Source organism: Lactuca sativa, chromosome 2, assembly GCF_002870075.4.
Source record: "Lactuca sativa cultivar Salinas chromosome 2, Lsat_Salinas_v11, whole genome shotgun sequence".
NCBI classification, from domain to species: domain Eukaryota; kingdom Viridiplantae; phylum Streptophyta; class Magnoliopsida; order Asterales; family Asteraceae; genus Lactuca; species Lactuca sativa.
Window position 1 is genome coordinate 123,589,798 of NC_056624.2, and position 72,089 is coordinate 123,661,886.

At 38.7% G+C, this 72,089-nt stretch overlaps 1 protein-coding gene and 1 long non-coding RNA gene across 2 annotated transcripts; both read right to left on the bottom strand.

Moving 5' to 3' along the window:
* Nucleotides 1-33,178: 33,178 nt before the first annotated feature.
* Nucleotides 33,179-33,988, bottom strand: LOC128132044 (uncharacterized). The gene is made up of 3 exons (XR_008229974.1): nt 33,591-33,988; nt 33,366-33,485; nt 33,179-33,276 (listed from the first exon to the last, which is right to left on the bottom strand). It is a non-coding gene; the product is annotated as an uncharacterized LOC128132044 (long non-coding RNA).
* Nucleotides 33,989-39,423: 5,435 nt separating this feature from the next.
* On the bottom strand, nt 39,424-43,039 carry LOC128132195 (extensin-2-like). The gene is made up of 3 exons (XM_052768430.1): nt 42,282-43,039; nt 39,667-41,654; nt 39,424-39,559 (listed from the first exon to the last, which is right to left on the bottom strand). The coding sequence occupies exons 1-2, from the start codon at nt 42,997-42,999 to the stop codon at nt 39,703-39,705; spliced, it is 2,670 nt and encodes an 889-aa protein (XP_052624390.1). The 5' UTR covers nt 43,000-43,039; the 3' UTR covers nt 39,424-39,559; nt 39,667-39,702.
* Nucleotides 43,040-72,089: the final 29,050 nt, after the last annotated feature.

Genomic DNA, 72,089 nt, shown 5'->3' on the forward strand with positions numbered 1-72,089 from the left:
CTTACCTTAGGTGAAGAATTTGTGGAGATGTCTCCTTGGAAGCTCCTTAGATCTCGAAATTTTGGAGGAGAAATGAGAGAGTTTCTTGAGAGAAAAAGATGAGTGAAATGTGTGTGTGTGTGTGTGCTTGAAATCGGCCGAGAGCAAGAGAGAGAGAAAGAGATAGATCTTGAAGTGATATGTGCATGGAAATATGAGATAAGATGCATGGAAACCCAATATGTAAAAATGAGGTGGCCATGAAAGTCAACTCTCCCTTTTTACATGGGCTTGGGCCGAGAATTAGAGAGGGAGAGAAAAGAATTTGGGCCTTGCATGCTTAAGCCTTTTTCATGTTTATGTTAAGTGGTGCTTGGTCCAAATAACCATAAATGTGATTCTTATGACCTATTAGGGCTACATTAGGTTAAATATGGCCCAAAATGGTTCATATAATTGATTCATTTCATTCTAGGCCCAATATGGCCCAAAATGTTGAAATAAATGGAAGTGGGTCCAATTAGAGACCATTTATGAGTTCTAAGCCCAAGTTGGTCAAATTGGGAGCTTATTGGTCCATTGGGCCCAATAAGGAAGTCCTAGTCCAAAATGGACCTAAACAAGAACTTCTAGGGTTTCCAATTGCTTGTTGACCATTTGTAATGCTTGTATGGTGTATTTGATTGAAATTTTTGTTGTCATAGAATAAGCATCATTCATGCTCTTATGTTTTTGGATTCATAATTTTACTTAAGTATTGTAGTTATAAGGCACAAAAATTCCTGATTGTGACATCATCCCCCCGTTAGAGGGAATTTCGTCCCGAAATTCTTTTGAAAGCTAGATTTGAGCATGCTAGAATAGGTGAGGGTACTTTTGCTTCATTTGATCTTCGCGTTCCCACGTGAATTCTGGCCCACGCTTCGCGTTCCACCGTACTTTCACGATCGGGATGCGACTTTGCTTAGTACGCTTCACCTCCCTGTCCATAATTTCGACCGGTTCTTCAACGAACAGGAGATTGTCGTTGATTTCAATCTCGTCAAGGGGAATGACGAGTGTTTCATTCGATAGACACTTCTTTAGATTAGAGACATGGAACACGGGGTGCACACTGTTTAGCTCTGCGGGTAGTTGCAGTTTATACGCCACTGGACCTATTCGGGCGACGATCTCGAAAGGTCCAATGTATCGTGGGTTCAGTTTTCCCCGTTTCCCGAAACGAATGACTCCTTTCCAAGGTGAGACTTTTAACAGTACTCGATCCCCGACCTGAAATTCTAAGGGCTTTCGTCGTTTATCAGCATAGCTCTTTTGTCGGTCGCGTGATGCTTGTAATCGAGCTCTGATTTGAACGATCTTTTCCGTGGTTTCACGAATGATATCCAGTCCCGTCAGCGCCTTGTCAGATGTGAGTGCTTTTGCTAGCTGGGTGTCGCCCACCTCAGCCCAACATAACGGTGATCTACACTTACGCCCGTATAGTGCTTCAAAAGGGGCGACCTTGATGCTCGAATGGTAACTGTTGTTATACGAGAATTCGACTAAAGGTAAGTGGGTATCCCAAGACTTCCTAAAGTCTATCACACATGTGCGAAGCATGTCTTCGAGCGTTTGAATGGTTCGCTCGCTTTGAGCATCCGTTTGTGGGTGGTAAGCAGTGCTCATGTCGAGATGGGTTCCAAGTGCTGTATGGAGTGATTGCCAAAAACGTGAAGTGAACCTACTGTCCCTATCTGAGATAATAGACACTGGTACTCCGTGGAGTCTCACGATTTCTTGAATGTATAATCGCGTCAGTTTCTCCATCTTGTAGGATTCCTTTATTGGCTGAAAATGAGCGGATTTCATCAGTCGGTCGACTATTACCCATATGGTGTCTAATCCGTCCGATGTCTTGGGCAGCTTGGTCACAAAATCCATAGAAATCCCTTCCCATTTCCACTCCAGAATCACCGGTTGCTGTAATAACCCCGAGGGCTTCTAGTACTCTACCTTTACCTTGGCACAAGTAAGGCACTTACCAACATAGGTGGCAATTTCTGCCTTCATGTTAGGCCACCAATAGTATTGTTTAACATCTAAATACATCTTGTCCGAACCGGGATGGCTGGATTATCGCGTCTTGTGAGCTTCCTTCATGACTACCTCCCTAAATCCTCCGAGTTTAGGGACCCAAATACGGTTCATGAAATAGTATACTCCGTTCTCTCTCACCTCTAGATTCTTTTCCATTCCGGGTAGAGCTTCGCTTGCTCTGTTTTCCATCTTCATGGCATCTGACTGGGCTAATCCGATCTTGGTGGTTAGGTGAGATTGGATGGTTATCGAGAGAGTTTTCGCACGACGATTAGAGTACTCCTTCCGGCTCAATGCGTCAGCTACCACGTTGGCCTTGCCCGGGTGGTACTTGATTTCACACTCGTAATCATTTAATAATTCGACCCATCATCGTTGCCTCATATTCAGCTCTTTTTGATTCAAGATATGCTAGAGACTTTTGTGGTCCGTGAAGATGGTGCACTTCGTACCATAAAGGTAATGCCTCCAAATCTTCAGAGCAAAGACCACGGCTCCCAATTCCAGATCATGGGTTGTATAATTCACTTCGCGTGTCTTTAGTTGGCGGGATGCATAAGCTATCACTCTTCCACGCTGCATGAGAACGCAACCTAAGCCTTGATTTGACGCGTCACAGTAGACCACGAAGTCTTCCGTTCCCTCCGGTAGAGATAATACCGGGGCACTACAGAGGGCTTGCTTCAGGGTTCGGAATGCAACCTCCTGTTTGTCCGTCCATTTGAATGGTACACCCTTTTGTGTAAGTGAGGTAAGTGGATTGGCGATCTTAGAGAAGTTTTGAATGAACCTCCTATAGTAGCCTGCTAGATATAAGAATTGACAAATTTCCGTGGGTGTTGTCGGGACTGCCCATCCCTCAACAACCTTGACCTTAGAGGGATCCACATGAATTCCATCTTGGCTAACAACATGACCTAGGAAGTTCACACTACGGAGCCAGAACTCACACTTGGAGAGTTTTGCGTATAGCTTTTCCGATCGCAGAGTTTCTAGAATTTGTCGGAGATGTTGACCATGCTCTTCCTCGCTTCGGGAATAGACGAGAATGTCATCAATGAAGACAATGACAAAGTTGTCGAGGAATGGTCGACAGATTCGGTTCATCACATTGATCCATAAATGCGGCAGGGGCATTTGTTAGACTAAAGGGCATTACGACAAATTCATAATGTCCATAACGAGTTCGGAAAGCGGTTTTAGGAATATCCTCTTCCCGGACTCTGAGTTGATGGTATCCGGACCTTAGATCTATCTTAGAGAAGTAAATAGCTCCTTGGAGCTGGTCAAATAGATCGTCGATTCGTGGGAGTGGATAGCGATTTTTGATAGTGAGTTCTGTAATCGATGCACATCCTAAAAGATCCATCCTTCTTTTTGACAAGCAGGACCGGAGCTCCCCATGGCGAGTAACTAGGTCGGGTGAATCCCTTGTCCAGGAGTTCACTGAGTTGACTGGACAATTCCTGCATTTCAGCAGGAGCTAGTCGGTAAGGTGATTTAGCGAGAGGGGTTGCTCCTGGAACGAGGTCAATTCGGAATTCAACTTGCCTCTCTGGGGGTACTCCAGGAAGATCTTCAGGAAATACGTCTGGAAATTCACGCACTACTGGAATATCTTGAATGTTAGTCTCTTCCTTGGTTTTATCCACTATGTGAGCCAGGAATGTCAAATCTTTCTTTCGTAGATGCTTTTGTGCCTGGATGCACGAGATGAGGCGAAGGTTCATGCTAGGTTTGTCTCCGTAAATAACAAGGTTTTCATGATTAGGAAGGCGAAGGCGAACGGCCTTCTCGTGACACATAATCTCAGCATGGTAGAGGCTTAGCCAGTCCATGCCAATAATCACATCGAAACTCCTAATGGATACAGGCATTAAGTCTATTCGAAAGACGTGTTGGTTCAGGGTTAGGGTACATCCGATGTAGATTTCCCCCATGGATTTGGTTTTCCCATTGGCCATTTCCACCGTGAAGGTATCATTGAGCTTCTGGGGTTGTTGTTTTAATAAATGCTTAAACTTATTGCTTACGAAACTTCGCTCCGCTCCGGTGTCAAATAGGATGCATGCATAAGTGTGGTTTAGGGGAAACGTACCGGTAACAACTGCGAGATCCTGAATTGCTTCCCCCTGCCCATGGCCAACACACTTCTCGTTCTTCCATTTCCGGGATTGTTGTTGTTAGGGAAATCGCGACGAAAATGCCCTGTCCTTCCGCACCCATAACATGTGTGGCTAGGACCAGCGTTGTTGCCCCCAACATTGATGTTGTTGTTGTTGCGGTTGTTGTTGTTGTTGTTTTCCTGTTGTTGATTTTGAGGAGGGTAGGTCCTGCAGTACCTCGCCGTGTGTCCCTTCCGATTGCAACTGGAGCACTGCAACTCCTTGCATTCTCTGTTGTGATGGAAACCGCACTTGTTGCATTTGGGAAGATTACCAGAATAAGGTCTAGGAGCATTTGGGGCAGCTAAGTCTGGAGCATGCGGTGTAGCTGGGACTTACGCGGTGGCAGCATTAACCGCCACTTTCTGCTGTTTCTTAGAAGTCTCGGAGCCTTGAAGCCCCTTCCTTTTGTTGTTTTTCCCTTTCTTTCCATCACTTTCCTTCTTGGCCTCAGTCTCCGTTGGCTTCTCCCCCTTCTTATTGTTGTGGTCATACAGCTTCTTTGCCAATCTTTTAGCACTGTCGAAAGTTTCGGGATTTGCAGCTGTCACGTTTCCTTGGATCGGAGAGGTTAGTCCCCAGATGAATCACTCAATCTTCTTTCCTTCCGAGGTGATCATACCCGGGCATAACAGAGATAGTTCACTAAATCTCGATATGTAGGCATCGATATCCGCATTACGCACAATGAGGTTCCACAACTCTTGGTCTATTTTCTGAATCTCACCTCGTGGGCAGTATTCAGCCATTAGCATCTCTTTCATTTCCGACCACGACATGGATTTGGCTACAGGGAGTGTCATGGCTTCCACGTGTCCGTTCCACCAAGTGAGCGCTTGATCAACGAAAGTGCATGCTGCAAACTTCACCTTCATTTCCTCCGGATAGTCGCATATCTCAAATACCGATTCCACCTTCTCGATACATCGTTTCAGAGTGATCACCCCTCCAGTGACGTTAAAGGTTCGTGGTTTAGCGTTTGTGAAGTCCTTGTAGGTACATGTTTTGGTGGGTCCTTGATTCATTCTGTTGTTCGAACTCCCGTCCCCTTGCCCGTTGACTCCTCCATTGTTCCCTTGATGAATTTGTGCCATCGCTGCAGTGACCGCATTAGAGACCGCTGCCTGGAATGCGGCTGAGTCAACTTCGGGTGGGGTTGGTCCAGGGTTTCCTTGAGTAGGTCGGTGAGGCATCTTTCTATCATGAAACGGAAAGATGTTGCGTGTATGTGGCTTCCATGTGGTTGTGATCCTACTGACTAGGTGTACGGCACGAACTTAAGTACTTCTATCATGTAGCATACAATCATAGATTCGCAACACATAGCAATTTGTAATATCATAACAAAGCACGTAAAAGTTTACTAATATTATCCGCATTTGATACATGAAAATTTTGCTCGTAAGAGCATACATGAGTGACACTAGTTCGACATCATAACGGCTCTATGAGTAGTGTAGTCACTTAAACATAGAGTCGGGGTACATAGCATAGTTCTTAATGAGCTAGTAAGATAAGTCTATCCCTAACACTCCGTGGTGCGTCCTACGTGGTGGAGGGGTCATATGCCGAAGTGTTGAGCCAGTAACTAAGCCATCTCCGTCATGTCTCCAATAACCTCATCCCTCTCGTGCTCAGCTCGCACTGCACGTGCCTCCATGGCGTACAACTGTTGCCGCAGGGCGGCGATCTCATCTTCGGGAAAGCGGTTATCCCTTGGGGGGTTCATTGGTGGGGCGGAGTGGTCTGGTTGCGCCTCGTCCACGAACGACGTGGCGTGATCTTTGTCTGGGTCTTGTCCTTCCTCGCTGTCATCGTCGGTCTCCCCGAACTCGTAGTCGATGTCTATGTATTCATCAGGTCCAACGTCGTGTGCTTCCTCTGGATTCCCTTCTGGTTCATCTTCAAGCATCTCGTGAGCCACTAGGACTTGATGAAACTAGATACCCGACTGCTCTCCCTCCATGAAGGCTGGGGGAAGGTATAAACTATCGTTACTCCTATGACTCTACACTAGACTAAACAGACGTTCTTCTCTTCTGGTGATAAAGGGGTTTGTTTTTAAGTTCCCTAGCTATCGCGATCTCATCAGAACATGTGTTAGTCATACCTTGGAGGGAATGTAGTTGATCAGGCCACATCCACTCCTTGATACCGCTAAGAACAATCCTGAATTAACCGGGATACTAGCGTTATCTTGTTTGATTCGACGTTATGTTCTTATTCCTAATGCAAGCAAGGGTGTTTTATTGTTGTGTTCCACTTGTTTTGTTCAGAGTTGTGTTAGTCCCTCTTTTGGTTTATAGTTGCATATTAATGTGTGGCTATATATGCTAGTTCACTATAAACAAAGCTCTAATACCAACCTGTCACACCCCCGAACCAGACGGCGGAAACGTCCGAGGGCTGTTGTGACTCAATTGAATACCATCACAGTGAATATACATGAAACATAACATCATTCATCACCATGCATTGAAATATTACAACTGGTAGTGTTTACATTAATACATTGTTTCAAAACAATACATTCCCAAAAGTAGATTGTTCGATACTAGTTAAACAAACAACGAGACATCACTGAATACATTTTCCCTTCAATTTACCTGTTACCTGAGAATACAAGTATTTTGAAAAACGTAAACATATGAAATGTTGGTGAGTTCATAAGTAATGTTTGAAACATAATGTTTTGTATGATTTTGAAAAACCACCAGAAAATCCGATATTTTCTGAAAAGATTATTGTAGTAAGAAAAAGCGTGAAGATCCGTAAGTATGCTTGTTTATTTCTATAACTGTGAAAAATTGTTATAGTTGGTATGCATCACGTAGGTGTAAGAGTTGAATTCCCAAGGAAAACCCGATGTTTTCCTAATACTTTAAAATACGCGTTTTATATTTGGTTAAACCGTTGTGACGTGTGTATTTGATAATTCCAGGTGACATTGGATTAATTAAGGGCGGTGAGTTGTTGTAATCACGCATTAATGAAAATGGCTAGTTTACGACTATACAAACGAACCCTTAGGCGTCGTCTGTACTACTCACCTAATCCAACCACCCTAACTTCCCATAGCCCCACAACCTAAGAAGAAAAGAGGGTGCGAAGCCCTCGTTAATTCCACGGGTCGTTAAAGGCTATCGTGAATGCGAAAGGCCCTTGGCCAGACTCGCAGTTGTGAATTCTCGACTTTACTAGCAGTGCCAAAGGACCCTTGGGGCCCAACAACACATGAGCTATTGAAACTCCTTTTACACGGTATTAGGTCGTATAAGATCCAATATCATGCAAGCGCGTTTCCTTCGGGCCTAAAGATCATGTTATTGGGCTAGCTAGGCCCAACAAGTACGATTTGAAACTTTCGAGCCCAAAGATGGTGTATCGACGTCTGGTGAATTCCCACGTGTGTATTGACTTCCCGTAATTTCTGCGTGTGTATTGGAGTATCGTCGTGTTTAGATTTTTGATTCGTTATTGATTCGAGACCGAATCAATTCGTTTGGTAACGATTTTGGTGTTGAAGGTGTATTATATTTTGTCGGTAATCATGGTACTAGTATCTTATCGTAAAGTATCTATTGTATAAAACCTTAGAATTTTCTTTTTGAAGCCCTTTTCTTGTATAAATTTACACTTTTAACCCCTTCAATAAAAAAATTTCCATTTTAGTCCTTAAACCATTTTTCTTGACACTTTAGTATCAAAACTTGTTGAAAAGGTATTTTTCAGCCCCAATTTACTTGAAAAATAGTTTTAGTCCCTCAAAATGGAGTTTTTCTCGGTTGAAACCTCTATTCTCGCAATTTTTACAATTTTGACCCAAAATGGAAATTTTTTACATCTTTGGTCCCTTCCAAATTTGAAAAGCATTTTTAACCCTTGAAATGGACTCGGTACACTAGTAGTCCCCTGATTTACAGAAAAATGCAGTTTCAGCCCCTCTAATTTGATAATCTCGCAATTTGGGCTTTATTGGGCCGAAAAGTTCATTTTTGGCGCATTATGTTTAAAAATTCACATTTTAATCCTTTCAAAGGGTAAATTTCCAGGAAATACATTTTTGAAACTTTTTTGAGTCATCTTATCCCTCAGAATTTGTATTTTGACATTTTGGGCCCTTTAGTTTCATATTTTTAGCATTTTGAGTCCAAAAATGGGTTTGAAGCCCAAAGATGTTCATATTAACCAACTTGGCTATTTTTCTAGAAATGATTTGTGTGAAATAATATAATTTATACTTATTTCATACAACTTAATGTAGATCTCGGTTTTAAGGTCTTTTTGACTAGATCCAACACCACAATCACATAAGAACATACATACAAGCATAGAAATCACACAAAGCATACATATACTCATAGATCTACACATTTGCTTGTATTCCCCCCCCCCCACAAAACTTATAAAAACCGCAAAATAGGGGGTATGAAGCTCACCTTTGGGTGTGGTTTCGGTCTTTAGAAGAAGTGAGAAGAAAGTTTGGCCTTTGTACCTCTCCTTGGAAGATCTCGAACTTAGAGAGTTTCCAGGAGAGTGATCAAGGTTTTTACATGGATTAGAAGAAGATTTTGATAAAACAAAGTACCAAAATCATAGATCCTAACTTGATCTTACCTTAGGTGAAGAATTTGTGGAGATATCTCCTTGAAAGCTCCTTAGATCTCGAAATTTTGGAGGAGAAATGAGAGAGTTTCTTGAGAGAAAAAGATGAGTGAAATGTGTGTGTGTGTGTGTGTGCTTGAAATCGGCCGAGAGCAAGAGAGAGAGAAAGAGATAGATCTTGAAGTGATATGTGCATGGAAATATGAGATAAGATGCATGGAAACCCAATATGTAAAAATGAGGTGGCCATGAAAGTCAACTCTCCCTTTTTACATGGGCTTGGGCCGAGAATTAGAGAGGGAGAGAAAAGAATTTGGGCCTTGCATGCTTAAGCCTTTTTCATGTTTATGTTAAGTTGTGCTTGGTCCAAATAACCATAAATGTGATTCTTATGACCTATTAGGGCTACATTAGGTTAAATATGGCCCAAAATTGTTCATATAATTGATTCATTTCATTCTAGGCCCAATATGGCCCAAAATGTTGAAATAAACGGAAGTGGGTCCAATTAGAGCCCATTTATGAGTTCTAAGCCCAAGATGGTCAAATTGGAAGCATATTGGTCCAATGGGACCAATAAGGAAGTCCTAGTCCAAAATGGACCTAAACAAGAACTTCTAGGGTTTCCAATTGCTTGTTGACGATTTGTAATGTTTGTATGGTGTATTTGATTGCAATTTTTGTTGTCATAGAATAAGCATCATTCATGCTCTTATGTTTTTGGATTCATAATTTGACTTAAGTATTGTAGTTATAAGGCACAAATATTCCTGATTGTGACGGAACTCATATGCATAATCACTCAACTGGATTGGCATGGAAATAAAATTTTGTCAACACGATAGGTTACATTCCTCAAGTTGTGTGCTAGTGTTTAATCGGTTTAATTCTTGATTTCTTCTTGAACTTTTTCAAGATCTTTAGACTCCCACTGACCTATTGACATATTAGATTCTCTTATCAAGAAACATTTGTTGACAAAGCAAATATCTGTGAGTTAGTGTGTCTATATCAAGACAAAACCTACATGCAATTTGGTACTAGTTGGTCTTTGTCTTATTCAAGACATCACAACTTAACAATATGTGCAAGTATAAGAACATTCCTACTTATGATTATGTCACTCAAGTCACAATCTTGGAGTATGACTCTAAGACTTGATTTTGGAATGAAGTATGATTGACTTCTTGATTTAACCATTTCCACAATTCTCGATTCCTCTTCTTAGACATACAAATGCACTAAGACTCACTTAGAGGATCAATTGAGATATGATTCTTAATCATTAAGAATTATCATAAAAGGTACTCTCCCTTCTTCTTAGAATAGAGAAACTTTTATATTTTTGCCTACTTGATTCTTCTTTATTCGTACTGCTATTCATTGAAACTCTTTCAATCAACTCAGAATTACACTTAATCTTATAAGTATAATCATATTTACTAACCTTTTAGTAAATCATGATGAATATCTTATCTCTCTTTGTGGTGGATTTGCTCAACACACAACCTAGTGTACTTGATCTCCTAGTCCTTCACTTGACACTTTATCAAAGAATTAGTCTAATTTCCAAATATGAAAGTTTTCATTCATCACGCAACCAAGTTGTATGATTCCAAGTTTCTGTCCAATTGAAACTTGGGCGATGAGAAACTCTCCCTATTTGGTAAATTCTTGACATCTCCACAAATAACATAATTAAGAATGAAATCCATTATTGCTAATAATAGAAACCTTCAAACATCAACACCTAACAATCTTGTCAATGTGTGACTTCATCTTTAAGACGTATGTACACACAGACTTTCCATCTTTGTGTCTTATTGCCAATATGTCACACCCTAAAACCGGAACGGCGGAAACGTTCTGGGGCGGATGACGTCATATCAAGTATCACAACACATGCATTATAGTAATCAAAGTAAAACAAAACATTGCATTAATAGTAATAGTTCTACATGGTTTACATACAATACATCAAAGTAATACAAGTAATAATATAAGTGTAGTTTGGTACTAAGCTATCTTCATCAACAGCTCCGGGAATGTACCTGTCTAATGCTGACCTGAGAATACAAGTTATTTGAAAAGCGAGTATCAACATTTTTACAAATGCTGGTGAGTTCATAAGCATTTAGTGTCATTTTTTCCAAATAAATTTAATAAAAGTGGTAGTTTTAGAGTGTCCATTACATTAGTGTCTTTTCCAGAAAATCCGATATTTTCTTTAATAAAAGCAGTCTTCTACCAAGACTGGACGGAGTTATGTGGTAAAAAGTAGTTTTCCCTTAATCGCTATCACTATCAAAATACAGAATTTGATTATTAAAGAAAGCAGGAGAAATCAGGGAAAATAACATATGCCTCAGCAGTTAAGACTGCTGACTAAGGCAAGAGGAATCATAGACTCCAGGAGAGTATCGAACGAACGACACGCCTGGCTCAGTCTAACAAAAGAGACACAGACCCCAGACAGTACCAAATGAAAGGTACGACTAGCAAGGTCTAAAAAAAAGGATACATACCCCAGACAGTATTAAATGAAAGATACAGCTAGTAAGGTATAAAACAAGAATACATACCCCAGACAGTATCAAATGAAAGATACAACTAGTAAGGTCTAAAACAAGAATACAAACCCCAGACAGTATCAAATGAAAGATACAGCTAGTAAGGTCTAAAGCATAGGATACTGACCCCAGATTGTATCAAATGAAAGATACAGCTAGTAAGGTCTAAAACAAGAATACAGACCCCATACAGTATCAAATGAAAGATACAGCTAGTAAGGTCTAAAACAGAGGATACATACCCCAGACGGTATCAAATGAAAGATACGGCTAGCAAGGTCTAAAAACAGAGGATACAGACCCCAGACGGTATCAAATGAAAGATACGGCTAGCAAGGTCTAAAAACAGAGGATACAGACCCCAGACGGTATCAAATGAAAGATACGGCTAGCAAGGTCTAAAATCAGTGTGACTTTGATAGTGGGTTTCCAGCATACAGTGTAAAATACAGTGTGAAATAGAGTGTAAAATACCGTTACCTTAAGGCCTTGAATTATAAGGTAACCTGAGATACTCGTAACCATACTAACCGACACTAGAGTACTTGACGCCCTGTAAGCATCTATAAAATGTGACATTTGTCACCCCTTGGCTTGGTAGGTCGTGGACTGTAGCTAGCAGTCAGGGTGCGGGGGTGTCAATCCCGTATAGATCTATACACATAATGTCCGCTCTCCCTACAGGAGACTATGTTTACCAAATAGAAGATGGAGAAAGCCGTGTCTCGAAGATGCATCCCAAATAGTAGGTAGTGGGTTTCCAATATAAGTGTTGAACTAGAGGTAGAGACTCATAACTGAACTGACTAATGTAAACCTATATGTCTATGCTTGCATACATAATATATAACTAATGAATCAACGACCTTCGGACGGCCATCCGATCCCACTAGACCACATCTCAATGAAGAAAAGGAAATAGGGCGGACAAGCCTTCCTAAGTCCTTCAATCATTATTTATATGCATCTATACAAGCACATGCATACATCTAACTACGTCTGAGTGTGTAACAAGTGGAAACGTATCGTGAAGTATAACCGAATCGTGATGTATAAGCGTACAGTGTGGAATAACCAAATCGTGATGTATAAACGAACAGTGTGGAATAACCGGATCGTGATGTATAAACGAACAGTGTGGAATAACCGGATCATGAAGTATAAGCGTTAACATGTATATGTGTATCACGAAGTGGAAACGTTATCAAGTAGGAGTTTAAACTAAGTAAAAGCGAAGCAATGGTATCTAACAAGTAAGAGTATACGACATGAAAGAGAGCTTTGATGAAAACCTTGGAAAAACCTTTATACTTAAGAAAATCACAACTTGGTGTTCTTTGGTAAAATAAGCTTGAAAAACTTTTGAAATTCTTTGGAAACCTTTCATAAACCAGTTTAAAATGAACTTTGATAAAACAGTATAAGTAAGAGTTTTGAACAAGTGAAAACATTTCACAAAACATTTATAGTATCCTACTCGGTAAAACATTTTACAGTGTGGTAAATCCTTGTGCATGCGGGTTATCAATCACGTGTGATTGATATGATAACTGACATGTTTAACTTGTATTCCACCCTATAAAACATGTAAAAACATTTAAAAGGTTCATTCAGGGGTATGAACTCACCTGATGTAAGTGGATCCGACGAAGGTGCCGGTTGGGTGCTCGGTGTCAAGTAAAGGCTAGGACACACTTAGTGACCTATTTAACATATGATAACATATGTTCACATACAATTAGTATATATAATACTAATTAAACAAGTATACGCACCCTAAAGAGCGGAAAACACTTTGGTTAAGTGTTTGGGGTGTCCCGGGTAACATCTAAGGGTGTGAATGGCTTAGGAATGGAGTTTACTCTCCAAGAGTAAACTCTCCATATAGTGTTTACGGACCTGGGACAAGTCCCCATGAGTTTACGGCTGTAAACTCATGGGGAGGGGTTCTAGGATGTTTAAAGGCCTTGCATTGTTTGTGGAATTTTGCTATGTCTAAATCTAAAAGGTATGAATGTATTTAAGGCTTTTAAAAGGACCAAATGGGAGTTTACGGCCCCAACCATGGGAGTTTACGACCGTAAGCCCCCAAGGACATCTTTCTTGGGTGTTTTAAGGGATTAAGTGATAGAGAATAAATCCTATGTATTTTTCCAAGTCGAATGAAGGAGTTTGGGCACCATTTGGGCACTTAATGGGAGTTTACGTCCCATGAACCACCTCTATGGGAGTTCACGGCCGTGAACTCCTATCCCTTTGGTTTTATTGAAGTTTAAGGCCCTTACAACAATGGTATTGCATTCAAGCTATTTTTCCAAGGCCATAGGGGGTGTTTAGGGTATTTCTAACACATGGAATTGAGTTTACTCCCCATGAAGGGGAGTTTACGGACCAAGCAAGTTCTTGGGCAGTAAACTCAATTTTACTCTCCAAAAACTTGTTCCAAGGTGTTCTAAGTCCGAATATGTAAGCCTAAAAGTCATATCTAAGCCTTAGGGGCAATTTGGAGGGGTTTTGGGGCTTAAAAACCCCATTAAATGGTGTTTACGGTCCAAGAGTGTTCTTGGGCCGTAAACACATCATTTTGTCCCTAATTTATGTTTTAAACTCGAATTTGCAGGCTAGATAAGCTATATAACAAGTTAGGATAGTTTACCTACTTGTTTGGGGCTCGAAAACGGACGATTTTTGGCTCGGGAAAAAGTTGTAGAGAGAGAGTAAAAAGGTTGAAATGGAGTTTACTCTCCCTTATATAGGGGTTGGAGTTGAAGGTCAGCGGGAATTCTACCTGATACTACCGTTAAACGGGGCTTTTGGTCGCACCCGATTTAGTGGTCGTAATAAAATATAACTTTTTCCAAATTACTATGGAAATGTAATTTAAGTGTTTTTATTTACTTTATTACGACTATAACGACATAAAATGTAAACAAATAAAACATTTATTTATTTGGCGACCTCTAATTAACGAAACTTTTATAAAGTGGAATATTCCGTTAACGGTAACTGGGTAATGTAACGGAATAAACTTGGGTTGTCACATCATCCCCCCGTTAGAGGGAATTTCGTCCCGAAATTCAGGTCTAGGAAAGGTAGTAGGTATGAATGACCGAGTAGAGGCAGGAGGGTACTTCCTATTCTGTTTGTCCTCGCATTCCCAAGTGAACTATGGTCTGTGTTTGTCATTCCAACATACCTTCACCTACGGGATGCGTATTCCGTCTCGTGTAGTTAGCGCGTTCCGACTGGTGTATCTACGAGGTTAGGGTTCTCAATGGTCTCTATCAAGATGAGTGGGATACGAAGAGTGACGTCGGGTAAACGCATATCAGTCTAAGAAGTGGATCCATCTGGTGTGGAACTTGTGGAATATCCGAAAGTAGTAGTGGTCTGACGAAGGTTGGACCAAATCTCCGCGAGGATTCTCAGATTGTCCTAAGCTCTCAGAAGGGTAGAGCTTTTCAGTACTTAGAACATAGTGTACTTCTATGGCAAGATCACCACCGGTGTGATCGCCATTCCGAAGTTCCTAACGTTCTCTCCCATAGTGGTAGTGTAGTCCTTCAGGTTGGTTCTCAGGAAGCTCGGGTTATCTTTGGTTTCGCGTTTCTGTCAATTGGCTTTTAGAGGCTTTCTAGGTCATCGAATGGGTTGCGTGTCTATGGTATCTGTTTGCTGTAGAGTGTCTATCTCAAGCTCGTGCAAAATGAACCTGCATAATGAATCTTGAGATATTCCCAACAGAAACCCTCAGGGTTAGGGAGATAGGGTTTCACTAGATGAGTGTTGGACTATCTCGGGAGGTGGTTCTACTATTTCTGCGTAAGATAGTATTCGTGGAACACCTAATAGTCCAATGAATATCTAAGACTTTGGTGTATTCTAGTGCGGAAAGCACATGCTCCTACATAACCCCTAGACTAACACCAAGGCTGGTGTTAAGTCTATAATCTCTTCGGGACCTGGGTCATGAGGCTTAATGCAACTACATCGCACTTTGATCAAGTATTCTTGGCTGCGGGGGTTATCCTGTGGTTCTCGGTATCCTAGTGTTCACTTCGGAGAATGTAGTCTATCGTCTACCAGGCGACAGTGACTTCCTCCATGCGGGAGGGCGGAGGATCTTAGGCACTACTAGTCTGTAACAGGGTGGACGAAGTGCCTGAGTAGTGCGAGCATCTACTGCAACTACTCTTCAGAAGGTTCTGAGTTTTCTCAGTCTAGGTCAAATCTAGTGAGTATAGGTTCCCATCACTCGGAACTTTAATCTCTTTACTAACTGTGGCTGTTAGTTACTATGTGGGCTTAACCGGCAGTGGTTCTCTTGACTCCAGCTCCTATTTTATGGAATAGGATGAGGGTCTTACTATGAGGTTCGTGGTAGAGCTCATACTTGGCTTAACCACTAATACTTAGTGTATGCAAACCGTATATAATTGAGGTCGGCAGGATGTTCAGTTGTGCGACTCCACCCCAGACCCACAACCCAACGAGGAACAGGGAGTAGGGAGGAAGCACACATCTGAAATCTTTTTGATCTCAATTATATACCACTTTTACGCATATACTCAGTTATAGTGGTTAATCCCATGAGTTCTATCCTCTGGATTCACGAACCTGATGTGCGAGGTGCGAAGGGTCTTTCTGAGGAATCTACGGAGTATGCTTCGGATGGTTATCATCTTCTGGAGTATCTTGCAGTGTCCTTCGCTTCGGTTTCCATATGACTAAGAGGGGTCGGTCAACAGCGCGCGGTACCCTTCTCCTGGGTACTTCGGAAGGTTTGAGATAAGAGGGACGACTGGCGGATCGCATTAGGTTTAATCATTTGTGTTATGTTTTAGGTTCGGAAGAACCTTTATTTGCCGACATGGCTACGGAGAAAGTTCTTTTTACACAGCACTAGGGATGTACACATGGTTGCACTACGTCAAACCATGATCGATAGAGTCGTCGAAATTGGCATACTTCGACATGACATAAAGTGAGGGTCGATAGAGTCATGCGCCGAACAGGCACACAAGTTCTAGGCGTCTAGGGTTTCGTCCTGTGTATCATTGTCGCGGATACTTGGACCGATAGAGTCGACGCGGATCTATAAAGTGTTCTAAGTGTTTCTGAGTAGAGTATCTTTTCATGAATGGATTCTCATGAGGCATTTCTATAATCGCCTAACATATACTAGTCATGTATAATTAAGGTGGGGAGGACTGTTGACTGAGCGACTCCGCCCTAAATCCACAACCAAACAAGGAACAGGAAATGAGGCGGCATTCACTCACTCTAGGTCTGTCCATCTCAATTATACATGGTCGTAACATATATATTTAGCCATTATAGTTTTACCTAATAAATTTTAAACCTTATATCAGTGCTGTGACTTTCGCCTTATTGGGGAAGCATTTACATTTGAATTAGCCTTTTAATGTTTTCAGTTTAGTTATCTGAGATCGAGAGACGTACCAAAATCTTCCGGGTTCCTTGATGCTTCTCCCTAAGTAGTAGAGTTAGGCTCCTCCTATGTCCTTATTTTTCTTTCAGTTGGGCAATCTCTTTTGAAGTGTCCAATCTCAACACATAGTCGGCAAACTGGATTGGTCGTCACATTGGTGAATGATGCAATACACTCCACCGGAGTTCTGCATACGTGAGCAGTGTGCCCCTTCATGTTGCACCTAGCACATAAGAGTTCCCGGCATATACCATGATGATGGTAGCTACACTTGCTGCAGTGGGGAAGGTTTCCTAGGTATGGTCTTCTTGAAGTCAGGAGGGAAGGATTGACAGGGGTATTGACTGCCTCAGCTCGTTGCCCTTCGGAAAGTCCTTGAGCCGAGGTACCTCCCTCCTCGATCTTGAGTTTTATCTTTAGTGGATTCGGTTGAGGTTCTTGGGTGGCTGGGTATACAGGTGTTGGTTGCTGCTGTCCATTGCTAGGATCGGAATTCCCAATAGGGCCCTTGCTAACATTGGCGTTGTTAGCATTCAGGGGAGCCATGACAGCTGCTACGGCTGCCGAGACCGCAGCTTGGAACGTAACTTCATCGAATAAGAGAGTAGGTTTCTTGCTTGTGGACTGGTTACGCTTTTTCGGAGGCATGGTTTTTCCTACACGGAAAGGAATACAAGATAATGAGAGACGATGGCTAACCCTGGACATATCTGTCCCGACTGTATTAGGCATAAATTTTTCCCGTGCCTCGGGTACTGGTTGTCTGAGTGTCGACCTACATCCCTATGATGTAGTCCCTGTAATCAAGGTAGGAGTATGAGTATCGGAAAAGGCCATAAGATGCGAGTCATTCCTACTACGTTACCTTTATACTGGGAAGGTTTCACTCTCCGGCCTGGAAAGAGTTGAGAACAGTTCGGAACGAACACAGCGGAAAGAGAGGCTCATGAAGGCTTATGGCTACATACTCTCAATAGAGGTGCGGGGATCTGCTCTAATCGTGTGACTGGCAACGAGAAACGACGATTTACCTAACACATAGCGTGAGTAGTGTAACCACTAACTCACTAAATTGTATTATTTTAAGGGTGCATTAGCGTGATGAACACGAGGGTAAGACACTTCTTGGGTTCCATGTACTGGCTCCCTCTGTCTGCCTCGTATCTGGATTGGAATCGGCGTTGGTTTCCTTCGGGTAGTTACCTAGGGTTCTTTTCTCATGAAGACACATTGAATTTCCACTCCACCTTACTCCCGAATCCGACTCCGGGTGTCATCACTTCATGATGGATGACTGGAAATTTCGGAAGTTTAAGGGAATTTCTCACCGATGTCCCTAAAAAGATATAGGCACTTGGTGAATTCAATAGTCTCAACCCAGTTCATTTATTTCCGAATAGGAAATCTTCTCAATGAACCTCTTCTGGGTCTGCATCAACTCTTCTGTCAAGCACTAAAGTGGATAGGGTTTTCTACAGGGTTCGTGCGAGAATGGAAATGTCTAAAGAATCCTAAGAGGTTATTAACATTTCATTGGATGATCTATATCATGTCCTGCTACGATTACACAGGGTATACAAATCATATGTAACTTAGATCCGATAGGCCTTCAAATATGTGATACTACTCGGTATCCACATCCAAACAAGGAAAAGGAAGTAGAGGGAAACCACACATTCTTAGCCTATGGGATCCTTATTATATATAACCTTGGGAGTATACCCTCTATAGTTGTAGGTATATCCATAAGGATCTTTTTAGTTCTTCACACAAGGTTGGTTATGGATTCTAATATACCCCTATGGTATTTTAATTTCTTGTTGGTTTTCTTATCTTTTGAATGTGATTATGGGATTTGTATGAATCTTTTAGTGTTCCAAAATACTCCTATAGTATTTTGACTTTATGTTTGGCTCTAGCATTCCTAGTTGGTAAGTTTCAGACTTGTTGCAACACCACTATCACTCCCAAGCACATGTTCATCGCATCTCGAATAAATGTAGTTGATCAGGTTACATTTATTCCAGCTTACGATTACATAACTGGCCAGGTTTGACAGTAATGCTAAACAGACCACAGACAATATCAAATGAAAGATACAGCTAGTAAGGTCTAAAACAAGAATACAGACCCCAGATAGTCTCAAATGAAAGATACAGCTAGTAAGGTCTAAAACAGAGGATACAGACCCCAGACTGTATCAAATGAAAGATACAGCTAGTAAGGTCTAAAACAAGAATACAGACCCCAGACAGTATCAATTGAAAGATACAGCTAGTAAGGTCTAAAACAGAGGATACAGACCCCACACGGTATCAAATGAAAGATACGGCTAGCAAGGTCTAAAAACAGAGGATACAGACTCCAGACGGTATCAAATGAAAGATACGGCTAGCAAGGTCTAAAAACAGAGGATACAGACCCCAGACGGTATCAAATGAAAGATACGGCTAGCAAGGTCTAAAAACAGTGTGACTCAGATAGTGGGTTTCCAGCAGACAGTGTAAAATACAGTGTAAAATACCGTTACCTTAAGGCCATGAATTATAAGGTAACCTGGGATACTCGTAACCATACTAACCGACACTAGAGTACCTGACACCCTGCAAGCGTCTATAAAATGTGACATTTGTCACAGGGAGTAGATCTAGGATGAAGTTTATGTAAGAAGTAGGGTCTTAGCTAGGGATAGCATAAGCATCCAAAACATTTTAGCTTTACATACTTTGGTTCTTTTGGAATAGGCATTAGAAAAGAGACAAGTAGTGGAGAGTGGATGTTGGTAAGCGATTGATCAGATAGGCAGCAGTAGTGAAAGCAAAAGGCCAAAATGTAATAGGGATGCTAGCATGACAGATGAGTGCTAGTCCAGTTTTGACAATGTGTCTATGTCTTCTGTCGACACATCCATCATGCTTAGGTGTATGTGTTGGTGATTTGAAGCAGGTAATACCAAATGCAGAAAGATGATCTCGCATCTTTATGTTGGATAAGGTGTCTAAGTCCATAACTATTTCGGACTTGTACTTGACCCGACCCGGCATGGTCCATTTGGGTTGCATGGCACCATGCAATTGGATAGACTAAATGAGAGAAATAACACTTGGAGATTATTAATATATTATAAGTTCTAATATATTAATAATATCATTTGATTAGTTGATCAAAGAATTAATTTGGAATTAATTAAGTGATCAAAGGATAGCTAATTAAATACATGGGTTGATTATGTAAATCATCCATATCTTGTATAGTGGGCTAAGAGGCTCCATGGATTATCAAGTTGGGTTCTACCCATAGGATGCTCCATGGGAGTTACAAACCCATGGGTCATGGAAATGAAGAGTCATGACACATTAGGGTTTACATGGTGTAACCCTAGATGTGTCAACACTATATAAGAAGCATATTCTCCACCAAAATCGGCTACACTAAGAAACAAGAGGGCTTGGCCGATTTTGAGAAGTGTGTGTTATCTCAAGAGTCTTTCCAAGAGCATTTGGTGTTGTGTTAAGCATTTGAGGCATCACACTTGGGGTGCTAGGCTCACAAGGTTTCAAGGAACACAAGCAACAACAAGGTAAGTTATTCTATCTATGATTCAAGTTAAAATTGTTCCCCATGTATGCTAGATAGGAATATAACCTTGGAAATTCAACTTTTCATGATAATTAGACAAACATAGATCCAAGGTTATTAGGGTTGCATGTACACTTAGGAAGTGTTAGAATGCTCAAAACCCATCAGTGGTATCAGAGCCTAGGCTTGTTTGTTTGTTATTTGTGCTTAAAAGTTGAAGAAAGTCGAAAAGTCTGCTGTCTGACTGATGGACTCGGCGAGTCCATGGGGAGGACTCGTCGAGTTCATGTGTATCTTCAACCTACTCGGCGAGTAGGTTTATGCACTCGGCGAGTAGGGTCGACAGAGTGCAGAATTTCGACTTGAGTTGCTGGAAATGGATTAGAATCATTACCCTAAAATGTTTTGGTACTTGAAAACTTGTTTTAGAAGGTGTAATGTCTTTTCTAACTCATTTACAACAACTAGTTATCAAAATTACAAAGATTCAATGTGATTTTGATTCTTGAAAGTGTTCATATTCATATTCTTGTTCTTATGATGTTTAGATGATCATAGGAATTATTTGTAACCTATGTGGTGGATTAATTCATGATCATAATGTGTTTTAATGGAGTCCATAACTTGTCCTCAAGTTATGGAAAACCAAAAGTCTCTTGGATTAAAAACCATTAAAAGAACACAAGAGTTAGGAAAAATGAAAAGTCCTCATTTTATTACTCTATTAAACTCATAAGTTACAAGAAGTGAAAAAGTTTTGAAAGTTTACAAAACTTGCCCTCAAGTTTTGGAACAAGTAAAGTTAAGTTAAAACTTTAGTTCCAACCCCTAGAATTTTAAAAGTTAAAATTCAACCCTTATACTTATATTATTATGATTTAATAATTATATATATATGTATAAGAACAAAGTCGTCTTACCGCTAGTACGCCTCATTCACGAAGCCGGTCTATAAGGTGGGTATAAGGTTGTTGCCTATAAAATGGTGACTTAATGGGTGTCCACTCTCACCCACCGCTTGCTTGATCGGTGGAGGGTCGTTAGCCGAACGGGTAAGACAAGGACTTATTAATTCTCATTCAAAGTATGATGAATATTATAAAGTAACTAAATGTTTTATTAAATTCCCAATCTTAGTTACTTTAGGAAAAATGTGAATAAGGTGCTATTCCATGAAATTACACTTTACACTTTGATTAAGTCGTTGGTGGAGCGTGTGTGGTTAACCGGCACACTAACTTGGACTTAACAAGGTAGGTAAAGGGTGACTTAGGGTTTATTATAGTATCGATGGAGCGTGTGTGGTTAACCGGCACATCGATTGAGTGATAAACTTTAAGGATACCAAGTGATTTGCATGGTTACTTCACACCTCGTTTTGTGATCCTCGGTATCCCAGTCACAAAACTTGGAGGGCACACTCGAGATTGAAACATGCCTTTGAAAAGTTCATTGAATCTCAAAGAATCTAGGAATTTCTAAGAACCATTCAAAAACCTAATACTAAAATATTGCGATTTTCGTGGTGGAAATTGGTGAATCGTCATTCACCTACCTTTCAAATATGATATAGCTTAGATTACGGCATACCTCTTCTAAGTTATATTATATTGTGATTGGATCCTAGCCTTAATATTACATTTGGGTGTTTTATTAAGGATTCTCTTATATCTAAACTAATCTTGTTCTCTTTCCTTCAGATGTCTTTCAACAATGCTTCTGGCTCTAATCCTAATGGCTCCTTTACCCTTATGAACTTGTGTGGGAAAGTCACCTTTGATGGATCCAACTTCAATGAGTGGATCAGAAACATCAGGATGATTACCCGCTACGAGGACAAAGAATATGTCCTTGACAAGGAGCTTAAGGAGATTGATGAGTCCACTGCAACTCCTCAGGAGATCGCTGAATTTCGGGCACATGAAAGGGATGCTACGAAAGTGGGTTGCATCATGATGGCCACGATGACAGCGAAACTCCAAAAGTCTTATGAGGATTTCTACCCTTATGAAATGCACCAAGATTTGATGGAAAGATACCATCAAAGTGCACGACAAGAGAGGTATGAAATCATCTGCTCCATGATAACAACCATGATGAAGGACGGGGAATCCATCACGAGCCACATGCAGAAAATGCAAAGGTATGTGGATCGTTTGCTGAAGCTTAATGTGAACTTCCCGGAGGATCTTGCAATAGATATTATTTTGCATTCCTTACCATCGTGCTATGATCAATTCCGCATGACATATCACATGAACAAGGAAGAAGTCACTCTCAGCAAACTTCAGGGACTTCTCAAGACCGCAGAATCAGGTCTTAAGGGGAAGTCGGTTGCTATCACTCCTACTCAAAACTCTACTCCGGTTTTGGCAATCGGGAAAAGTCGAGGGAGGAAGAGAAAGAGCTCTTCTAAGGGTACCAAGGTTTGGACCCTTGATGGCTCTTCTTCAAGTGGAACCAAGAAAGGTTTCATTACTCCTTCTTCTGACCCAAAAGAGGCTGAATGCTTCTATTGCCATGAAAAATCTCATTGGAAGTGGAACTGCCCAAAATACCAGCAAGATGTGAAGGATGGGAAAGTTAAACCCAACCATGCAGGTATTTACACTATCATTTCTAATAACTCACCCCATTCTAATTCTTGGGTCCTTGATACCGGGTGTGGTATTCATATCTGTTGTGACTTGCAGGGACTAAGAAGAAGTGAGGATGTGGAGCAAGGAAGGATAAACTTGATCATGGGGAATAGGAAAGCTATACCTGTTACCAAGATTGGAGTTTATACTTTATCGCTAAGTAGTGGGTTTAGTTTAGATTTGAATAAATGTTGTTACTCGGCAGGAATGGCAAGAAATATTATTTCCTTTCATTCTTTGTACAAACAAGGGTTTACCTTTTCATTTAATAATGAAGTTGGTTCTATTGATGCTTTCTTTAATAATGTTCTTTATTTTAAAGCATTACCTTGTGATGGTGTGTATGAAGCTGTATCTGTTGTAGATAACTTAGGAAATAATGTTTTGTGTATTGATTCTACTAATAATAACTTGGATAAAGCATCATTATGGCATTCTCGTCTTGGACATATAAGCAAGAAGCGCATAGGCCAACTCCAAAAGGATGGAGTCTTGGAGTCGTTTGACCTAAAGTCAGATGATAGTTGCGAATCATGCTTACTTGGAAAAATGACAAAGTCACCCTTCACAGGTTCGTGTGAGAGGGGTGAAGGTTTGTTGGACCTTATACACACGGATGTGTGTGGACCATTCAAACATGCCACAAGGGATGCTAATCGTTATTATTTGACTTTTACTGATGATTATATTAGATATGGATATGTCTACTTGATCAAGCATAAGTCAGAGACTTTCGAGAGGTTTAAGGAATTTAAACAGGAAGTCGAGAATCAATTGGGCAGGAACATTAAGATGCTTCGATCCGATCGTGGTGGTGAGTATCTTAGTTCAGAGTTCCTCGACTATCTAAGGGAATGTGGGATAGTCTCACAATTGACACCTCCCAGGACACCACAGTTGAATGGTGTGGCTGAGAGGCGTAATCGAACCTTGTTAGATATGGTTCGTTCCATGATGAGTCGAGCTACGCTACCAATCTCATTCTGGGGGTATGCCTTAGAGACTGCCGCCCATATTCTTAATCTAGTCCCTACAAAGAAAGTTGCCAAAACTCCTCACGAGATGTGGACTGGTAAAGTACCTAAACTAGACCACATCAAGATTTGGGGTTGTGAGGATTTCGTGAGACGCGAGACTCATGATAAGCTCGAACCTCGAAGCGAGAGGTGTATTTTCTTCGGTTACCCACAGCGATCCTTTGGTTACCTCTTCTACAGACCTAGTAACAATGTGGTCTTTGTAGCAAGAAGAGGAGTCTTTCGAGAAAGAGAGTTTATAAGCCAAGGAGACAGTGGGAGGCAAATTGATCTTGAAGAAATTCAAGAATCAAGCGGTGAAGGAACTTCAAACTCTAGCCCTCAACTTGAGGAGGAAACTCCTGTTGAGCCAATTGACAAATCTGTACCTCTGAGACGTTCCACGAGAGTTAGGAGTGCACCTGAGCATTACTATGGATTCCATATTACTGCAGAAGGTGAGACACTTATTAGTGATGAGACACTAGTAAGTCAAGATGACCCTAACAGCTACGAGGAAGCCATGGCAGGCCCCGAGTCTGCTAAATGGAAAGAGGCTATGGATAGCGAGATACAATCCATGTATGACAATCAAGTTTGGAACTTGGTTGAAAATGTACCAGGTCGTAAGACAGTAGGGTGCAAATGGGTCTTCAAGAAGAAGACCAACATGGATGGTAACGTACACACTTATAAGGCTAGACTGGTTGCAAAGGGTTTCTCTCAAATTCCTGAAGTGGACTATGATGAGACCTTTTCTCCGGTAGCCAAGATTAAGTCTATTCGGGTTCTGTTAGCCATAGCTGCATTTCATGATTATGAAATATGGCAGATGGATGTCAAAACCGCTTTCCTTAATGGAAAGTTGGCTGAAGATGTTTACATGAGTCAGCCAGAGGGTTTTGTCAGCAACGAGTACCCTAATAGAGTGTGTAAGCTTGAGAAATCCATTTATTGATTGAAGCAAGCACCTCGCAGATGGAATCTTTGCTTTGATGAAAAGGTCAAGGAATTTGGCTTTTCTAGGAGTGAAGATGAATCTTGTGTGTATGTCAAGGCTAGTGGGAGTATAGTTAGCTTTTTGGTATTGTATGTGGATGACATACTACTCATAGGAAACGACATTCCAACCTTGCAGGAAGTAAAGTCCTGGCTTGGGAAGTGTTTCGCTATGAAGGACCTTGGTGAAGCTGCCTATATTCTAGGGATAAGAATCTTGAGAGATCGGAGTAAAAGACTAATTGGACTTAGTCAGAGTATCTACTTGGATAAGGTGCTGAAGAGATTTAGCATGCAGGATTCCAAGAAAGGAGAGTTACCCATCTAGAGTAACACCAGATTGAGTAAGACACAAAGCCCTAGCACTGAGGCTGAGATAGCAGAAATGAGTCGAACACCTTACGCTTCGGCTGTAGGATCGATCATGTATGCTATGACGTGTACTCGACCCGATGTAGCTTTTGCCTTGAGCATGGTTAGCAGGTATCAGGCGAACCCTGGCAAGGCACACTGGACTGCGGTAAAGAATATCCTCAAGTACCTACGGAGGACTAAGGACTGGGTTCTTACCCTCGGTGGGAGTGATGACTTGAGAGTTGTAGGGTATAGTGATGCTAGCTTCCAGACTGATAGGGATAATTTCCGCTCTCAGTCGGGCTGGGTCTTTACCCTAAACGGAGGAGCAATTTCTTGGAAGAGTTCCAAGCAAGAGACAGTGGCAGATTCTACTTGTGAATCAGAGTATATTGCAGCTAGCGAGGCAGCAAAGGAGGCGATATGGCTGAAGAACTTCATTGGAGACCTTGGAGTTGTACCAACTATTAAAGAGCCAATGGAAATTTTCTGTGATAGTGAAAGTGCTGTTGCCTTAGCCAAGGAACCAAGGGATCATGGGAGATCCAGACACATCGACAGAAAATACCATTTCATTAGACATCGGATCGAAGAAGGACACCTCGTGGCAAAGAGGGTATCATCAGATGAGAATCCGACAGATCCCCTCACAAAGGGACTGACTCGGGTTAAGCATCTTCAGCATGCTCGGAGCATAGGGCTGAAGGATGATATTAGATTTAGTAGTTAGATAATCTCGAAATTTGTAAAGTGTAATTGACATTTGATGATGAATAAAAGTGTTTTACTTATGAGTAAAGTGTTGCTATCTCTTGTCGATCGTTTACTATATTTCTTTTGCATGTTTTGACTTCCAGAATAATTTTGTTTGGTATAACATATTATTCAAACCTCCACAGTCGGTCATATGTTGGAAGTAGATATGAATCAAGACTGTCATGTTTGGTTGTAGAGGTCTTGGACAAGGCTACAACAATCATGAGTGCTCATAAGTTCTGAGCATTGGACTCAACCCACGCTCACTGGAATCACTTCATGGAATTCTATCTCGAGTGATCGTGAGACGGTAATATCATATAAGTCTTCAAACCTAGAGATATGATTTGTTACTTACAAGTTGGTTATGCATTGACTGTACGAAATCGCATTGGTAACTCGATGTTATAAAACGTACTTTTGTGTGTAATTCAATGAGTGGTAGAACAAACATATGAGTCGAAGTTTATCCGTTCCTTCTTGGACTAGAAGCTGATATCTGGGCCCCTCGATGATTTTGTTTTGACCCATGTACCGGGCCCGGTCAGAACTAAGTTGATGTGTTCAATTAAGTTTTATGTCAAACAAATCGGAAATCGGTAAACAAATGCTGGACAATAAGCAAGACAATGTTCCATGTATTTGTCCGGCTGATATCCAGAACGGAGGATTATATGATCACTTATCTTAAATGGCGTACCATCATCTTCTCAGTTCCGAGAGACCTTGAAAGAGCTACGATTGCCGGTCGGTTCCTGAAGTACTAGAGATATAGTTATTAGACTTATCCAAGTGGGAGACTGTTGGATAAGGTGTCTAAGTCCATAACTATTTCGGACTTGTACTTGACTCGACCCGGCATGGTCCATTTGGGTTGCATGGCACCATGCAATTGGATAGACTAAATGAGAGAAATAACACTTGGAGATTATTAATATATTATAAGTTCTAATATATTAATAATATCATTTGATTAGTTGATCAAAGAATTAATTTGGAATTAATTAAGTGATCAAAGGATAACTAATTAAATACATGGGTTGATTATGTAAATCATCCATATCTTGTATAGTGGGCTAAGAGGCTCCATGGATTATCAAGTTGGGTTCTACCCATAGGATGCTCCATGGATGCTCCATGGGAGTTACAAACCCATGGGTCATGGAAATGAAGAGTCATGACACATTAGGGTTTACATGGTGTAACCCTAGATGTGTCAACACTATATAAGAAGCATATTCTCCACCAAAATCGGCTACACTAAGAAACAAGAGGGCTTGGCCGATTTTGAGAAGTGTGTGTTATCTCAAGAGTCTTTCCAAGAGCATTTGGTGTTGTGTGAAGCATTTGAGGCATCACACTTGGGGTGCTAGGCTCACAAGGTTTCAAGGAACACAAGCAACAACAAGGTAAGTTATTCTATCTATGATTCAAGTTAAAATTGTTCCCCATGTATGCTAGATAGGAATATAACCTTGGAAATTCAACTTTGCATGATAATTAGACAAACATAGATCCAAGGTTATTAGGGTTGCATGTACACTTAGGAAGTGTTAGAATGCTCAAAACCCATCACTTTATGTATTCTCCACCATTATCAGAAAAAGTTGCTTGATTTTGGTGTTAAAAACATTTTCTACTAGTAATTGGAAACGAATAAATATCACTAGTGAATCAGATTTCCTATTCATGGGATACAACCATATATATTTGATAAAATGATCAACAAAGATAATATAGTATTTGAAGTGATCAATAAATTCGATAGGGGAGCACCATACATCCGAAGATAAAAGATAAAAGACCTAATGGAGCATGAGATGTGAGAGATGAGGCATGAAAGGGTAAGGGATGACTTTTATTGATTTGAAAAGAGTTACAATTGTCGATAGTACTAGAATTAAACGAAAGTAAAGAAGATAATTGCTTGAGGACTTTATTTTGAGGGTGCCCCACACCAATACAAAAATGACCTACAGACTCACCAAAAAAGTGTGACCATATGCGTATAGTGAGAATTTATTTTTTTCACTGAAAGTGTGATTGAAGGTGAAGCCATCATATGGGTCTTATGGTCATTTTAAAATATAGTTTTCGTATGATATGAAAACTTGTGGCCATATTATAAAAGTGTAGCAAATGTGTACGGAATTTTGTTCCTTAAATATCCAATATTGTAGCGTTAAACCGTCAATAGACACATTTATTTAGTATCTGTGGTGGCTGTATATCACAAACTTGCAACATTCATGATGTTTTAGTGTAGTTGTTTTCTTATATATTGTCACACAATTTAAATTTTTTTAAGACTATTGTGTATCTTTTGTAAACATTTAATTACAGTGAGCATGACCATGTTTGCTAAATGGCGACATGAAATTAATTCCATATGTGGCGACTTGCTAATAATTAATCACAAAAAGCAATCAATTTTAGTGACTATAGCCTATCGTATAGAGACACACAATTCAGTGAAATACAATCATAAGTATTATAAAGACACACATTTTGTTAAAATTAAGGACTATGTGGTATCGTATTAAGACTATTGGGTATATTTTAGATACATATAATTACGGTGAGCATGACCATGTTCGGTAAATGGTGTAACAACCCGTCATTTTAGGTCCTTGAAATTCGAGTCTTGTAACCTCTTTGAAAAAGTAATTAGAATATCATCAAAAAATGAAGTATTCAAAGGCTTTGTTTGGAGTACGCTATGTAATAGATATCGTCTTAAGGTTTCCAAGCATATAAAGAACACTAAAATCCGAGTTATAACGAAGAAGTTATGACCATTCTAAGTTTTCCGACAAAAACCGGCAATACGAAGTTACGTAAAAACTCGAATCGGAGATCGAGCGACTTTTGGCCAGAATGACCTAAACGAGAATCGAAGGTCTCGACAATGGTATTTCAGCGGTAAAAAGTCTGACATAAACCGACGTCAGATAAAGAAGTTATGAATTTTTAAAGAAATTCCTTAAACACGATGATTTATAAAATAAATAATAAAAATAATTTCGGAATTTGCCAACAGAGTCTAAACGAAAGTTGTAGAGCGTAGTCTCACCTACGCGTGGATATAAAGACCATCGAAAACGGAGTTCGTATGAAGAAGATATGAATTTTTGAAGTTTATTAAATAAATTATATATTTATTTAAATCAAAATTCGGACCTTATCCGAAGAGGAGTCAGCGTCCTCATCCGAGGTACGCGCTGCGTACCCCTGTACGCCCTGCGTACCCGAGAGACTTGGCCTCGGAACGTCCACGTCGCCCTATCCGAGGCTTCCGACCCGCCCGTCCGACCGACCCGTCCGACCCGCTGTCCCATCCGACCCGCCGTCCCATCCGAACCGCCTCCCCACCGACCCGTCCCATCCGAAGCCGAGGCAGTCGAGGCTTCGGTCATGCATGACGTACGCGTACGCGCTAGTTACGAGCGTACGCCCCGCGTATCGAGGCGGTTCAGCCTTCCTATAAATAGAATGCGAGGGCTTCCGAGAAAAATGCTCATATCTCTCTCCTCTATCTCACAATCTTGCCTCGTTTTGTGTGCCTGTTCAAACCCGAAGCTCTGGTCTTTTTGCTCAAGTCCCGAGGGTCGATTTTACTCCCGAGATTCCCGAGAATCCCGAGGAAAATCCATTTCCCGAGACGAAACTCTGTCCGGTTTTCCATCTCGCTATCTTCAAACTATCAAGTGAGTTCATATCCCCTTCGAACACTCTTTAAATACATTCTAAATGTTTTTATTTTAGGGGAGGAATACAAGTAAACACACGACTAAAATCATGTGAAACATCAATCTTTTGATATACATTTCATACTGTTGTTTTAACTATCTTATGAAGTTATTATGATGCAAAACACCTCACAACACAGCTTTACCCTCTTGGGATACAATATGTTTATAAATAGAAATATGTTTTATTTATACGTTTACATACAAATACATCATATCAAGGGTAACATTCTTTACTAAATCATTTTATGCATTCAAAGAACTTATGATTTATGCTTTGTCAAACATTGTGAAAAAGGATAAACTTTGCATACAAACTACTACTTTAATACAAACTTAGTTGAGAATCCGTGAGACGTGTACATCTTCAAACACTGCCTTTTTGAGAAAAGGTATCGCTACAAGTTCTGTCTATAACCAGAGTCTCCCGTTCGGAGAACGTGTCAAATGTGTATAGATCTATACGGGAAGTCATGATCCCGCGCCCTGACTGTTAGCTACAGTCCGTCTTTTGGGGTGACAGTTGTCATAACGCTACGACGCCTGAAGAACGTCGCTACAGGCATATTATGTTTAGTACGGTTATAAAACTCATCGGATATACAATTATTATGGTATTATGCTTTTATGAACGAGTAGCTATTAAAACTATTCTTCATCTAACAAGTGCGATCTTCGTATAGCTTTACTATGTAAAACCATGACACAACTTACAAGCACATCGGTTGCTTGCGATTTTCGGTCTTGGAGACTGCCAGTTATGTCAGGAAAATAAGGGTTTTTCCTGTATACAAACCAAACAACTAATAGGAAAATAAGGGATTTTCTTGGTGCAACCATTTACAACTTATAACACGAACATTCATATGCATTTCATACATTTATAAGAAAATAAGGGTTTTTCTTGGAAAATACAACAACTCATATCTCAACCATTAGGGAAAATATGAGATTTTTTTCTGGATCTAATACATTCATTTTCAAACACAACAAATCATAACTCTTTACATTTGAAAAACTGCGTTTTTTGGAAAACATACACGAACTTTCGAATGACGTACATTTTCTCAAAACACTACTCATGAACTCACCAACTTAAATGTTGACACTTTTTCTTTGAAATAACTTGTATTCTCAGGGAACCGCTAAGCAGATTTGGAAATCAACTTTTGGAGATTAACGTGCTGACGTTAATTACTTCTTTTGAAAGATGTTTATGTATTTAACTTTTGAACATGTAACGGATACAATTATGTAAACATTTTGGAAACTTTAATATATATGGTGGTGTGTACTTTCCTTTCTATGAACTGTTATGATACTGAATATGACGTCCTCCGCCCCCGAATGTTTCCGCCGTTCTGGTTTGGGGGTGTGACAAATGGACACATATAATTTTTTTTGTAAGTGATGATTTGCTAGTATTTAGTCACAACAACAACCAATTATGGTATTTATTTGCCACATGAATTGTTTTTCATGTTGTCAATGTTTAACTTAGTCACAAAAAATTTAGAATAAACATCATTTTAAAACAACTGTCGACTCATAATTCTTGTATATTATGACTATTGTTAACCATTTAGCCACACGTTAAAAAATGATGTAAAGTAACCATTGTATAATTTTAGAGACATTGAAAACCTATAAAATATGGTAAAATTTATATTAAAGCCTCTTTAATTTAATATTTATTGTTACTTTTTCTACATTGTAGACACATCAAAATAATTTAAAGTAAAGTAACCAAGCCCAACAATATGAAACGAAAGCAAAATTCATTATTTGATACTAGTAATATTTGAAATCCAAATCCATACATTAAATTCCTAATTAAAATACCAAAAAAAAAATTGTCCTAATTTCAAGAATTTAAATAATGGTAAAAAAATCGAACACATCATAAACAAAAACCTAAACATAACTAGGCATTCTTCTTATTTTTATTGCTGCTTATATTCTTGAGAAGGGCATCAGATGATATGTAAGTTGGTTTCCTTTTCTTTGAGTTTTGATGTTGATGTTCTTGATGTGATATAATTTTTGGTACCTATAACAACATTGAAACTAAAAATGAGTTCATCAAAAACTTAGTATATTACTTTATGAAGAAAATAAAGTGTAATGCACAAAGTAGTGAACACAATTAAACAAACCTTTGACTCGGTTTGCACAAGGTATTTTGGCCATGGAACAAAACTTTTATATACATCCTCAACGTGTGAATTCTCCAGTTGTATGGGGTAGAAATGCATGTTTTATTACCACTTCATCAACAGAAACTTTATAGCAATCATCTTGTAGAGCAACTCCATGAATGAATTGCCTTTTTGATGATAAGTGAACAGTAGCATGAGCAACAATGTTCCTTTTATATAGATATCATAGACTATACTTTATTGGCTACAATGATAAGTAATATTCAACATGTAAAAAAAACTGACCAAGTGAAGGGGTTTATTTGGTGAAATTTTTGGTATTCAGGATTGATAGTGGCAGTCTTAGACTCAACAACTTTCCTGGTGGGTTTTGTATTTTCCTAATATAAAAATTTAAGACATATATGTAAAATTATATTTTAATATAAATGATAAATTAAAAGTATTTAAAATTGTAAAGTTATTATATACTACTGTTGCAGATTTCGTGGAAATCAATTGTGTATCGAGAGTTGCAGTTGCAGAGTTGGTTTGAACTTGTTTCTTGGTGGGTTTTGCAATAACCTAAATAAGTTAAAGTCCAAAGTGAAAAAACCAAAATTAGTACCAAAAAAAAGTATATCAACGATGATATTGTAAGATGATAACATACTGGTGTTACAGGTTTTGATGGTTCCTTGGTTTTGAGACTAATAGGAGTCGTTTCACTACTTTCAACGATCTTGTCACTTGAAATACCCTAGAAAATATAAAGAAACATGGAAAATGTCTAAAATAAATGCAATTTACAAGTAACATTTACAATAGATGTTGTTAATAAGATTACTTAGAACTGTATGAGACAGATTTGGAAAGTCAGCTCCTTTTGCTTTAAGAGGAGCCAAAACTAGCTTTAGTGTTTGATCTTGTTCATTAACCTTTGTAGACAAAGCCTTGAGTTCAACATCTTTTTTCTCAAGCTCAAGTTTTCCATTATGCAATGCAACTTTAAGATCTTTGATTTCTTCCTTAGATGATCCTTTATTGCGAGGAACATTGAAATATATGTTGTAAGTAACTCCTATGCCGACACCCTTTAAAAATCCGTCCGTTTCCTTGCCAAAAACTAAGGTCATGACATCCATGCCTGGTTCAACATTTACTTGTACTTCTTTTATCTGATTTTCTTGTTCCATCTAGCACACAAAATATTAATAATTATTGTCCTAACAAATTTGATTAAAATATTTACAGTAAAAGTAATAAAAAAGTTTATTGAAGTTACTAGTTTATCCGCCATAAGTTTAACATCTTCATCCTTAAATTCTCCTTTACTTTCATGTCCTTTACACCACATAATTTACCTTGGGGGCATTTCTTCCTTTGAAATCACTTTCTCTTCAATCTTGATAAAAAAAAAATTAAATTGTAAACAATATAAAGTAAAATTATGTTCAGTACATTGCTATGAAGGTAATATAATAGGATCATATAGCTAAAAAAAGCTTACCAACTTCCGCCTAAAAGTAGTATACCCCCCTCGTCCCATCCGATCAACATACTTTGACATCTTTCGCGCTTTGATAGTCTTTTGTGACACAACCTGTCAAAAAAAAAAAAAAAGATTTGTCATGCACTTTTTGGTAATTTTATGATAAATTAATGAAGAAGTTTTGGAAAAAAAGTTGTAACATTAAACTGTTCAGAATGCGTATATGTCATGAATTTGTTCCAATCATCTTTTTTTAGGAATTATTGCACGATATCGAACAGGGATTTCTCCAAGTTTTTTGGAATTGCCTAGATGTGGCTTGATGTAAGTTGCATACAATTTCCTTCTGAAGTTTCGTAGAAGGATACCAAGCCTTATTCATCACAAATTGTTTTTTCCAGTTTCATCAACTTCAAAATGGCGCTAAAATGAAACAATAATGAATTTGTTAGAATTTAATACATGATTTGTAATTAAAATATGAGACGCAGTTAAAAAATCTGAAATTTTTTTTTTACTGTAATCTCTTCCCAAATTTTTCATTCACTTCCGGTTTACTTTCTTCCAGCAAAGAGCATTTAATCCCACCTTCTCGCGGACAAGATCTCCCAAATAACTAACAAACAATGCATTATTCTACCCTGTAAACTTACCGAATTCATCAAACTTGACACGTTTTTTTCTACCACCAGAATTGACATACTCAGTCTTCAGCTTTGGCAATCGAGTCAGACCCCTCTTCGTAGGTGACCTTGTAGGAAGTGTGCTTTGGATTTTTTTTTCTTCCGAATCTGAATGACTATTATAGTCAATGTCCTTATTTTGACCATCTTCTGTGTCCAATTCATAAACTTGGGTTCCATCATCTTGCTCATATTCCATATCATAGGCGGGCATATCTTGATGTTGTTCCTTGTTCACCTCTATGATTCTTCTGTTGACATGAAACATATGAAATAAGTTTGATTATTTATATGTTAAATGAAAATGTATGAGTAACATATATTACATACAAAATTTCACATACACATTTCATCGAACGTTTGGTGTGCAACAAGCAAAGTAATATGAAGAATAAAAAATTTTCTTTTTTATGTATAATCCCTAATCAATACAATCAATAACATTGACATCATACACAAAGAATATACGTACATTAGAAATGCATGATGAATGTTGTCGAATGATGAACTGAATTATAATCCAACTGGGATATAGCCTAGAGAAAAACCATACAGTGGTTGAAAAAATCAAAGTCTTTTAAATATTACATTGTTAGTACGTCCTAAATTGAGGGTTGTTACCAAATTTATCGGAATTTCCTTGATCTGATGGATTGATCGTCATAGTTTTGGCGGTGAGATAGATGAATAATTCCCGCCTTGATTTGGAGCCAAAAACAAAATGGAAAAAAAATGTTTGCCTCTTATTATATTTGCTTAATTTTGATTGACGAATTCAAAAAAGTTCAAAATTTTAATCAGAAAGTGAACCCACACAATGAGAAGCATAAATTATGGTTTGGAAACACGTTTTGGTTTTTGAAACATTATTTCGAGTTACTTGATATTAATAGAAATGATACAAATTTGGTCCTTGTAAATTAACAATTTTACGTTAGGATACAACTATATGACTATTGGAAATAAAAAAATATTTAACATTTAATTATGTATATACAATTGGAAAATAGTATAATAAAACGAAAATAAGAATAAGGTTTAGTTAGCTTACTAATTTTTCTGTGTGAACACTTTGTTAAGATTTTTTATTTTATTTTAAATTATGTAAGAAAAAAATCCATACGCCTACTATAAACCCATTGTGGTCCTAAACCTGTAGCAACGCCCCTACCTAACATTGTAACGTTCAACACGTACCACCAACCGACCACCTGGAACCCATACACCTACTATAAACCCATTGTGGTCCTAAATCGTACCAACACCCCAACTTGACATTAGAACGATCAACCCGTACCACCAACTGATCACCTGGGACTAATACACCTACTATAAACCCATTGTGGTCCTAAACCCGTACCAACACCCCTACCTGACACTATAGCGATCAACTCGTACCATCAACCGACAACCTGGAATCCATACACATACTATAAACCCATTGTGGTCCTAAACCCGTACCAACACCCCTACCTGACATTGTAACGGTCAACCCGTACCACCAACCGACCACCTGGGACCCATACACCTACTATAAATCCATTGCGGTCCTAAACCTGTACCAACACCCCTACCTGACATTGTAACGATCAACCCATACCACCAACCGACCACCTAGGACCCATACACCTACTATAAGCCCGTTATGCTCCTCAATGCATACCAACACCCCTACCTGACATTGGAACGATTATCCCGTAACACCAACCGACCACCTGGGACCCATACACGTACTATAAACCCATTATGGTCCTAAACCCGTACCAACACCAATACCTGACAATGCAACGATCATCCCGTAACACTAACCGACCACTTGGGACCCATACACCTACTATAAGGCCATTGTAGTCCTAAAGTCATAGAACACACCTACCTGACATTGTAACGATAAACCCGTAGCACCAACCGGCCACCTGGAACCTCCAGTCACACTTTTTCAGTGATCTTTGTAGATTCTTTGGGTGAAGAAGGAGCTTTGAAGAGAGTAGAGTTGGAGTACAAGCTTTGAATCTGAGTTTCCTTATGGTTGGTGCATCATTTGGAGGTATCAAGCTCAAAGCTTTGTCATTGTTTTGATTTGTGCATATTGTGGTTCATTTTAGGGTTTATGTTCCAAAGCCTGAAACTTTATGAGTTTGTTGAAGTCAAGAGCATAATACCTGTCCCTTTAAGTGTCTCTAGTTGAGTGGACTCATTAAAATGGGATCTTGGACGTCAAGATCTTCCCATACATGATATATGAGAACTTTTGTGAGTAAGGAGTGAGTTTAGGAGTTTTAGACTTGCTTAGCTAAGCTAAGACTTAAAGTCAAAAACTTTATGGAGTATTAGCCTTAATTTAGTCCAGATCTGAGATTATATCTAAGGTCTTAACGGATTAAGACCAGGAGAGTGGGAAAAATAAGTTTGGGCCGTACACTAAGTGTACTCCCAGATACGACTAGATTAGCGTCGAAGTTTCCCGATGCATGCATGATAAAGTAGTACACCCAGCGTAAAGGGGTTGTACGCCATGTGATATTGCCATATGTATACATGTTTTTAGGCAATATTTACTTATATTTTTATTAATATTTTGGTTATTTGCATTGAATAATGGTACTTAGAAGGTTAAAATATATATTGCAGCCAAATAGAAGGCATTTTGAAGAAAAGGGAATAAAAGTGACAAAGCATGGAACTTTGGAGGCTTGAAGACTTAAAAGAATAAATGTCCATAAGAAAGCTCAACTCACGACGTGAATATTTAGGATTCACGATGTAATTACGAGTGTTCCAGAAGATCAACATTGCGGAGGAGGAATCCTTGTCAAACACGGATAATTACGTGCTTACGACGCCTGCGTACAAGCGTGGTGTTGACTTTTAGGGTTTGGTCAAATAGTGGAGTTTGGAGGCCATGGAAGGCTAAAATGGTCTTTTATCCTTTTGAAAATTAGTAGAGGATTTAGCCTAACATCTTTGGGGGTAGTTTATTAATTAGAGTTAATTACGATATATGTTAGGCAGAGGCTAGACTGGTGGTTCGAGTACGAGACATACTTGCTTTACTTACGAGGTGAGTCTTCTCACTATAATTACCTGGTAATAAAGTGTGACTGGAGGGTCTTATATGCTTATGTTAAGTTACGTGATATTATGCATTTGTCTTTGTGATTTATGTTGTATATTATTTTGTGATTTAGTGGTTAGGACCGGAGGGTCCAACCCGAGTTGTGAGACCGGACGGTCCTCACTAAGACACATGAACCAGAGGGTCTTTATGAGATATAGCCATGAGAGGCTAATTATTTTCGTGTGGTATTTTGGGGAACTCACTGTGCTTCTTGCTTACCGTGTTGTGTGATATGTGTTTCAGCTACTTCTCAGGATTGCGGGAAGGCGCCGACTTGATTGTACACACCAGTTAGAGATAATGATTTTGAGGATTCTGGGATTTTAATAAACATTTGTTGAATTGTGTTTCCACAACTTATACATTTTGTGGTCTCTTTGGAAATGTGATATTGAGTTATGTGATTTTAAAAATGAAAAATTTATTTGAAAATTTACAGTGTTATAGGATAGAATCCCACGCGTGGAAGCCGATGTGGCATCCAAAAGACTAGAGAACACCACCCTAAGGGTTGGTGGCTTTGGTGTGGCGTGAGTGCAAAGACTGGCCAAGATAGCCAATCAAAAATAATCAACAACAGTAACATGGCTTTCATCTATTTTCTTTTTAATTGTAGTTACATATATGGTCCCTAAAAATGTATCTTTGTTTCTCATTATACCCTTATATTTATCTTTAAATTAAATTAAGCTTTCGGCTCTCTCTCTCTCTCTCTCTCTATATATATATATATATATATATATATATATATATATATATATATATATATATATATATATGTTTTAAATTAAGTTTTTAATTAATTTAATCATAAAAAATTAAAAAAATAAAGAAAAAGATAATGGTGAAGTGGTGACCATTTCCTATGTGTAGTGGGTTGGTGGTGAAGTTGAAGTGGAGCAGAGGTGGCACCACTTTTTCGGTGGGTTGGTTGTGACCACTCCCCACAGCCTTAATGTGTATGTTTTTTACACACACTTTCCCAAGCAGTATGTACAAGATCATACACATTAAGTTTTTGAAAACTTATTTCAAAGTGCTATTAACAAGAATCTAAGGATCAGATACCATTGTTGGATAATAAGGTTTTCTTCTTCTTCATAAGAAAATAGTTAATTAAAAAGAAAACAAATAAGCATTTAAGTCAAGAACGTATATAATTAAACATTAGATCATGATTATTTCTATTAATAGAAACCCTAACCCTAAAAAGAGGTTGACGAAATGCCTTTAAGAAATGTGAATAAGATTGAGGAACTCAAAAAAGAGTCCTTTGATAGGATCATAACCCTTAGCCAGCAAACAAGCAAGAACCCTAGCATTGGAGACTTGAGAATTTTGACCACCAATAAACATGTGTTTTGTTTTCTTCAGGTTGTTGTTGCCCAAAGATGAGGAGAGGAAAAAGGGTGGATGACTTTATGGTTTTGAATAGACCCTTGAAACCCTTATGCATGCTCCTTTTATATAGTTGGTGGGAATATTATCATTTCTAAATTTGAATCAAGGATAAATTATCTTATTCATTAGTAATTATCCTTTAGAATTAACTATTATGTATTCAACTAATTTATAAAAATCTTCTAAGCATAATTATTTAGTTTCCACCAATTAATTTCTAAATATTAATTAACATTTTAAAAAATAGTAATTAATTACAATAACTGCCAATTATTTATAGACACTCATTAAATAATAAATTAATTCCCTTTTAATTTATTTGTCAATGTTTTTATCTTGGGTCAAGTGGGTAACCTATATAGGCTCATGTAATTAATTTGGATACCAATATGTTGTGTATTGGCCATATCTCCAAGAATATAAGAGTCCAAAAAATAAAATGAGAAGATTACCCCAATAATATATAAAAATAAAAAGAACCATCAGTTATCCTTTATACAATAGAAATAAGAAACATGAAAAAAAAAATATTAAAGCCACAACGCTCTTATCACCCTCTACGGGCGACAAACAATTGTACTTTTTTTTACGGTTCTAGTATGAGCTCTTTTTTCAAGGATAGGATGAACCACAAGGATGATGTGGAAAAGAAATATTTGTAACAAAAATATTGATTAAGTGAAGTGCATCATTTAGGAACTTATTGAAATGGGATGGTTGTGGATGAACAACTTTTAAAACATCCCCTAGAGGAACCTTCTTAATTAAACTCGTACTCAAAAAACCTACATAAATAAATATGATGCTGTTATGGATGTGTCATGTATTTAAAGATTTGTAATAATGTTGGGAATGTTTCATGATATCGAAAAAGAAATAAAAATATACTTACATGGTTGTATCTTGCAAACAACAAAGTTATGGGAGTCTAATAATTAGTTGGGGGTGGAGGAGAACCATAGATGTATACGGGCGGAAGAGGTGATTTTATTGGTGGAGGGGGAGATATGTAGTGGTAAGGAGGTGGTGGTGACTTAACCGGTGGTGGGGGTGATGTGTAATGGTATGGAGGTGGTGGAGATTTCATAGGTGGTGGAGGTGATGTGTAGTGGTAGGGTGGCGGTGACGACTTAACTGGTGGTGGGGGAGAGGTATAGTGGTAAGGTGGAGGTGGGGATTTAACTGGTGGTGGAGGTGATTTATAGTGGTATGGTGGTGGTGGGGACTTAACTGGTGGTGGTGGAGAGGTGTAGTGGTATGGAGGTGGTGGAGATTTCACAGGTGGTGGAGGTGATGTGTAGTGATATGGTGGTGGTGAGGACTTAACTGGTGGTGGAGGTGAAGAATAATGGTATGGTGGTGGTGGAGATTTAACTGGTGGAGGAGGCGATGTGTAGTGGTATGGTGGTGGTGGGGACTTAGTTGGTGGAGGAGGTGAGGTGTAATGGTATGGTGGTGGTGGGGTCTTAACTGGTGGTGGTGGTGAAGTGTAATGGTATGGAGGAGGTGGAGATTTCATGGGTGGTGGAGGTGATGTATAATGGTATGGTGGTGGTGGGGATTTAACCGGTGGTGGTGGTGATGTATAGTGGTATGGTGGTGGTGGTGACTTAATTGGTGGTGGAGGTGAGGTGTAGTGGTATGGGGGTGGTGGAGACTTCATGGGGGGTGGGGGTGATGTGTAGTGGTATGGTGGTGGAGGGGATTTTACCGGTGGAGGTGGTGAACTGTAATGGTACGGTGGGGGTGGTGATTTCATTGGTGGTGGTGGTGATGTGTAATGGTAAGGCGGTGGATGGGATTTTACAGGTGGGGGAGGTGAAGTGTAATGGTATGGTGGTGGTGGATATTTCACGGGTGGAGGTGGTGAAGTGTAGTGATATGGTGGGGGAGGCGATTTCACTGGTGGTGGAGGTGATGTATAGTGGTATGGAGGAGGTGGAGACTTAACAGGAGGTGGAGGCGATGTGTAATGGTATGGCGGTGGCGGAGATTTCACTGGTGGTGGAGGTGATGTGTAGTGATAAGGTGGGGGTGGTGACTTCACCGGTGGTGGAGGTGATGTGTAGTGATAAGGTGGGGGTGGTGACTTCACCGGTGGTGGTGGTGAAGTGTAATGGTATGGTGGTGGTGGAGATTTCACTGGTGGTGGTGGTGAAGTGTAATGGTAAGGTGGGGGTGGAGATTTAACCGATGGTGGAGGCGATTTGTAGTAGTATGGGGAAGGTGGTGATTTCTTAGGTGGTGGGGGTGATGTGTAGTGGTACTTGGGAGGAGTCTTCACTGGTGGTGGAGGGGAAGTGTAGTGGTATGGTGGTGGTGGAGATTTAACCGGTGGGGGAGGAGATGTGTAATGGTATGGGGGAGGTGGTGATTTCTTGGGTGGTGGGGGTGATGTGTAGTGGTATGGAGGAGGTGGTGATTTCTTAGGGGGTGGGGGTGAAGTGTAGTGATATATCGGAGGAGACTTAACGGGTGGAGGGGGAGACTTGTACAAGTAAGTGGGTGGCGGTGGTGGTGGAGATTTGTAATAATATGGAGAAGGAGTGGGCTCTGGTTTTGGCTTTGGCTTCTCACAAAGCGTAGAAGGAGTCTTAGGAGCATATGCAAATGGTTCGGCCTCAAGGACAACCTCATAAGCATTTTTGGATTTGACCTTTAGCACGGCACCCTTCAAACCACCATGAAGATTTGTTGGAATATTACATTTGGTTCCTTTTGGTGCCATATGAAGCTTAGCGGTACAAGCTTTTGCTCCTCCATACTTGGAATAGTCTAAACCGTCAACCGTAATTGCATATTTTCCATTGATCTTAGTCTTTCCATATGCAAAAATTTCTTTCTGGCCAATAGCCTTGCAAGTAATTTCGACAACAGCACCTTTTTCAACACAAATAAAAAAAAGTCAACTTCATGTATATTTTTTGGTCCACCTTTTGTAATATACCGGTTACTACAAAATTAAAACATGTTATGCTATGCATGATATGATTTCGGGTATAAATACTTAAATTAAATAAATATTATTAACTCTTATACAAAATAATCATAAATATATAACTTATAATGTAGCCTTTCATACAATGAATATGTTGAAACCTTAGCATGGTATCTTTATTTTTTTTTTTTTTTTTTTGAAGTATTATAATTTATATGGTAATGGGATAATAAGTAATCAATATATGATTATATGTCTTAACAAGTTAACTCAAAATTGAAATTTTAGAAAATTAAAGTTTCATTTTCTCGGAAATATACATATCTTTCATTTTGATGTTTTTTTTTTATATATATATTTTAAAATGCAAGATGGTAAACGAATAAAACCAAAAGATAAGATACATATTTTCTGAACATTAATTGTCTATACGTTTAAGTGTATCGTTAGGTAAAAGAGATGTGGAAAACCAGAAACATAGAACATGGGTCAACCATCAAAGAACATGCATACACATCAAGTCATATATATAAAACAGTTAAGGTAGTGCGAGAAACTAAAGTTTATACCTTTGAGGTGATGCTTGGCGTGTGATTGGATTGGGTATTTCCAGTCATAGCAGCTGTAGCAGTAAACTTTGCCCACGACCTTTACGATGAGTTTCCTGTGGTGAGGGTAAGGTACGGGGTAGTAGGATTTTGGTGGTGGTGGAGAACTATAGTAATAGTGTGGGGGAGACTTTGTTGGTGGCGGTGGGGATTTGTAGTAGTAAGGTGGTGGTGGAGAATGCACCGGTGGAGGTGGAGACTTGTAGTAGTATGGTGGTGGTGGTGACTTAACTGGCGGTGGTGGAGACTTGTACAAATATGGTGGTGGTGGAGAATGCACCGGTGGTGGTGGAGACTTGTATAAATATGGTGGTGGTGGTGAATGCACCGGTGGAGGTGGAGACTTGTACAAATATGGTGGTGGTGGAGAATGCACCGGTGGTGGTGGAGACTTGTATAAATATGGCGGTGGTGGTGAATGCACCGGTGGTGGTGGGGACTTGTAAAGATATGGTGGTGGTGGTGAATGCACCGGTGGTGGTGGGGACTTGTAAAGATATGACGGTGGTGGTGAATGCACAGGTGGTGGTGGAGACTTATACATATATGGTGGTGGTGGTGAAGAATAGATATAAGGATCAGCCGAGACGGCTATAAGGTTCGCAACACCAAAGACGGTTAATGCGATGACTATAGGCCATAAAGGGACCCTGAACGGGACACCGGTGGTAACTCTCATGGTTCACCGGTAGTTAGAGAGGATGGGGTTGAGGGAGAGAGGTTATGCTTTTGGATGTAAAGCTGAGAGGTATAAATAGCAACTAACACCAAAAGAATATGTCAGTAATTTGTATATTAAAACACTTGTCAACGCTTCCAAGGCCACTAGGCCACATTCATCTTTTTTTAGACGCTCGTTCTCAAGAGTTACTCGGACAATTATTTGGGTTGACATTAAATTTATTTTATCTCAAGCTTAGCTTTGAACTATTCAATAAACGAGCTTTATATATTTGACTTATTTTCGTTTCAGTATGGAGTCACTGCGAATCAGAGTATACACACCCTCATGTAGCTACTGTTGGTTACCTGGAGTCAAATGATAGACCATGATTCGATTTTACATTGTCGTAAAAATACTCAATATTTAAGGCATTTAAGGATTGAGACTACCGTGAAGGTTTGACCTTCATAAAGATAAAAATACCAAGAAATTTGAAGGGTATGGTTTCTGTGTCTATATTAAGTAATTATCATAATTCTTTTGTCTGTTTGGGTTTGTACTGGTGCATTTATTTATAAATTGAACTTTATTAAGTGCATATAGTTTAAATTGAAAAGGCATTGTTTGTATTTATCAACATAAACTTACAAACTCGATTGCTAACATTCTTACTGTTTACTGTAATGTTTCTATTGAATCTTACAATCAGATATGAAAGATAATGATAAAACCAACTTTAAAGCAAACAATTGATTAATGAATAAATAAAGTACCAGTTGCTTATTTCTCTTAGCTACTGAATAGTAGACCAAGGATAGAGCTATCCTGGGACTCTTTTCTAATTTTAACGAGGTTTCTTTTATAATTTAGTACTTTACCCTTCTGTAATATATCATATGTTAAAAAAGTTCCAAAATGTATATGATACATTTTATCACGTGGTAAAACTCCAAAACAAAAACCGTATAAAACATATAAATTAGAAAAGTAGGAAATAAATAACGTTGTTTCACATGTCAAATATATATTTATAATATTATCTTTCACATATATTTGGATGCTAATTAAACATAAGAAAACTTTAAGCTGTAAAAGTTGTGATGTACTACTGATAATACATCCTTACGGAGACTCCCATTTTTACTTACTTTCCTAACACATACAAAAAGTGATACTAATTATTTTAACTGAATTTATTTTTTAAAACCATGTGTCATGCTCCTGGTGTGTGGTGACACTTGAATGAATTTTCTTAATCATCTTTTTCTCAGTAAACCCAATTGGAGAGCATTAGTGCGATTGATACGATCAAACTAGGTGCAAGACTTGCACTCTTCGAGTGAGTGCCCGCTCCGGTAGAAGAGAAGGAAGAAACTATGAAATTACGGATAATACGTGAAGAAGGAGAAGAAGTTGTAATTGTATTACTTATCGATACAAAGAAAATACAAGGGTATTTATGGTACATATTCAGCTAACTATTGAGAGATAATAGGAATTATACAACAGAATTTGACTATGAAAAATACATGTGATAAATATGATAAAATAAGTTGATGTATATCGGATTATATCTCGATATGCCCCCGCAAGATGGACGATCCAGAGAGAAGACCAAACTTGGATATTAGATAATGAAAGCGTGGTCTTAGTAGGGCCGGGTTTGGTAAAAGCATCTGCCACACGGAGAGTGCCTTGTTCACCGAGTGAAAAACTGGGTTTGCTGTATATGAAGTTGCACTTAAGTTATCACAATAGATGGTAGGGATGATTTCCGATGAGTAACCAAGTTCTAATAGATGGTAGGGATGATTTCCGATGAGTAACCAAGTTCACTAAGTAAAGATGTAAGCCATTAAACTTTTGTGTCGTAGAAACAACTCTAAATTCAACTTCAGTAGAGCTTCTTGCAAGGGTACTTTGGTACTTTTGAGCTCCATCAGATAGGATAAGAGCCAAGATAGGTTATGTAACCGATGCTACTTCTGTAATTATCTTTGTCTCCAACCCAGTCCGCATCAGAGAATGTATGGAGTGTTAGTGGTGAGTTATGATGCAATACTATTCCGTGATATAGAGTGCCATGTAAGTATCATAATAAGTTTTTGATAGCTATCCAATGGAGAAAAGTTTGTCCATGCTAAAATTGTGTAAAGCGATTCATAGTCAATGAGATATCGGTTCTGGTTAAGGACAAGTATTGCAGTGCTCCAACTAGTGTACGATATTCAGTTGGAGAAGGGTGAAGTGAGCCACCTTTTAACGTGAGAGTTGTAGAAGCCGTTATTGGAGTGGAAATTGGTTTGCAATCACTCATATTGGATTTTGTGAGAATATCAAGGATATATTTACGTTGAGAAAAGAGAACACCATGAGAGTGAGGAATTACTTCAACACCTAAGAAGTATGAGAGAGTACCAAGATCCTTTAAAGAGAATTTGTTGTAAAGATGATTAACAAAATTTGAGAGATGAGTGGGAGATGACATGTCACAGTTATGTCATCCACGTAAACGAGGACAAGAAGAAGTGATGATTCAGTTTTGAGAATGAAGAGTGAGGGATCAAATATGGTGGGTTTGAAAGCAAGAGAAGTGAGATATGATTTTAGTTCAACATACCAGGCACGAGAAGTTTGGTGTAACTTCTAGATGGCTTTATTGAGTTTGCAAACATGGGTTGGAAGGTTAGATTTGACGAAACCAGGAGGTTGCGTCATGTATACATTTTCATGAAGGTGGCCTTGCAAAAAAATGTTATTGATGTCCAGTTGTCTAAGAGGCCAATTTTGAGAGATGGCTAAGGAAAGAACAAGACGTAGAGTTTTAGGTTTAAGGACTAGACTAAAGGTCTCTCTGTAATCGATTCGTGGACGTTGATGAAAACCCTTAGCAACAAGACGGGCTTTTAATCTATTAACGGAGCCATCTAGTTTGTATTTAGTTCGGTAAATCCAATTACAACCAATTAGATTTTGGGCTTGAGATGGTGGTATAAGTGACCATGTTTGATTTTTTTTGAAGTGCATTATACTCTTCTTGCATGGTAGAACGGCATGAAGGATTTTTGAGTGCTTGTGAAATAGTATTTGGTTCGGTGGGATATGGAGGTCCAGATGTGTATAGTTGAAAATCAGAGTTGGAGTATTTTGGGTTAGGTTTGGGATTGGGCAGAGTAGTCATTTTAGAATGGGGAGGAGTATCTTCGATGTTGAGAGGGGGAGGAGGAGGTTGGATAGGTGAAGGAGCGAGAGGAGATGGTGGGGATGCAGGGGAGGTTATGGCAAAGTATGTTGGTTGGGGCAGGACCAGAGGTAATATAAATTGAGAAAGAAAGCCACTGATTTTGATCAATTGCATTAGGAGGTGGGTGGTTGTTGCTGAGTTTTGAAAATGGAAACTCGTCTTCAACAAAAATGGCATGGCAGGCAATGTAGAGTATATAAGATTTTGGATCATATGTATAATAGGCACTTTGAGTTGGTGAGTATCCAACAAAGACACAGGGAGTAGATCTAGGATGAAGTTTATGTAAGAAGTAGGGTCTTAGCTAGGGATAGCATAAGCATCCAAAACATTTTAGCTTTACATACTTTGGTTCTTTTGGAATAGGCATTAGAAAAGAGACGAGTAGTGGAGAGTGGATGTTGGTAAGCGATTGATCAGATAGGCAGTAGTAGTGAAAGCAAAAGGCCAAAATGTAATAGGGATGCTGGCATGACAGATGAGTGCTAGTCCAGTTTTGACAATGTGTCTATGTCTTCTGTCGACACATCCATCATGCTTAGGTGTATGTGTTGGTGATTTGAAGCAGGTGATACCAAATGCAGAAAGATGATCTCGCATCTTTATGTATTCTCCACCATTATCAGAAAAAGTTGCTTGATTTTGGTGTTAAAAACATTTTCTACCAGTAATTGGAAACGAATAAATATCACTAGTGAATCAGATTTCCTATTCATGGGATACAACCATATATATTTGATAAAATGATCAACAAAGATAATATAGTATTTGAAGTGATCAATAAATTCGATAGGGGAGCACCATACATCCGAAGATAAAAGATAAAAGACCTAATGGAGCATGAGATGTGAGAGATGAGGCATGAAAGGGTAAGGGATGACTTTTATTGATTTGAAAAGAGTTACAATTGTCGATAGTACTAGAATTAAACGAAAGTAAAGAAGATAATTGCTTGAGGACTTTATTTTGAGGGTGCCCCACACCAGTACAAAAATGACCTACAGACTCACCAAAAAAGTGTGACCATATGCGTATAGTGAGAATTTATTTTTTTCACTGAAAGTGTGATTGAAGGTGAAGCCATCATATGGGTCTTATGGTCATTTTAAAATATAGTTTTCGTATGATATGAAAACTTGTGGCCATATTATAAAAGTGTAGCAAATGTGTACGGAATTTTGTTCCTTAAATATCCAATATTGTAGCGTTAAACCGTCAATAGACACATTTATTTACTATCTGTGGTGGCTGTATATCACAAACTTGCAACATTCATGATGTTTTAGTGTAGTTGTTTTCTTATATATTGTCACACAATTTAAATTTTTTTAAGACTATTGTGTATCTTTTGTAAACATTTAATTACAGTGAGCATGACCATGTTTGCTAAATGGCGACATGAAATTAATTCCATATGTGGCGACTTGCTAATAATTAATCACAAAAAACAATCAATTTTTGTGACTATAGCCTATCGTATAGAGACATACAATTAAGTGAAATACAATCATAAGTATTATAAAGACACACATTTTGTTAAAATTAAGGACTATGTGGTATCGTATTACGACTATTGGGTATATTTTAGATACATATAATTACGGTGAGCATGACCATGTTCGGTAAATGGTGTAACAACCCGTCATTTCAGGTCCTTGAAATTCGAGTCTTGTAACCTCTTTGAAAAAGTAATTAGAATATCATCGAAAAATGAAGTATTCAAAGGCTCTGTTTGGAGTACGCTATGTAATAGATATCATCTTAAGGTTTCCAAGCATATAAAGAACACTAAAATCCGAGTTATAACGAAGAAGTTATGACCATTCTAAGTTTTCCGACAAAAACCGACAATACGAAGTTACGTAAAAACTCGAATCGGAGATCGAGCGACTTTTGGCCGGAATGACCTAAACGAGAATCGAAGGTCTCGACAATGGTATTTCAGCGGTAAAAAGTCTGACAAAAACCGACGTCAGATAAAGAAGTTATGAATTTTTAAAGAAATTCCTTAAACACGATGAGTTATAAAATAAATAATAAAAATAATTTCGGAATTTGCCAACAGAGTCTAAACGAAAGTTGTAGAGCGTAGTCTCACCTACGCGTGGATATAAAGACCATCGAAAACGGAGTTCGTATGAAGAAGATATGAATTTTTGAAGTTTATTAAATAAATTATATATTTATTTAAATCAAAATTCGGACCTTATCCGAAGAGGAGTCAGCGTCCTCATCCGAGGTACGCGCTGCGTACCCCTGTACGCCCTGCATACCCGAGAGACTTGGCCTCGGAACGTCCACGTCGCCCTATCCGAGGCTTCCGACCCGTCCGACCCGCCCGTCCAACCGACCCGTCCGACCCGCTGTCCCATCCGACCCGCCGTCCCATCCGACCCGCCTCCCCACCGACCCGTCCCATACGAAGCCGAGGCAGTCGAGGCTTCGGTCATGCATGACGTACGCGTACGCGCTGCGTACGAGCGTACGCCCCGCGTATCGAGGCGGTTCAGCCTTCCTATAAATAGAATGTGAGGGCTTCCGAGAAAAATGCTCATATCTCTCTCCTCTATCTCACAATCTTGCCTCGTTTTCCGTGCCTGTTCAAACCCGAAGCTCTGGTCTTTTTGCTCAAGTCCCGAGGGTCGATTTTACTCCCGAGATTCCCGAGAATCCCGAGGAAAATCCGTTTCCCGAGACGAAACTCTGTCTGGTTTCCATCTCGCTATCTTCAAACTATCAAGTGAGTTCATATCCCCTTCGAACACTCTTTAAATACATTTTAAATGTTTTTATACTCTTTTAGGGGAGGAATACAAGTAAACACACGACTAAAATCGTGTGAAACATCAATGTTTTGATATACTTTTCATACTGTTGTTTTAACTATCTTATGAAGTTATTATGATGCAAAACACCTCACAACACAGCTTTACCCTCTTGGGATACAATATGTTTATAAATAGAAATATGTTTTATTTATACGTTTACATACAAATACATCATATCAAGGGTAACATTCTTTACTAAATCATTTTATGCATTCAAAGAACTTATGATTTATGCTTTGTCAAACATTGTGAAAAAGGATAAACTTTGCATACAAACTACTACTTTAATACAAACTTAGGTGAGAATCCGTGAGACGTGTACATCTTCAAACACTGCCTTTTTGAGAAAAGGTATCGCTACAAGTTCTGTCTATAACCAGAGTCTCCCGTTCGGAGAACGTGTCAAATGTGTATAGATCTATACGGGAAGTCATGATCCCGCGCCCTGACTGTTAGCTACAGTCCGTCTTTTGGGGTGACAATTGTCATAACGCTACGACGCCTGAAGAACGTCGCTACAGGCATATTATGTTTAGTACGGTTATAAAACTCATCGGATATATAATTATTATGGTATTATGCTTTTATGAACGAGTAGCTATTAAAACTATTCTTCATCTAACAAGTGCGATCTTCGTATAGCTTTACTATGTAAAACTATGACACAACTTACAAGCACGTCGGTTGCTTGCGATTTTCGGTCTTGGAGACTGCCAGTTATGTCAGGAAAATAAGGGTTTTTCCTGTATACAAACCAAACAACTAATAGGAAAATAAGGGATTTTCTTGGTGCAACCATTTACAACTTATAACACGAACATTCATATGCATTTCATACTTTTATAAGAAAATAAGGGTTTTTCTTGGAAAATACAACAACTCATATCTCAACCATTAGGGAAAATATGGGATTTTTTTCTGGATCTAATACATTCATTTTCAAACACAACAAATCATAACTCTTTACATTTGAAACACTGCGTTTTTTGGAAAACATACACGAACTTTCGAATGGCGTACATTTTCTCAAAACACTACTCATGAACTCACCAACTTAAATGTTGACACGCTTTCTTTGAAATAACTTGTATTCTCAGGGAACCGCTAAGCAGATTTGGAAATCAACTTTTGGAGATTAACGTGCTGACGTTAATTACTTCTTTTGAAAGATGTTTATGTATTTAACTTTTGAACATGTAACGGATATAATTATGTAAACATTTTGGAAACTTTAATATATATGGTGGTGTGTACTTTCCTTTCTATGAACTGTTATGATATTGAATATGACGTCCTCCGCCCCCGAATGTTTCCGCCGTTCTGGTTTGGGGGTGTGACAAATGGACACATATAATTTTTTTTGTAAGTGATGATTTGCTAGTATTTAGTCACAACAACAACCAATTATGGTATTTATTTGCCACATGAATTGTTTTTCATGTTGTCAATGTTTAACTTAGTCACAAAAACTTTAGAATAAACATCATTTTAAAACAACTGTCGACTCATAATTCTTGTATATTATGACTATTGTTAACCATTTAGCCACACGTTAAAAAATGATGTAAAGTAACCATTGTATAATTTTAGAGACATTGAAAACCTATAAAATATGGTCAAATTTATATTAAAGCCTCTTTAATTTAATATTTATTGTTACTTTTTCTACATTGTAGACACATCAAAATAATTTAAAGTAAAGTAACCAAGCCCAACAATATGAAACGAAAGCAAAATTCATTATTTGATAATAGTAATATTTGAAATCCAAATCCATACATTAAATTCCTAATTAAAATACCAAAAAAAAATTGTCCTAATTTAAAGAATTTAAATAATGGTAAAAAAAATCGAACACATCATAAACAAAAACCTAAACATAACTAGGCATTCTTCTTATTTTTATTGCTGCTTATGTTCTTGAGAAGGGCATCACATGATATGTAAGTTGGTTTCCTTTTCTTTGAGTTTTGATGTTGATGTTCTTGATGTGATATAATTTCTGGTACCTATAACAACATTGAAACAAAAAATGAGTTCATCAAAAACTTAGTATATTACTTTATGAAGAAAATAAAGTGTAATGCACAAAGTAGTGAACACAATTAAACAAACCTTTGACTCGGTTTGCACAAGGTATTTTGACCATGGAACAAAACTTTTATATACATCCTCAACGTGTGAATTCTCCAGTTGTATGGGGTAGAAATGCATGTTTTATTACCACTTCATCAACGGAAACTTTATAGCAATCATCTTGTAGAGCAACTCCATGAATGAATTGCCTTTTTTATGATAAGTGAACGGTAGCATGAGCAACAATGTTCCTTTTATATAGATATCATAGACTATACTTGATTGGCTACAATGATAAGTAATATTAGAATCGGAAAAAAAAGACACAAATGTATATTCAACATGTAAAAAAAACTGACCAAGTGAAGGGGTTTATTTGGTGAAATTTTTGGTATTCAGGATTGATAGTGGCAGTCTTAGACTCAACAACTTTCCTAGTGGGTTTTGTATTTTCCTAATATAAAAAATTAAGACATATATGTAAAATTATATTTTAATATAAATGATAAATTAAAAGTATTTAAAATTGTAAAGTTATTATATACTACTGTTGCAGATTTCGTGGAAATCAATTGTGTATCGGGAGTTGCAGTTGCAGAGTTGGTTTGAACTTGTTTCTTGGTGGGTTTTGCAATAACCTAAATAAGTTAAAGTCCAAAGTGAAAAAACCAAAATTAGTACCAAAAAAAAGTATATCAACGATGATATTGTAAGATGATAACATACTGGTGTTACAGGTTTTGATGGTTCCTTGGTTTTGAGACTAATAGGAGTCGTTTCACTACTTTCAACGATCTTGTCACTTGAAATACCCTAGAAAATATAAAGAAACATGGAAAATGTCTAAAAGAAATGCAATTTATAAGTAACATTTACAATAGATGTTGTTAATAAGATTAGTTAGAACTGTATGAGACAGATTTGGAAAGTCAGCTCCTTTTGCTTTAAGATGAGCCAAAACTAGCTTTAGTGTTTGATCTTGTTCATTAACCTTTGTAGACAAAGCCTTGAGTTCAAAATCTTTTTTCTCAAGCTCAAGTTTTCCATTATGCAATGCAACTTTAAGATCTTTGATTTCTTCCTTAGATGATCCTTTATTGCGAGGAACAATTAAATATATGTTGTAAGTAACTCCTATGCCGACACCCTTTAAAAATCCGTCCTTTTCCTTGCCAAAAACTAAGGTCATGACATCCATGCCTGGTTCAACATTTACTTGTACTTCTTTTATCTGATTTTCTTGTTCCATCTAGCACACAAAATATTAATAATTATTGTCCTAATAAATTTGATTAAAATATTTACAGTAAAAGTAATAAAAAAGTTTATTGAAGTTACTAGTTTATCCGCCATAAGTTTAACATCTTCATCCTTAAATTCTCGTTTACTTTCATGTCCTTTACACCACATAATTTACCTTGGGGGCATTTCTTCCTTTGAAATCACTTTCTCTTCAATCTTGATAAAAAAAAATTAAATTGTAAACAATATAAAGTAAAATTATGTTAAGTACAATGCTATGAAGGTAATATAATAGGATCATATAGCTAAAAAAAGCTTACCAACTTCCGCCTAAAAGTAGTATACCCCCCTCGTCCCATCCGATCAACATACTTTGACATCTTTCGTGCTTTGATAGTCTTTTGTGACACAACCTGTCAAAAAAAAAAAAAAAAGATTTGTCATGCACTTTTTGGTAATTTTATGATAAATTAATGAAGAAGTTTTGGAAAAAAAGTTGTAACATTAAACTGTTCAGAATGCGTATATGTCATGAATTTGTTCCAATCATCTTTTTTTAGTAATAATTGCACGATATCGAATAGGGATTTCTCCAAGTTTTTTGGAATTGCCTAGATGTGGCTTGATGTAAGTTGCATACAATTTCCTTCTGAAGTTTCGTAGAAGGATACCAAGCCTTATTCATCACAAATTGTTTTTTCCAGTTTCATCAACTTCAAAATGGCGCTAAAATGAAACAATAATGAATTTGTTAGTATTTAATACATGATTTGTAATTAAAATATGAGACGCAGTTAAAAAATGTGAAATTTTTTTTTTTACTGTAATCTCTTCCCAAATTTTTCATTCACTTCCGGTTTACTTTCTTCCAGCAAAGAGCATTTAATCCCACCTTCTCGCGGACAAGATCTCCCAAATAACTAACAAACAATGCATTATTCTACCCTGTAAACTTACCGAATTCATCAAACTTGACACGTTTTTTTCTACCACCAGAATTGACATACTCAGTCTTCAGCTTTGGCAATCGAGTCAGACCCCTCTTCGTAGGTGACCTTGTAGGAAGTGTGCTTTGGATTTTTTTTCTTCCGAATCTGAATGACTATTATAGTCAATGTCCTTATTTTGACCATCTTCTGTGTCCAATTCATAAACTTGGGTTCCATCATCTTGCTCATATTCCATATCATAGGCGGGCATATCTTGATGTTGTTCCTTGTTCACCTCTATGATTCTTCTGTTGACATGAAACATATGAAATAAGTTTGATTATTTATATGTTAAATGAAAATGTATGAGTAACATATATTACATACAAAATTTCACATACACATTTCATCGAACGTTTGGTGTGCAACAAGCAAAGTAATATGAAGAATAAAAAATTTTCTTTTTTATGTATAATCCCTAATCAATACAATCAATAACATTGACATCATACACAAAGAATATACGTACATTAGAAACACATGATGAATGTTGTCGAATGATGAACTGAATTATAATCCAACTGGGATATAGCCTAGAGAAAAACCATACAGTGGTTGAAAAAATCAAAGTCTTTTAAATATTACATTGTTAGTACGTCCTAAATTGAGGGTTGTTACCAAATTTATCGGAATTTCCTTGATCTGATGGATTGATCGTCATAGTTTTGGCGGTGAGATAGATGAATAATTCCCGCCTTGATTTGGAGCCAAAAACAAAATGGAAAAAAAATATTTGCCTCTTATTATATTTGCTTAATTTTGATTGACGAATTCAAAAAAGTTCAAAATTTTAATCAGAAAGTGAACCCACACAATGAGAAGCATAAATTATGGTTTGGAAACACGTTTTGGTTTTTGAAACATTATTACGAGTTACTTGATATTAATAGAAATGTTACAAATTTGGTCCTTGTAAATTAACAATTTTACGTTAGGATACAACTATATGACTATTGGAAATAAAAAAATATTTAACATTTAATTATGTATATACAATTGGAAAATAGTATAATAAAACGAAAATAAGAATAAGGTTTAGTTAGCTTACTAATTTTTCTGTGTGAACACTTTGTTAAGATTTTTTATTTTATTTTAAATTATGTAAGAAAAAAATCCATACGCCTACTATAAACTCATTGTGGTCCTAAACCTGTAGCAACGCCCCTACCTAACATTGTAACGTTCAACACGTACCACCAACCGACCACCTGGAACCCATACACCTACTATAAACCCATTGTGGTCCTAAATCGTACCAACACCCCAACTTGACATTAGAACGATCAACCCGTACCACCAACTGATCACCTGGGACTAATACACCTACTATAAACCCATTGTGGTCCTAAACCCGTACCAACACCCCTACCTGACACTATAGCGATCAACTCGTACCATCAACTGACAACCTGGAATCCATACACATACTATAAACCCATTGTGGTCCTAAACCCGTACCAACACCCCTACCTGACATTGTAACGATCAACCCGTACCACCAACCGACCACCTGGGACCCATACACCTACTATAAATCCATTGCGGTCCTAAACCCGTACCAACACCCCTACCTGACATTGTAACGATCAACCCATACCACCAATCGACCACCTAGGACCCATACACCTACTATAAGCCCGTTATGCTCCTCAATGCATACCAACACCCCTACCTGACATTGGAACGATTATCCCGTAACACCAACCGACCACCTGGGACCCATACACGTACTATAAACCCATTATGGTCCTAAACCCGTACCAACACCAATACCTGACAATGCAATGATCATCCCGTAACACTAACCGACCACTTGGGACCCATACACCTACTATAAGGCCATTGTAGTCCTAAAGTCATAGAACACACCTACCTGACATTGTAACGATAAACCCGTAGCACCAACCGGCCACCTGGAACCTATACACCTACTATAAACCCATTATGGTCCTAAACCCATACCAACACCCTACCTGACATTGTAACGATCATCCCGTACCACCAACCGACCACCTATAACCCATATACCTACTATAAACCCATTGTGGTCCTAAACCCGTACCAATACCCCTACCTGACATTGTAATGATCAACCCGTACCACCAACCGTCCACCTGGGGCCCGTACACCTACTATAAACCCATTATGGTCCTAAACCCGTACCAACACCCCTACCTGACATTGTAACAATCAACCCATACTACCAACCGACCACCTGGGACCCATACACCTACAATAAACCCATTGTGGTCCTAAACCCGTACCAACACCCTACCTGACATTGTAACGATCAATACGTACCACCAACCGACCACCTGGGACCCATACACCTACTATAAACCCATTGTGCTCCTAAAGTCGTACCAACACCCCTACCTTTGATTGATGATCTCCAATTATTATTTGATATTGGAGTTGAAACATACGATGCATATGTACAAGAGCAGTTTAATCTACGTACGGTTGTGTTATGGACTATTAATGATTATCCTGCTCTAGGTACATTAAGTGATTGTCCTTATAGCATATTTCAAGGTTGTGTTGTGTGTGGCGAACAAACACACTACATTAAACTCCCTTAATCGAATAAGCAAAGTTATGCTGATCATAGACGATTTCTTCCATATGGTCACCCGTTCAGGAGACAAAAAAAGGCATTTAATGGACAGCAAGATTTCTCACCCTCTCCAGAACCTATGAATGGGGAGGAAATATATATAAGTGTCAAATTAATAATTAATAAATGGGGAAAGGTGTCTATGGGCAAGGAGGTAGAAATCCAAAATATACAATTCGAAGAGGTGGGAAGATTAATAAAAAAGAGAAAATCAAACTAAGTGGGTACTTCAGATATGGGCCAGCAAAATAATACATACCTGAAGAAATTTAATATATGGTATAGACACCTAAGGTATTGGCATGACAATTTGATTCCACATTGTATGATGTGGCTTCATGTAAGCTGCCTGTAATTTCCTTCTGAAGTTTCGTAGAAGGATAACAAGCCTATTCATCACAAATTGTTTTCCAGTTTCATCAACTTCAAAATAGCGCTAAAATGAAACAATAATGAATTTGTTAGTATTTAATACTGATGGGTTTTATATAAACAATCCTATGTGTGCATGCAACCCTAGATTTGGATCTATGTTATCACTATTAGTTATACAACATTATGAACATGTGAATAACCCTAACAAGCTTCTAGGGATTTTAAAATTCACAAAGAAAGATGAAATACATACCTCTTGTTGTTATATTGGAATAACAACTTAAATCTTGAATCTTCTTGTCTTTGAAAGCAAGCGCCACAAGTGTCGTGCCTCTAATGGCTCACAAACAAACCTAGCAACCAAGGATTATTATGGAGAGAGAAGGGAAGTGGAAAATTTGGATCTAAGCCTCTCTTGGAGTGCCTTAGACAAAATCCAACCCTATAGGGGTTTATATAGGTGATAAGGAAGGTTTAGGATAAGGCAGGTGTTTCTTAGATAACCCTAATCCCTTAACTTCCTCCCTAAGGCTTCCAAGGCACCCTTAGAGCCCAAGGAAACCCTAGGACACTCTAGATTTCGTTCCACACCTCTAAGGGAGGTTCTAGAATGCTTCAATGCTCAACTCTTGAGCATTGTCACCTTTAGTCCCTACAGTTTCAATTAATTCCTTTAATCCTAAAATTAATTCCAAATTAATTTCTGTTAAATATTAATTAAACAATATGATTTCTAATCAATATATTATATCCATAATACATTAATAAATCATTTATCTTGATTTCAAATTAATTTATTAACCAAGTAATAAATTAATAAATCATTCTTCTCTCTCCAACAATTATTTTATTCCATTGCCAGGTTTGAAGGCAACCCAAAAGGACCATGCACAACCGGGTCAAGTACTTACCAAATATGGTTACAGGCTTAGACACTAATCCAACAGTATCCCACTTGGATAAGTCTAGTAACCATAAATGCAAGTATAACCCGATTGGCAATCGTAGCTCTCAAAGACGCTGTCGAACTCTGATCTTATCAGTAACCTGTCCTTTAGATAAGGGATCATATATTCCTCCATTCTAGATATCATATAGATGTGAGACATGGATTGAAATGATTCTCTTAGTCTATGTGTTGTTTCCCGATTTCCGATTTACGGCGACTGACTAATTGAACAAATCAAATTAGCCCTAGCCCGGCCGAGCATTTATGTTTGTCCTCACTAAATCATCGAGTGGCCCACAAATATCGCTTTTATCCCACTTTGGGTAAAAGAAACGGATAAACTTCGACTCAATGCTTTCTTGCACTCACTCACCAAATCACACACAACAATATGTTTTATAACACCAAGTTACTGGTGTGTTTACATATTATCAATGTGTAACTGATTCGCAAGATACAAGTCGCACATCTCGGTTTCAAGAATACAAGATATAATCGTCTCACCAAACGCTCGTGATAAAATCCATGAAGCGATCCAAGTGAATGTGGGTTTAATCCAATGCTTAAAATCATATTCATAAGCGCTCATGAAAATTGCATCAAACCTTTGCTATGTCTAATACACTTTAGACAATCTACAAACCAATTCATGACAGTGTTCATTCATACCTACTTCCAACATATGAACGATTGTGGACCATTCGAATAATTTGATTATTCTGAAATAATTGATTATTCAGGAAGTCAAAACATGCAAAGTGAAACACAAGAATAATACTAATCCCATATGGTCCTAAACCTTTGAGTATAAATAAACACCTTTTATTTATCACCATATCGATTACTCATTATTTGTTGTTTCGGTTAATTAACTTATTACTTGAATTATTAATACAATTGTCCCATTCTCTTAGCACGCACACAATGTTTACCTATGGTCCTTACTTTGTGAAATAGATCAAATGAACACATTTACAATCATACTCATTTCACAACTCCCAATCCTTATCACAAGTGTAAGAATATCAAATTCTTGCCACTTATAGAATATGTTATATTCTAACGTTTTATGCAACGATACTTTCGTAATGTCACTGCACTAAAGTCACAAAGACTATTGCCAATGAAATTACAAAGTCCTCGTATTCAAGGTACATTCCTTTGAATATCCTTCTGCATACAAGTTTCTAATCTAGACATATAGATTCTTAACATCCAACTCCCAATATGGAAACATTTCCACATTTTCCATATGACAACTCATCATCAAATCTTGTAATAATAATGTCAGTATGGTCCATCCACTACTATACTTCCAACTATTCACAAGCAACCAGTCTTTGGCGAATCTTATATTGTACTTTGATAGTTGTTTAATAAACTTAGTCATGTCCGGTTCTAGTCCTTTTTCCCTCTTAATGCTCTAGTCATTTGGAAAATTTTAGAACGGTCAATTATTACAACATATGTGATCGATCCTATACTCGAAGCGTATGGAACACGAAGCATAATGTCTTACACAAAGACGTGATACTTTATCAGTCTTTTGCAATAATATTTCTATTCGCCATGTTCTCAGAACTCGAATTAAGAAAAGGGATGTCGTAATATAATCGAATTTTGAGAATGCAATTCATATATTTGACTAAATTTGATTAAAATTTCTCGATCTAAGCTCTTAGATTTCGAAACGAAGTACAATATTCTCTCCCTTAATTATAGCAAAACAACTTTTCAACCCTTGCAACTGTGCAAATTAAAACACTTGTTTTCTATAATTAATATTGCTAACTTGCAACTTACCATAATTATCATGCTCCCACTAACATAATTATATTCATACCAGCATAACACTTATGCTCCCACTAGCTTTGACATGTATTTAGAAAATAGTTGAACTTCTAGAAAACAATGCTTATGGAGTTCCTTAAGTTCATATTTCTAATACTAAGACGCTTCGATAAGACTTTATCTAAGCTTCTCAACCCGTTACACCTTTTTTTTAGATAACTCATGTGTGTGTCTAAACGATTCTAGAACTTATAGCGATAAGTCTAAAATGTTAAGACCCATTTGCCATTTCCCACAATTCGAACTATGAAGAGGGATGTTGTAACCATAGTTGAATTTGAGAAACCTAAATTACATAATACTATCTTCAAAATCTCTTTTAGTGAAAGCGTTTCCTCACAATCATTTTCATGAAGAAGAGAAACCTTATGACACTTAGATTTAATGTGTATGTGCCCTTATCCATGTGAATTTGTTATAACAAGATAATGTTAGTGACAAATTCAAACTCTTATGCACAGAACATGCTCATTCTTAATTTCTTGCCATCAAGGGTCCCACCGTTGCTTCCAAGTTATTTAGCAGCTCACCTATGCCAGTCAATGTACTTTCATTGAACAAGGTGTTTAACCTTATGCAACCTATTGAGAACTTGTAGAACTTGTCACACCCCCGAACCAGACGGCGGAAACGTCCGAGGGCTGTTGTGACTCAATTGAATACCATCACAGTGAATATACATGAAACATAACATCATTCATCACCATGCATTGAAATATTACAACTGGTAGTGTTTACATTAATACATTGTTTCAAAACAATACATTCCCAAAAGTAGATTGTTCGATACTAGTTAGACAAACAACGAGACATCACTGAGTACATTTTTCCCTTCAATTTACCTGTTACCTGAGAATACAAGTATTTTGAAAAACATCAACATATGAAATGTTTGTGAGTTCATAAGTAATGTTTGAAACATAATGTTTTGTATGATTTTGAAAAACCACCAGAAAATCCGATATTTTCTGAAAAGATTATTGTAGTAAGAAAAAGCGTGAAGATCCGTAAGTATGCTTGTTTATTTCTATAAGTGTGAAAAATTGTTATAGTTGGTATGCATCACGTAGGTGTAAGAGTTGAATTCGCAAGGAAAACCTGATGTTTTCTGAATACTTTAAAATACGCGTTTTATATTTGGTTAAACCGTTGTGACGTGTGTATTTGATAATTCCAGGTGACATTGGATTAATTAAGGGAGGTGAGTAGTTGTAATCACGCATTAATGAAAATGGCTAGCTTACGACTATACAAACGAACCCTTAGGCGTCGTCTGTACTACTCACCTAATCCAACCACCCTGACTTCCCATAGCCCCACAACCTAAGAAGAAAAGAGGGTGCGAAGCCCCCGTTAATTCCACTGGTCGTTAAAGGCCATCGTGAATGCGAAAGGCCCTTGGCCCGAATCGCATTTGTGAATTCTCGACTTTGCTAGCAGTGCCAAAGGACCCTTGGGGCCCAAAAACACATGAGCTATTGGAAGTTCTTTTACACAGTATTAGGTCGTATAAGATCCAATATCATGCAAGCGCGTTTCCTTCGGGCCTAAAGATCATGTTATTGGGCTAGCTAGGCCCAACAAGCACGATTTGAAACTTTCGGGCCCAAAGATGGTGTATCGATGTCTGGTGAATTCCCACGTGTGTATTAACTTCCCGTAATTTCCACGTGTGTATTGGAGTATTGTCGTGTTTAGATTTTTGATTTGTTATTGATTCGAGACCGAATCAATTCGTTTGGTAACGATTTTGGTGTTGAAGGTGTATTATATTTGTCGGTAATCGTGGTATTAGTATCTTGTCGTAAAGTATCTATTGTATAAAACCTTAGAAATTTTCTTTTTGAAGCCCTTTTCTTGTATAAATTTACACTTTTAACCCCTTAAATAAAAAAATTTCCATTTTAGTCCTTAAACCATTTTTCTTCACATTTTAGTATCAAAACTTGTTGAAAAGGTATTTTTCAGCCCCAATTTACTTGAAAAATAGTTTTAGTCCCTCAAAATGGAGTTTTTCTCGGTTGAAACCTCTATTCTCGCAATTTTTACAATTTTGACCCAAAATGGAAAATTTTTACATCTTTGGTCCCTTCTAAATTTGAAAAGAATTTTTAACCCTTGAAATGGACTTGGTACACTAGTAGTCCCCTGTTTTACAGAAAAGTGCAGTTTCAGCCCCTCTAATTTGAAAATCTCGCAATTTGGGCTTTATTGGGCCGAAAAGTTCATTTTTGGCCCATTATGTTTAAAAATTCACATTTTAATCCTTTCAAAGGGTAAATTTCCAGGAAATACATTTTTGAAATTGTTTTGACTTATCGCATCCCTTAGAATTTGTATTTTGACATTTTAGGCCCTTTAGTTTCATATTTTTAGCATTTTGAGTCCAAAAATGGGTTTTAAGCCCAAAGATGTTCATATTAACCAACTTGGCTATTTTTGTAGAAATGATTTGTGTGAAATAGTATAATTTATACTTATTTCATACAACTTAATGTAGATCTCGGTTTTAAGGTCTTTTTGACTAGATCCAACACCACAATCACATAAGAACATACATACAAGCATAGAAATCACACAAAGCATACATATACTCATAGATCTACACATTTGCTTGTATTCCCCCCCCCCCCAACAAAACTTATAAAAACCGCAAAATAGGGGGTATGAAGCTCACCTTTGGGTGTGGTTTCGGCCTTTAGAAGAAGTGAGAAGAAAGTTTGGCCTTAGTACCTCTCATTGGAAGATCTCGAACTTAGAGAGTTTCTAGGAGAGTGATCAAGGTTTTTACATGGATTAGAAGAAGATTTTGATAAAACAAAGTACCAAAATCATAGATCCTAACTTGATCTTACCTTAGGTGAAGAATTTGTGGAGATGTCTCCTTGGAAGCTCCTTAGATCTCGAAATTTTGGAGGAGAAATGAGAGAGTTTCTTGAGAGAAAAAGATGAGTGAAATGTGTGTGTGTGTGTGTGCTTGAAATCGGCCGAGAGCAAGAGAGAGAGAGAGAAAGAGATAGATCTTGAAGTGATATGTGCATGGAAATATGAGATAAGATGCATGGAAACCCAATATGTAAAAATGAGGTGGCCATGAAAGTCAACTCTCCCTTTTTACATGGGCTTGGGCCGAGAATTAGAGAGGGAGAGAAAAGAATTTGGGCCTTGCATGCTTAAGCCTTTTTCATGTTTATGTTAAGTGGTGCTTGGTCCAAATAACCATAAATGTGATTCTTATGACCTATTAGGGCTACATTAGGTTACATATGGCCCAAAATGGTTCATATAATTGATTCATTTCATTCTAGGCCCAATATGGCCCAAAATGTTGAAATAAATGGAAGTGGGTCCAATTAGAGCCCATTTATGAGTTCTAAGCCCAAGTTGGTCAAATTGGGAGCTTATTGGTCCATTGGGCCCAATAAGGAAGTCCTAGTCCAAAATGGACCTAAACAAGAACTTCTAGGGTTTCCAATTGCTTGTTGACCATTTGTAATGCTTGTATGGTGTATTTGATTGAAATTTTTGTTGTCATAGAATAAGCATCATTCATGCTCTTATGTTTTTGGATTCATAATTTTACTTAAGTATTGTAGTTATAAGGCACAAAAATTCCTGATTGTGACATCATCCCCCCGTTAGAGGGAATTTCGTCCCGAAATTCTTTTGAAAGCTAGATTTGAGCATGCTAGAATAGGTGAGGGTACTTTTGCTTCATTTGATCTTCGCGTTCCCACGTGAATTCTGGCCCACGCTTCGCGTTCCACCGTCCTATTCACGATCGGGATGCGACTTTGCTTAGTACGCTTCACCTCCCTGTCCATAATTTCGACCGGTTCTTCAACGAACAGGAGATTGTCGTTGATTTCAATCTCGTCAAGGGGAATGACGAGTGTTTCATCCGATAGACACTTCTTTAGATTAGAGACATGGAACACGGGGTGCACACTGTTTAGCTCTGCGGGTAGTTGCAGTTTATACGCCACTGGACCTATTCGGGAGACGATCTCGAAAGGTCCAATGTATCGTGGGTTCAGTTTTCCCCGTTTCCCGAAACGAATGACTCCTTTCCAAGGTGAGACTTTTAACAGTACTCGATCCCCGACCTGAAATTCTAAGGGCTTTCGTCGTTTATCAGCATAGCTCTTTTGTCGGTCGCGTGATGCTTGTAATCGAGCTCTGATTTGAACGATCTTTTCCGTGGTTTCACGAATGATATCCAGTCCCGTCAGCGCCTTGTCAGATGTGAGTGCTTTTGCTAGATGGGTGTCGCCCACCTCAGCCCAACATAACGGTGATCTACACTTACGCCCGTATAGTGCTTCAAAAGGGGCGACCTTGATGCTCGAATGGTAACTGTTGTTATACGAGAATTCGACTAAAGGTAAGTGGGTATCCCAAGACTTCCTAAAGTCGATCACACATGTGCGAAGCATGTCTTCGAGCGTTTGAATGGTTCGCTCGCTTTGAGCATCCGTTTGTGGGTGGTAAGCAGTGCTCATGTCGAGATGGGTTCCAAGTGCTGTATGGAGTGATTTCCAAAAACGTGAAGTGAACCTACTGTCCCTATCTGAGATAATAGACACTGGTACTCCGTGGAGTCTCACGATTTCTTGAATGTATAATCGCGTCAGTTTCTCCATCTTGTAGGATTCCTTTATTGGCTGAAAATGAGTGGATTTCATCAGTCGGTCGACTATTACCCATATGGTGTCTAATCCGTCCGATGTCTTGGGCAGCTTGGTCACAAAATCCATAGAAATCCCTTCCCATTTCCACTCCGGAATCACCGGTTGCTGTAATAACCCCGAGGGCTTCTAGTACTCTACCTTTACCTTGGCACAAGTAAGGCACTTACCAACATAGGTGGCAATTTCTGCCTTCATGTTAGGCCACCAATAGTATTGTTTAACATCTAAATACATCTTGTCCGAACCGGGATGGCTGGATTATCGCGTCTTGTGAGCTTCCTTCATGACTACCTCCCTAAATCCTCTGAGTTTAGGGACCCAAATACGGTTCATGAAATAGTATACTCCGTTCTCTCTCACCTCTAGATTCTTTTCCATTCCGCGTAGAGCTTCGCTTGCTCTGTTTTCCATCTTCATGGCATCTGACTGGGCTAATCCGATCTTGGTGGTTAGGTGAGATTGGATGGTTATCGAGAGAGTTTTCGCACGACGATTAGAGTACTCCTTCCGGCTCAATGCGTCAGCTACCACGTTGGCCTTGCCCGGGTGGTACTTGATTTCACACTCGTAATCATTTAATAATTCGACCCATCATCGTTGCCTCATATTCAGCTCTTTTTGATTCAAGATATGCTAGAGACTTTTGTGGTCCGTGAAGATGGTGCACTTCGTACCATAAAGGTAATGCCTCCAAATCTTCAGAGCAAAGACCACGGCTCCCAATTCCAGATCATGGGTTGTATAATTCACTTCGTGTGTCTTTAGTTGGTGGGATGCATAAGCTATCACTCTTCCACGCTGCATGAGAACGCAACCTAAGCCTTGATTTGACGCGTCACAGTAGACCACGAAGTCTTCCGTTCCCTCCGGTAGAGATAATACCGGGGCACTACAGAGGGCTTGCTTCAGGGTTCGGAATGCAACCTCCTGTTTGTCCGTCCATTTGAATGGTACACCCTTTTGTGTAAGTGAGGTAAGTGGATTGGCGATCTTAGAGAAGTTTTGAATGAACCTCCTATAGTAGCCTGCTAGATATAAGAATTGACGAATTTCCGTGGGTGTTGTCGGGACTGCCCATCCCTCAACAACCTTGACCTTAGAGGGATCCACATGAATTCCATCTTGGCTAACAACATGACCTAGGAAGTTCACACTACGGAGCCAGAACTCACACTTGGAGAGTTTTGCGTATAGCTTTTCCGATCGCAGAGTTTCTAGAATTTGTCGGAGATGTTGACTATGCTCTTCCTCGCTTCGGGAATAGACGAGAATGTCATCAATGAAGACAATGACAAAGTTGTCGAGGAATGGTCGACAGATTCGGTTCATCACATTGATCCATAAATGCGGCAGGGGCATTTGTTAGACTAAAGGGCATTACGACAAATTCATAATGTCCATAACGAGTTCGGAAAGCGGTTTTAGGAATATCCTCTTCCCGGACTTTGAGTTGATGGTATCCGGACCTTAGATCTATCTTAGAGAAGTAAATAGCTCCTTGGAGCTGGTCAAATAGATCGTCGATTCGTGGGAGTGGATAGCGATTTTTGATAGTGAGTTCTGTAATCGATGCACATCCTAAAAGATCCATCCTTCTTTTTGACAAGCAGGACCGGAGCTCCCCATGGCGAGTAACTAGGTCGGGTGAATCCCTTGTCCAGGAGTTCACTGAGTTGACTGGACAATTCCTGCATTTCAGCAGGAGCTAGTCGGTAAGGTGATTTAGCGAGAGGGGTTGCTCCTGGAACGAGGTCAATTCGGAATTCAACTTGCCACTCTGGGGGTACTCCAGGAAGATCTTCAGGAAATACGTCTGGAAATTCACGCACTACTGGAGTATCTTGAATGTTAGTCTCTTCCTTGGTTTTATCCACTATGTGAGCCAGCAATTTCAAATCTTTCTTTCGTAGATGCTTTTGTGCCTGGATGCACGAGATGAGGCGAAGGTTCATGCTAGGTTTGTCTCCGTAAATAACAAGGTTTTCATGATTAGGAAGGCGAAGGCGAACGGCCTTCTCGTGACACATAATCTCAGCATGGTAGAGGCTTAGCCAGTCCATGACAATAATCACATCGAAACTCCTAATGGATACAGGCATTAAGTCTATTCGAAAGACGTGTTGGTTCAGGGTTAGGGTACATCCGATGTAGATTTCCCCCGTGGATTTGGTTTTCCCATTGGCCATTTCCACCGTGAAGGTATCATTGAGCTTCTGGGGTTGTTGTTTTAATAAATGCTTAAACTTATTGCTTACGAAACTTCGCTCCGCTCCGGTGTCAAATAGGATGCATGCATAAGTGTGGTTTAGGGGAAACGTACCAGTAACAACTGCGAGATCCTGAATTGCTTCCCCCTGCCCATGGCCAACACACTTCTCGTTCTTCCATTTCCGGGATTGTTGTTGTTAGGGCAATCGCGACGAAAATGCCCTGTCCTTCCGCACCCATAACATGTGTGGCTAGGACCAGCGTTGTTGCCCCCAGCATTGATGTTGTTGTTGTTGCGGTTGTTGTTGTTGTTGTTTTCCTGTTGTTGATTTTGAGGAGGGTAGGTCCTGCAGTACCTCGCTGTGTGTCCCTTCCGATTGCAACTGGAGCACTGCAACTCCTTGCATTCTCTGTTGTGATGGAAACCGCACTTGTTGCATTTGGGAAGATTACCAGAATAAGGTCTAGGAGCATTTGGGGCAGCTAAGTCTGGAGCATGCGGTGTAGCTGGGACTTACGCGGTGGCAGCATTAACCGCCACTGTCTGCTGTTTCTTAGAAGTCTCGGAGCCTTGAAGCCCCTTCCTTTTGTTGTTTTTCCCTTTCTTTCCATCACTTTCCTTCTTGGCCTCAGTCTCCGTTGGCTTCTCCCCCTTCTTATTGTTGTGGTCATACAACTTCTTTGCCAATCTTTTAGCACTGTCGAAAGTTTCGGGATTTGCAGCTGTCACGTTTCCTTGGATCGGAGAGGTTAGTCCCCAGATGAATCACTCAATCTTCTTTCCTTCCGAGGTGATCATACCCGGGCATAACAGAGATAGTTCACTAAATCTCGATATGTAGGAATCGATATCCGCATTACGCACAATGAGGTTCCACAGCTCTTGGTCTATTTTCTGAATCTCACCTCGTGGGCAGTATTCAGCCATCAGCATCTCTTTCATTTCCGACCACGACATGGATTTGGCTACAGGGAGTGTCATGGCTTCCACGTGTCCGTTCCACCAAGTGAGCGCTTGATCAACAAAAGTGCATGCTGCAAACTTCACCTTCATTTCCTCCGGACAGTCGCATATCTCAAACACCGATTCCACCTTCTCGATACATAGTTTCAGAGTGATCACCCCTCCAGTGATGTTAAAGGTTCGTGGTTTAGCGTTTGTGAAGTCCTTGTAGGTACATGTTTTGGTGGGTCCTTGATTCATTCTGTTGTTCGAACTCCCGTCCCCTTGCCCGTTGACTCCTCCATTGTTCCCTTGATGAACTTGTGCCATCGCTGCAGTGACCGCATTAGAGACCGCTGCCTGGAATGTGGCTGAGTCAACTTCGGGTGGGGTTGGTCCAGGGTTTCCTCGAGTAGGTCGGTGAGGCATCTTTCTATCATGAAACGGAAAGATGTTGCGTGTACGTGGCTTCCGTGTGGTTGTGATCCTACTGACTAGGTGTACGGCACGAACTTAAGTACTTCTATCATGTAGCATACAATCATAGATTCGCAACACATAGCAATTTGTAATATCATAACAAAGCACGTAAAAGTTTACTAATATTATCCGCATTTGATACATGAAAATTTTGCTCGTAAGAGCATACATGAGTGACACTAGTTCGACAGCATAACGGCTCTATGAGTAGTGTAGTCACTTAAACATAGAGTCGGGGTACATAGCATAGTTCTTAATGAGCTAGTAAGATAAGTCTATCCCTAACACTCCGTGGTGCGTCCTACGTGGTGGAGGGGTCATATGCCGAAGTGTTGAGCCAGTAACTAAGCCATCTCCGTCATGTCTCCAATAACCTCATCCCTCTCGTGCTCAGCTCGCACTGCACGTGCCTCCATGGCGTACAACTGTTGCCGCAGGGCGGCGATCTCATCTTCGGGAAAGCGGTTATCCCTTGGGGGGTTCATTGGTGGGGCGGAGTGGTCTGGTTGCGCCTCGTCCACGAACGACGTGGCGTGATCTTTGTCCGGGTCTTGTCCTTCCTCGATGTCATCGTCGGTCTCCCCGAACTCGTAGTCGATGTCTATGTATTCATCAGGTCCAACGTCGTGTGCTTCCTCTGGATTCCCTTCTGGTTCATCTTCAAGCATCTCGTGAGCCACTAGGACTTGATGAAACTGGATACCCGACTGCTCTCCCTCCATGAAGGCTGGGGGAAGGTATAAACTATCGTTACTCCTATGACTCTACACTAGACTAAACAGACGTTCTTCTCTTCTGGTGATAAAGGGGTTTGTTTTTAAGTTCCCTAGCTATCGCGATCTCATCAGAACATGTGTTAGTCATACCTTGGAGGGAATGTAGTTGATCAGGCCACATCCACTCCTTGATACCGCTAAGAACAGTCCTGAATTAACCGGGATACTAGCGTTATCTTGTTTGATTCGACGTTATGTTCTTATTCCTAATGCAAGCAAGGGTGTTTTATTGTTGTGTTCCACTTGTTTTGTTCAGAGTTGTGTTAGTCCCTCTTTTGGTTTATAGTTGCATATTAATGTGTGGCTATATATGCTAGTTCACTATAAACAAAGCTCTAATACCAACCTGTCACACCCCCGAACCAGACGGCGGAAACGTCCGAGGGCTGTTGTGACTCAATTGAATACCATCACAGTGAATATACATGAAACATAACATCATTCATCACCATGCATTGAAATATTACAACTGGTAGTGTTTACATTAATACATTGTTTCAAAACAATACATTCCCAAAAGTAGATTGTTCGATACTAGTTAAACAAACAAAGAGACATCACTGAGTACATTTTTCCCTTCAATTTACCTGTTACCTGAGAATACAAGTATTTTGAAAAACGTGAACATATGAAATGTTGGTGAGTTCATAAGTAATGTTTGAAACATAATGTTTTGTATGATTTTGAACAACCACCAGAAAATCCGATATTTTCTGAAAAGATTATTGTAGTAAGAAAAAGCGTGAAGATCCGTAAGTATGCTTGTTTATTTCTATAACTGTGAAAAATTGTTATAGTTGGTATGCATCACGTAGGTGTAAGAGTTGAATTCCCAAGGAAAACCCGATGTTTTCCTAATACTTTAAAATACGCGTTTTATATTTGATTAAACCGTTGTGACGTGTGTATTTGATAATTCCAGGTGACATTGGATTAATTAAGGGCGGTGAGTTGTTGTAATCACGCATTAATGAAAATGGCTAGTTTACGACTATACAAACGAACCCTTAGGCGTCGTCTGTACTACTCACCTAATCCAACCACCCTAACTTCCCATAGCCCCACAACCTAAGAAGAAAAGAGGGTGCGAAGCCCTCGTTAATTCCATGGGTCGTTAAAGGCTATCGTGAATGCGAAAGGCCCTTGGCCCGACTCGCAGTTGTGAATTCTCGACTTTACTAGCAGTGCCAAAGGACCCTTGGGGCCCAACAGCACATGAGCTATTGAAACTCCTTTTACACGGTATTAGGTCGTATAAGATCCAATATCATGCAAGCGCGTTTCCTTCGGGCCTAAAGATCATGTTATTGGGCTAGCTAGGCCCAACAAGCACGATTTGAAACTTTCGGGCCCAAAGATGGTGTATCGACGTCTGGTGAGGTCCCACGTGTGTATTGACTTCCCGTAATTTCTGCGTGTGTATTGGAGTATCGTCGTGTTTAGATTTTTGATTCGTTATTGATTCGAGACCGAATCAATTCGTTTGGTAACGATTTTGGTGTTGAAGGTGTATTATATTTTGTCGGTAATCATGGTACTAGTATCTTATCGTAAAGTATCTATTGTATAAAACCTTAGAATTTTCTTTTTGAAGCCCTTTTCTTGTATAAATTTACACTTTTAACCCCTTCAATAAAAAAATTTCCATTTTAGTCCTTAAACCATTTTTCTTGACACTTTAGTATCAAAACTTGTTGAAAAGGTATTTTTCAGCCCCAATTTACTTGAAAAATAGTTTTAGTCCCTCAAAATGGAGTTTTTCTCGGTTGAAACCTCTATTCTCGCAATTTTTACAATTTTGACCCAAAATGGAAAATTTTTACATCTTTGGTCCCTTCCAAATTTGAAAAGCATTTTTAACCCTTGAAATGGACTCGGTACACTAGTAGTCCCCTGATTTACAGAAAAATGCAGTTTCAGCCCCTCTAATTTGAAAATCTCGCAATTTGGGCTTTATTGGGCCGAAAAGTTCATTTTTGGCGCATTATGTTTAAAAATTCACATTTTAATCCTTTCAAAGGGTAAATTTCCAGGAAATACATTTTTGAAACTTTTTTGACTCATCTCATCCCTCAGAATTTGTATTTTGACATTTTGGGCCCTTTAGTTTCATATTTTTAGCATTTTGAGTCCAAAAATGGGTTTTAAGCCCAAAGATGTTCATATTAACCAACTTGGCTATTTTTCTAGAAATGATTTGTGTGAAATAATATAATTTATACTTATTTCATACAACTTAATGTAGATCTCGGTTTTAAGGTCTTTTTGACTAGATCCAACACCACAATCACATAAGAACATACATACAAGCATAGAAATCACACAAAGCATACATATACTCATAGATCTACACATTTGCTTGTATTCCCCCCCCCCCCCCCCCCACAAAACTTATAAAAACCGCAAAATAGGGGGTATGAAGCTCACCTTTGGGTGTGGTTTCGGCCTTTAGAAGAAGTGAGAAGAAAGTTTGGCCTTTGTACCTCTCCTTGGAAGATCTCGAACTTAGAGAGTTTCCAGGAGAGTGATCAAGGTTTTTACATGGATTAGAAGAAGATTTTGATAAAACAAAGTACCAAAATCATAGATCCTAACTTGATCTTACCTTAGGTGAAGAATTTGTGGAGATATCTCCTTGAAAGCTCCTTAGATCTCGAAATTTTGGAGGAGAAATGAGAGAGTTTCTTGAGAGAAAAAGATGAGTGAAATGTGTGTGTGTGTGCTTGAAATCGGCCGAGAGCAAGAGAGAGAGAAAGAGATAGATCTTGAAGTGATATGTGCATGGAAATATGAGATAAGATGCATGGAAACCCAATATGTAAAAATGAGGTGGCCATGAAAGTCAACTCTCCCTTTTTACATGGGCTTGGGCCGAGAATTAGAGAGGGAGAGAAAAGAATTTGGGCCTTGCATGCTTAAGCCTTTTTCATGTTTATGTTAAGTGGTGCTTGGTCCAAATAACTATAAATGTGATTCTTATGACCTATTAGGGCTACATTAGGTTAAATATGGCCCAAAATTGTTCATATAATTGATTCATTTCATTCTAGGCCCAATATGGCCCAAAATGTTGAAATAAACGGAAGTGGGTCCAATTAGAGCCCATTTATGAGTTCTAAGCCCAAGATGGTCAAATTGGAAGCATATTGGTCCAATGGGACCAATAAGGAAGTCCTAGTCCAAAATGGACCTAAACAAGAACTTCTAGGGTTTCCAATTGCTTGTTGACGATTTGTAATGTTTGTATGGTGTATTTGATTGCAATTTTTGTTGTCATAGAATAAGCATCATTCATGCTCTTATGTTTTTGGATTCATAATTTGACTTAAGTATTGTAGTTACAAGGCACAAATATTCATGATTGTGACGAAACTCATATGCATAATCACTCAACTGGATTGGCATGGAAATAAAATTTTGTCAACACGATAGGTTACATTCCTCAAGTTGTGTGCTAGTGTTTAATCGGTTTAATTCTTGATTTCTTCTTGAACTTTTTCAAGATCTTGAGACTCCCACTGACCTATTGACATATTAGATTCTCTTATCAAGAAACATTTGTTGACAAAGCAAATATCCGTGAGTTAGTGTGTCTATATCAAGACAAAACCTACATGCAATTTGGTACTAGTTGGTCTTTGTCTTATTCAAGACATCACAACTTAACAATATGTGCAAGTATAAGAACATTCCTACTTATGATTATGTCACTCAAGTCACAATCTTGGAGTATGACTCTAAGACTTGATTTTGGAATGAAGTATGATTGACTTCTTGATTTAACCATTTCCACAATTCTCGATTCCTCTTCTTAGACATACAAATGCACTAAGACT

What these genes read in the sequence shown, in the direction of transcription:
- LOC128132195 (XM_052768430.1), bottom strand. Translation starts at nt 42,999, where the DNA reads ATGAGAGTTACCACCGGTGTCCCGTTCAGGGTCCCTTTATGGCCTATA. An exon ending in CGCCAAGCATCACCTCAAAG is followed by an intron (nt 41,655 to 42,281) that starts GTATAAACTTTA and finishes GTGTTGAAAAAG; the next exon opens with GTGCTGTTGTCGAAATTACT.